Consider the following 72089-nt stretch of genomic DNA (forward strand, 5'->3'; position numbering starts at 1 on the left):
GGTCGACTCAGACACTTACTATGGGCTATAATTAATATACCAATGATATGATGAATTATGGATTTTATGAGGCAACCGTAAACACAATAACATGAGGCAGGTAAATAATTCTCTTGTTAATAGGGGATTTCCAAATTTATTTTCATCTTTTAACAATTTAAATCCACGGCCAATGAGGCCATATCAATTATCAATAATTCCAAACAATCAATTAAGTCATGCACATATGATGCTGAGGTCGTACAGCCCGATCCAACAAATATTTAAATTATCCACTGCTAGAGGGTCGAATGGCGCGAACCATAGATGCATCTATTTAATCTGTCGAGGCGTTCAAACCATTCCACAAAGATAAACACATGCAAACAGTCAATCGAGAATTCATCAAGGGGGAATTTCCCAAGGAAATGGCAATTGCTCTTTTAACCGTCAAGAAATGATGTTTAGCTTTTTAGAAAATTTATTTACCAAGTTCGATATGATTTAAGCATTTTAAATTGACAACAAGGTTGCAAATATTACAAGTAGAGCATGCTTTTGGGTCCTAGACTACCCGGACTTAAGCATAATAGTAGCTACGCACGGACTCTCGTCACCTCGTGCGTACGTAGCCCCTACAAATAGAAGCACATATTAAATTATTTCACCTATGGGGTAAATTCCCTCTTACAAGGTTAAAAAGAAGACTTACCTTGCTCCGAAGTTCCATAACCGGCTCCCAAGCCCTTCCAACGACTCAAATCAATGCCCACGCCCCAAAACTAGTCAATAATTATGCAAACCCATTAATATATACTCAAATACTCATTATAATCCTATTTACAACAATTCCCAACTCCGCTTGAAAAGTCGATAAAATCACCCTCAGGTCCACGTGCCCGGATTCCGAAAATTTTCGAAGATAATCATTACCCATAACCTTATGAACTCAAATATATGATTTATTCCCAATTCCATGCCCAAATTCGTGGTCAAAATCCAAAATACCAAATTCTAGGTCTTCTACCAGAAACCCCACAATTTATACTAATTTTCTTGTTCCAATCCATGTATAACTCATGTATTTAACTCAAAATTATGAAGAAAGCACTAACCCCATTATGATTGATAAAGATGGCACTCCAATGTGCTCCAAAATTGGCTCCCATGGGCGAAATGAAATGAGATAGAGCCAAACCCTCGTTTTAAAGAAGACACCGACCAACCCCGACTTCTGCACCTGCGGTCACTTGACCGCTTATGTGGTTCCGCAGGTGCGGCCCAACTACCACTTCTGCGGTCTTCCACCAGACCCCTCAACTCCGCATCTGCGGCCACCATCCGCTTCTGCGCCTCTATGCGCGCAGGTGCGGTCCCGCTTCTGCGGATCTCGACCGCATCTGTGGTCCACGCCTCCCCCAGCAAGATCCGCTTCTGCGAGTTCTTTTCCCGCACCTGCGATCCTTTTCACGCAGGTGCGATTACACCAGATGCCCAGCTGCTTCAGCCCTTCCTCAAATTCTATTTTCGATCCGTTAACCACCCGGAATCCACCCGAGGCCCCCGCAACCCCGTCCAATCACACCAACCAGTTCCAAAACATAATGCGGACCTGCTCGAGGCCTCAAATCACATCGAATAATGCTAATACCACGGATCACACTCCAATTCAAGCTTTATGAACTTTAGAACTTCAAACTTTCTCATTCGATGCCGAAACCTATCAAATCACGCCCGATTGCCCTCATATTTTGCACACAAGTCACATTTGACATTACAGACCTACTCCAACTTCCGGAATCGAATTCCGAGCCCGATATCAAAAAGTCCACTTCCGGTCAAACTTCTCAAAAACCTTCAAATTTCTAACTTTCGCCAAACGACTCCAAAATGACCTACGGACCTCCAAATCCACTTCCGGACGCACTCCCAATACCGGAATCACCATACGGAACTATTCTTAGACTCGAAATTCCAAACGGACATTGATAACATTGAAATGCACTTCAATCCAAATTTATGGAATTCTTCCAAAATGCTACTTCTACAATAGGTGCTGAAACGCTCCTAGGGCATCCCAAACCCGATTCGAACATATGCCCAAGTCCGAAATAATCATACGAACCTACTGAAATCTTCAAATCCTGATTCCGAGGCCATTTACTCTAAAATACAATCTTAGTCAATTCTTCCAACTTAAAGCTTTCGAAAGGAGAATTTGCTTTCCAAATTAACTCTGAACTTCCGAAATTTCAATTCCGACCACGCGTACAAGTCATAATACCTGAAGTGAAGCTGCTCATGGCCCCAAACCTCCAAATGACGTGCCAGGGCTCAAAATGACCGATCGGGTCGTTACATTCTCTCCCACTTAAACATACGTTCGTCCTCGAACATGCTAAGAACTGCACTAGAGTTGTCTAAAATCATTGTTTAACACCTCGTGCACCTACCTGTGCTAACACAACCCAGATGAGCACATTAGCTCGAGCAAACCCGAAAACCCTCCCTTTTATCTAGTCAAATAAGCCTTAGAGCCAAATTCCAACATCTGAATCCTCTACCAGGTCTGTTTCTAACATACGAACACCGTATCCATCACTACACGGTGTACCAATACATGATTGTATACTCTCACTGAATTCACACCATGCACCGCATTATTCACATGCCCATAATGACATCCCCTGACAACAATAGCCAAAATCCCTCAAATCTGATGCCCACAACACACCTCATGTCATATATAAGTCTTGCTCCAACTCTTGCAATACTGCCACAATGGAAGAGATGTGTAGAAATTTATAACCAACTGCCGAGTCAACAAACCATTGAATCTCCCCTCTTTACTAGAATCATCACCTCATTATGAACCAAATAATGGTATTTGCTCTTTAATATACTGCATATAATTCGATCGCACTGATCCCAGATCCAATAATCTCGTCTCTACCAGTATAAGCTGCCCAAGCAATAAGCTACCCCAGACACGATCAAAGGTCTCATGTGATGCAACAATGTGCCAACAACCTACCAACTCGAATGTGATACATAAAGAAAACGAACTCTGGAAAGGACTACTCAACCCACGCAACTAACTAGACAACCGAAAAGGTGTTACAAACCTTCCTCAGAAAATGGAAAACAAAACACACAAAATAGCTATAGGGGACTGTACTCAACATCACACTGTTGCGGCGCGCAACCCGATCCAAACAACATGCATGTGGCGGCGTGCCATCCGATCCACACATAAAATCTATATAAGGAGATACTTACTGAGATAGAATGCTCATACCTACGAAATACCCGAATATCGGCCACAAACATGCCAAGTGCATAATACCATCCCTGGGGAGACAGATAGAGCCATATGCTACAAAACTCAAGCACAACTAAGGTGCGATATATGATCTAACTCTCAAGAGCCATCCTGCTTACATAACACCATCGCTATGCGGAACCTCAACACATATGAAATCATCAAGCTGTTTCACAACTCACATGGAACAATATAGTATTACATGAAATAGTCAGCAGCGAAATAACATCCAACCCCCGAATACTCCTCCACAAGGAGCGCTATGCTGAAATGAATACATCCGGCCCGATATAGGGTCCACATTCATATCTAGATCTATCCACAGAGCTCAAGCCGATTCTGACCGTACTGCACTAGGCTAATAACCTTTCAAGGATCCATAATAATCCCTTTTTCCCATAGCACATAAGAATAGTTGCCAAATCCAGAACAAACATTCTCAGTTCACAACTAAATAAACTGAGTGCCCTTCAGGCATAAATTCTCACATCAACGATAGTACCACAACCTCCATACTTGGTTTCCATCTTTAATCATTTAAGTGACTACCTGTCACACTTATACAATCTTCCAGTGGCATATGCTCCCATGACCTTCCGCACCAAGTAACAAGTCTGTACATTCATACCATCGACCACACCAACGTTGTAAGGCAATTCAAGAATCCACATTCAATATGCAAAGCCTCTTCACACCAGACACCAATCTCAGGTGACGCCAAAAATAATGCCAGCTGACTCTAACCATCTGATTCCTTTCTCGCTCATCCGAGCTCGTGAATTCCTACCAACACCAAATGGAAACCTTGATCCTCGACTTCCAAATCCCATGTTATTCACTACACTTAATCATGCCAATGCGCAAGAGCACAAATATTTCATCATAACTCCTGAACTACTAATAGGGTACACACTTCATCATATAGAAACCTTTTACTTAACTCATTTCAGGAGAACCATAGCGACACGCGATTGAATTCCCATAACTGAAGAAAATACAAACCTCAGGTAGTGGTCTAAACCACCATAACTCTTCCAGAAATCCCTTTACACCACAAAGCTATACGTATAACCAAGTTGTGGTGGCGCTCAAGCCCAAGTGTACAACCACAAACCACATGTATAACTTCACGCTGGAGAAACTGGTCAATGCCATAACCGTGTTGATTCAACCATTACCAACCGAGCCACTTCTTCTAATTTACTCGGGACTTTCCCTAGAAATAATAATCTCTCAATTCAAAACATCATGAACCCAAATCCGCACTCATCCCGAGTGACCTTATTTCACGAGACCACGTTTGTCTCAAAACCCACGAACCATCACATACTTTCCTTATGCGCATATTCGCATCTTCAACGGGTACAATCATTCTGATAATTTTCCTATGATTCCGAAGTTATTTTCTCCCATTCTTCCACTACTATACCGCATACCGAAGATAACATAGAACACTTCAAGCCCCTTTTATAATCCGCTACAATGACTCAATACTTAACCATACTACGGACTCGAAATCCTTAGGCACCACACTTTAACTTTTGAATCCACTAGGACCGTTGTTGAGAGTGACCCACTCTGACTTGGTCCCGAATATAATCAAATTCCAAGGCTTCACTAGCACATGAACGCCCTCTCAATAAGCACCCAGCTGAATCACTTTCCTTGTAAATCGCCTTTACACGAAGCATAAATTTTGAATCTTCCCAAAGCCTAAACATGAGTCAATAAGGCCAACTATAGCACACATTCCTCAATCCTTTGCTCAAATTACCGCTGATGTTCTCTTTCCTTAGTCGTAATAACCCACCAATATGCCGATAACCAGAAATATCACAAGTAGACAACCATGCAATCCCATCGCAGGCGATGTGGGCTCTCCCACTTAGCTTGAAGCTACCATTGTATAATTCTGGAATCCACCAAGACTCTTTATCCCCCATTGACATGATCTTGCACAATTAACCCGCTAATTTGCTTCAAAATCTTCCTGTTAACCATTTCATGAACACTTCGAATCATTAGCCACGTTTCGATATTTAACCTCTCACCGGATAACCAGTAGAATTCTTCGTAGAAGCTTCGTCAGCCACGCGACCACTGACATGCTCGCAGGAGATAACCCACCTATGGAAATTACATGCTAACATCTTCCAACGTCGTTGCACTGGGTACACTTATTACATAATCAGTAACCCATCCTGAGCTCGTGCTCATTCACCAGCTGTACAAGTCCGTTCACTCCTCATGGACATCAACTAAAAGGTGCTACAGTACATTCCCATCCAAAGTCATGTTGTAACCTTATTCATATCAAGCAACTCCTTTCTGTTGTATCCAATCTCCCGCCGTATAATAGCCAATATTTCAAATTAAGTCCGTAGACCCAATCACCGTCCACCATAATTCCCAAATCACTCTAAACTTTCCTCAGGGCTTGTAGCTATCCTATCATAGAACCCATATACTACTCCGCCACTCTCCCACTTTGGTCAAACTCACTCCTTTAAGTAACTACCCGACTCTTGTTTCTCACACTTGGCCTTCTATAAGTTTATCCACCGCAAGGCACCTCCTACATGTCATTCCTCATCCTTCGCTACCCAGTTATTGCCTTAAGTCAAAATCTACCTCTGTAGCACTTGAACCGATAGATCGCTACCAACTTTAAACCTTTCCATAAATCATCTTTCTCGAGCCATCAATAACAGGAATGCCGATTCGATCCTGAACCTCTGCACACTGCGACCTCTGACAGCCGCTTTCTCGGCATAATTTATTATACTCTGCCCCAAGGCGAATTGAAGGAAACCATAATACCGATGAACTTAACACATTATAACCAATCAAGGATGATGACGCCACACCACAGGCGAAGATTCCACCATGCTCAAAAATATCGAGTCCCGCTACTCCATCAACCCAAGTATGAACATTCTTAGTTCGATTGACTTTCCTCCGTCGGAAGTAAAATACTGAATCTCTGAATCATGCACTGAGTAAACCTCCTTTCAAGTCATTCACTGCCTTGACACAGAGGCAAGCATCCCGCCATCACATCAATACTGTGCGATAACGACTCACGAGCATCATAGCAACCTGTGCATAACCTCAAAGCTTTCAGAAGTACAACTACTAAGCTGAATGATAGAATATCCTTCCACAAGGCGATGACGATAGCCCAATCAACTACGCAGGGAGAAACGTACCGCACCACATCTGTAGTACCATTATAATTCCTTAATTCCCGATTTATAACCAGCACTTCACGTCACATAAGATTGAATGGGAAAGCAATGAAGGCATAAGCCTCAAAGGAATCAAATCGCACGATGAGGAATCAAGAAGGGAAGTGCTCCTAACAGCCCTGTAGCCTCTCAAAGATAAGTACAGACGTCTCCGTACCGATCCGCAAGACTCTACTAGACTCGCTCATGACTCGTGAGCAGTGTTTTAAAAGGTGTGGCATAAGGCAGGGCATTTTACATATGCCTCTGCGGAGCGTAAGCCTCGAGGCGCGGGGCATAAGCCCCATAGGTATTTAATTTTTAATATTTTATAAAATAATATAATGATAGTTAATATTTATAAACAGGTAAAATTGCATAAAAATTGAAGAAAACTATATATATGTGTGCTCCATCCCCACAAAAAACTAATCAAAATAATCTATTATACGTTACTTACAAGCACAAGTAATTTGAGTCTAAAAGAATAAAGTTTTCTATATGGAGGAACAAAAAGGATGATTAACCTGCAATTTGAACTTTGAATTTGCTGCTATGAAGAAAAATGTAGTTCTCTTTGTATTTGTAAAAAAAATTAAATATTCGTTGCTTTTGGGAGATATTAGCAGACTAGCGGACAAGATAAAAAATTGAAAAAACCATAAATTAGGGCTTAAATCAATAAAAAGGTCTTTACTTTTAAATTTAATACTTTTGAGTTCTTTTTTAAACCTTTTGAGTAATTACCAAACTGACTTTTGAGAATTTGGGTATTATATGAAGGACTAATTCAACAAATTTTGTTTTAATTTGAAAAAGTCTCTGGGGCTTACTCCTTACTAAAAAAACACGCCCGAACGCCCGGGTGTACGCCTCGAACGCCCGGGCATACGCCCCAAATTGCGGGGCGTACGCCTCTTGAGACTTTCGCCCCACACCATCGCCCCGGGGCATTTTTGGTACGCCTCGCCCCGGGGCTCACCCCAGAAACGCCTTTTAAAATAGAGCTCGTGAGACCTAAGTGAACCTAGTGCTCTGATACCATGTTGTCATGACCCAAAATCCTTAAAAGGTAGTGATGGCGCCGGACATCAATGTCAGGCAAGCCAACAGCAATAATTAGTAAATTCTCATTTTAATATTTCTGAAATCGTAAATGTCCTTCAATTAAATAATAAATGATGAACTTCACAGAGTAAATAATAATGTTTTTTGCAAATTTGAATACTGAATAATCCCATAATCATCCCAGAACCCGATGTCACAAGAGCATGAGCATTTACTAGGGAACAAAATCAAATACAATAATTGTCCGGAATACAAATTTGGACAGAAAAGAAAATACAAATACTTTGAAGGAGACTCTATTGGCTGCGGAGCGTCATATAAAATGCAGATCACCTAAATTCCCGCGTAAATTAACGCGTACCCAGTAAGTATCCCGCCTAACCTCGAAGAAGTAGTGATGAGGGGTCGACTCAGACACTTACTATGGGCTATAATTAATATACCAATGATATGATGAATTATGGATTTTATGAGGCAACGGTAAACACAATAACATGAGGCATGTATATAATTCTCTTGTTAATAGGGGATTTCCAAATTTATTTTCATCTTTTAACAATTTAAATCCCCGGCCAATGAGGCCATATCAATTATCAATAATTCCAAAAAAATCAATTAAGTCTTGCGCAAATCATGCCGAGGTTGTACGACCCGATCCAATAAATATTTAAACTGTGCACTGCCAGAGGGTCGAATGGCGTGAACCAGAGATGCATCTATTTAATCTGCCGAGGCGTTCGGCCCGTTCCACAAAGATAAACACATTCAAACAGTCAATCGAGAATTCATCAAGGGGAAATTTCCCAAGGAAATGGCAATTTCTCTTTTAACAGTCAGGAAATGATGTTTAGCTTTGTAGAAAATTTATTTACCAAGTTTGATATGATTTAAGCATTTTAAATTGACAACAAGGTTGCAAATATTACAAGTAGAGCATCCTTTTGGGTCATAGACTACCCGGACTTAAGCATAATAGTAGCTACGCATGGACTCTCGTCACCTCGTGCATACGTAGCCACCAAAAATAGAAGCACATATTGAATTATTTCACCTATGGGATAAATTTCCTCTTACAAGGTTAAAAAGGAGACTTACCTCGCTCCGAAGTTCCATAACCGGCTTCCAAGCCCTTCCGATGACTCAAACCCATGCCCATGCTCCAAAACTAGTCAATAATTAGCAAACCCATTAATATATACTTAAATACTCATTATAATCTTGTTTACAATAATTTTCAACTCCGCTTGAAAAGTCGATAAAATCACCCTTAGGCCCACGTGTTCGAATTTCGAAATTTTTTGAAGATAATCATTGCCCATAACTTTATGAACTCAAATATATGATTTATTCCCAATTCCATGCCCAAATTCATGGTCAAAATCCAAAATACCAAATTCTAGGCCTTCTAGCAGAAACCCAACAATTTATACTAATTTTCATGTTCCAATCCATGTATAATTCATGTATTTAACTCAAAATTGTGAAGAAAGCACTTACTCCATTATGATTGATGAAGATGGCACTCCAATGTGCTCCAAAATCGGCTCCCATGGGCGAAATGAAATGAGATAGAGCCAAACCCTCATTTTAAAGAAGACACTGCCCAGCCCCGACTTCTGCACTTGCGGTCACTTGACCGCTTCTGCGGTTCCGCATGTGTGGCCCAACTACCGCTTCTGCGGTCTTCCACAGACCCCTCAATTCCGCATCTCCGGCCACCATCCGCTTCTACACCTCCATGCGCGTAGGTGCGGTCCCGCTTCTGCGGATCTCGATCGCATCTGCGGTCCACGCCTCCGCCAGCAAGATCCGCTTCTGTGAGTTCTATTCTCGCACCTGCGGCCCTCTTCACGCAGGTGCGATTACACTAGATGCCCATCTGCTTCCGCCCTTCTTCAAATTCCATTTTCGATCTGTTAACCACCCGAAATCCACTCGAGGCTCCCGGAACCCCGTCCAATCACACCAACCAGTTCCAAACATAATGCGGACCTACTCGAGGCCTCAAATCACATCAAATAACGCTAATACCACAAATCGCACTCCAATTCAAGCTTTATGAACTTTAGAACTTCAAACTTCCTCATTCGATGCCGAAACCTACCAAATCATGACCGATGGCCCTCCAATTTTGCACACAAGTCACATTTGATATTACGGACCTACTCCAACTTCCGGAATTAGATTCTGACCCCGATATCAAAAAGTCCACTTCCGGTCAAACTTTTTAAAAACCTTCAAATTTCTAACTTTCTCCAAACGGCTCCAAAATGACCTACGGACCTCTAAATTCACTTTCGGACGTTCTCCCAATACCGGAATCACCATACAGAGCTATTCTCAAATTCAGAATTTCAAACGGACATCGATAATATTGAAATGCACTTCAACCCAAATTTATGAAATTTTTCCAAAATGCTACTTCCACAATAGGTGCTAAAACACTCTCAGGGCATCCAAAACCCGATCCGAACATACGTCCAAGTCCGAAATCATCATACGAACCTACTGGAACCTTCAAATCCCGATCCCGAGGCCGTTTTCTCTAAAATCTAATCTTAGTAAATTCTTCCAACTTAAAGCTTTCGAAATGGGAATTTTCTTTTCAAATCAACTCTGAACTTCCAAAATTTCAATTCCGACCATGCGTACAAGTCATAATACCTGAAGTGAATCTGCTCATGGCCCCAAACCGCCGAATGATGTGCCAGGGCTCAAAACGACTGGTTGGATCGTTACACTAATTATCTCTTTCCATAAGCCCATCTGTATATTCCACATTTGCGAATATGAAGATTATGTGTGCATCTATGGCTTTGCTTCATTCCCTTGTCATTTAGCCTCTTTCCTTCTTTTTCATAATTTCTTCCTACAAGATTTGTTAGAAAATATGCGAGGATAGGATATCATTATTCATATTTTATTTTAAAAACTTATTTTTTACGTATTAAATTACATGAATAATTTATAACCATCAAATACCCCCATATTTGAGCTTTTGCTCGTCCTCGAGAAAACAAATACTTTAAAAATATATCTTCTAAAATCCATAACTATTGTAGGATAGAACATTTATTAAATATCCTCCAATATAGTCAACGCAATTAACCTTTTTAAATTTACCAAATCTTTTACCTTATTTCTGAAGTCTGCTTTGATCAACAAGAACTTGCAATCTTCTTCCCTTGAATCTTTCAGAATTGATACATTTATGATCACTTATTCAGTTAGTATCATACTCTTGCCCATAGGCTTGCTCCTCATATTTTTATCCTCTAATATAGATTCAACACCGATTTCTAGAATCTTTCAAGGACTTTTCTTGGCTTGTAATGTTAGGCTTCAGGCTGGTAGGATAAGGATATATTTAGAGTGACTATTTTGTTTCCCAGCTTGAAGCAAACAATTCTTAGTGCTCGATATTCCTCCCTTTGGTAATAATTTTTTGGTTTTTTTTGTTTTGTAATTTCAAACACCTTATATTCACATAATTTTTTTTAAACCTTTTTTTTTCTTCTTCCATCCTTTTTTTTATATATATACCAATCTCTACTTATTTTTAGCTGGAAGATCTCATGACTATATATATAGTTACTCTTTTCTTTTTTTATAATCAAGGTGTTAAAAAAATAGGATTAAGGCTCAAAGAAGGGTTCTAAAAAGAATATATATATATATATATATATATATATATATATATATATATATATATATATATATATATATATATATATATATATATATATATATATATATATATATGTCTGTGTGTGTGTGTGTGTGTGTGTGTGTGTGTGTGTGTGTGCGCGCGCGCGCGTGTGTGTGTGTATTTGGTTAGAAATAAGAAGGCTAAAAAATGGCGAATCAAAGAAGGGCTAATTTCATTTTTCAAAACTCAGTGTCACCCATTATTTCGCCTTGAGAAACATTTAGAGCAAGTTTTAGCCACATTTATTGATTCTACCTGTTTTGCGATCATAATTATTCTCAATTCCAATGATTTCCTGAGATAAAGGCGCTTGCTCCTGCCTTCACAAAATCAAAATAATAGATATAGAATTTATATGGTGAAGATGAAGTGAATTAATTATTGAACATATAATAAAGAATTTATTTTATTAATTTAAAACCTACAAATAGGATAGAGTAGAGAAAAATAATTATATATAAAAATATAAAGAAAATAGAACTTTATAAAAATATATGTATCCATTAATTAGATACATATATAACATATATTAGAAATGCATCAGAATTTGTTCCCTCCACACGTGAACCGTTTCATCCTCCTGGATAAAATGCGTGATGAAAGATATACATATATAAGTATTAATTTAAGGAAAAGAAAAAATTAATACTAATGTATATAAAAAAAAATCTTCTTGTCTTTCAAATATACATGGAAAGCTTTAAAGAAACTGTGACCACACATATTCTATGTGTAATAGACTGGCTAATTTAAGACCTTATCAGTCATTTGGTCCTGGTTTAAATATAAACCAAAAATTACCTGGGCCAACATTCGACTTGAATCATTAAATGGTTAACCAACCAGTTACTTAGGCATACCGATCACCATGGAGTTGCTCATGTGTAGGTGACTCTATTTTTGTAGAGGCCTTCATGAGATGCTCTGATTGTACAATAACCTAGATATTGACCATATTAATTCGTTAAGCATTTAATTACCAAATCTATGTTGGACTTATAAGGCTCAATTGCTTCACCCTCAATGGCTATGGGTATGTTACTATAGTTCTGAGTTTAACGTCGTCAGCTTGACTTATTACCTGTGGAATTCATCAGTCTATCAAAGTGAATGATGAATGTTGCTCAAAATGTCCTCCAAAGTACAATTTTAGTCTTTGACCATTTACCTTAAACTTGTCACCTCCATTGTTCTATTGGATTTCAATTGCTCCATATGGAGTAACATTTGTTACATTATAAGGACCTGTCCACCTTGATTTTAATTTTTCCGGGAATAGCCTGAGTCTACTATTGTAAAGAAGCACTTGATATCTAATTTTAAAACTTTTTTGTCGGATCAAATTGTCATGCCATTTTTTTTGTTTTTTCCTTAAAACATTTTGCATTTTCATAGGCTTCCAATGTAATGACCCTACCGGTCGTTTTGAGCTCTAGCACGTTATACAACGGTTTGAGACCCTGAACAGCTTCACTTCAGGTATTATAACTTGTACGCATGGTCGGAATTTAATTTCGGGAAGTTCAAAGTTGATTTGGAAGAAAATTCTAATTTCAGAAGCTTTAAGTTAGACGAATTGACTAAGGTTTGATTTTTGAGTAAACGATCTCGGAATCGGGATTGGAAGGTTCCAACAGGTTCGTATGATGATTTTGGACTTAGGCATATGTCCGGATCGGGTTTTAGATGACCCGAAAGCGTTTCGGCGCCTATTGTGGAAGGTTGGCGTTTTGAAAGAATTTCATAAATTTGGGTTAAAGTGCATTTCATTGTTATCAATGTCCGTTTGGGATTCCGAGAATGGGAATAGCTCCATATGGCGATTCTGGTATTGGGAGAGCGTCCGGAAGTGGATTCGGAGGTCCGTAAGTCATTCTGGTATTGAAAATTTGTAGAAAATTGAGATTTTGGTAGAAAACCTAGAAATCAATATTTTTGGATTTTGACCACGAAATTGGACATGGAATTTAGAATAAATTATATATTTGAGTTCGTGGCATCATGGGTAAAGTTTATCTTCGAATATTTTCAGAATCCGGACACGTGGGCCTAAGGGTGATTTTTATCGACTTTTCAAGCGGAGTTAGGAATTGTTGTAAACTGAATTATAATGAGTATTAGAGTATATATTTATGGTTTTACACATTTATTGACTAGTTTTGGAGCATTGGGCATCGGTTTGAGTTGTTGGAAGGGCTTGGGAGCCGGTTATGGAATTTCGGAGCGAGGTAAGTCTCTTTTCTAACCTTGTAAGAGGGAACTTACCCCATAGGTGAACTTAATTAATATGTGTTGTTATTTGTGGGGGGCTATGTATGCATGAAGTGACGAGAGTCCGTACGTAGCCACTATTCTTGTTTATGTTCGGGTAGTTTTAGGTTTATACAATGCTTGTAGACACCGTTATTTGATTATATTTGTTAACTGTATCAAATGGAACTGAGTAGAGGATTCTTAAGGATTTAAAAGCTTCGAGTTGAATTGTCTTTATTTTGAAAAGAATGAAGAAAGGGTTATGATTTATTTATAAATTTACATTGGACAGCATCTCGCGAGCGGGGCAATAGATGCATCTATGGTTCACGCCGTTCGACCCTCGGCAGTGCACAATTTACATTTATGTTGGATCGGGCCGAACGTCCTCGGTGGTATTCGTGTGTGATAATAGAACTGGAAGTTACTTTTATAATTGGTATAAATTCATTATTTGAAAGATTATTTATTTTAAATGAAGGAAGTGATTTGGGTCCTTAAATAGGGTAATGAATTGTTCAATTATTTCTTATTCTGAGTTTTATTAGTTCTGAGTTTTATTGATATATATATCATGCTTAATTAGAATTTCATATTATCATATTGTTGGCCCTTAGTAAGTGTCGAAGTCGACCCCTTGTCACTACTTCTTCGAGGTTTACGTACTCATACTACACTTGCTGTACATTTTTGTGCAGGTGCATATATGTCTAGTGGCCTTGTGGGCGCAGAGGCGCGATTATTGCGGGGACTTAGGTGAGCTGCATTCCACGTTACGAGTCCGCAGCCAGCAGAGTCTTCCTCAGAGTATTTATATTTTCCTGTTCAATTTTTATTCCGGACAGATGTTGTATATTATTTTATATTCTTAGTTGATGCTCATGCACATGTACACCGGGTTTTGGGCGATTATGGGTTGCACTGTATTGGAATTTTTAAAGATATTATTATTTATTTTGTAAACTTCATCTTTTACTATTTAATTGAAGGAAATATGAAATCAGAAATATTAAAAATGAGAACCAAATTAAGTATTTATTTTTGGCTTGCCTGACTGCGGTGTCTGGTGCCATCACGACCTTTAATGGATTTTGCGTCGTGACACCTGAAAAAATCTATTTTTACCAGTAGAGGCTAATTCAAAGTTTAATGCTTTTAGTGCCCAAAAAGCTTTGTGTTTTAATTCAAGTGGCAAATGACAAGCTTTCCCAAAGACTAATCTAATGACAAGCTTTCCCAAAGACTGTTTTAAAGCCTAGTCTTTTCTTGAGATTCCAACCATTTTTTCAAGAATTCTTTTTAACTCATGGTTGGAAACTTCGAAACTTGCCCTTGAGTTTGAGCATGATATGGTGTTCCTGTTTTATGAGTCACACCATATTTTGTTAGCAAAGTAGAAAATTGTCTATTCATAAAATGAGTCCCCTGGTCACTTATGATGACTCGCAGTGTGCCAAATCTGGAAAAATATTTTTTTTGAGAAAATTGCACACAGTTCGAGCATCATTTTTCCATGTGGGGATGACTTCAACCTATCTTGACACATAATCCACATCCACAAGTATAAATTCAAAAGAATGAGAAGAAGAAAAAGGGCCCATGAAATCTATTCCCCAAACATCAAATATTTCACATACCTGTATTGATTGCAATGGCATCTCATCTCTCTTAGTGATGTTACCTGTTCTCTGACACCTGTCACATTGTGCAACATATGATCAGACATCTTTAAAGAGAGTCAGCCAGAAAAATCCAGCTTCCAAAACTTTAAAGGCTGTTCGATTTGTTGTATAATGACCTCCAATTGCTCCATCATGATAGTGATATAAAATTTTGTTCATCTCTTCTTCAGGCACACATCTTCTAATGATATTATCTGCATAATTTTTAAACAAGTAAGGTTCATTCCAAAAATAATACTTTGCATCAGATATAAGCTTTTTTCTTTGCTGGTAAGAGAGATCTTGGGGTGTCCACTTTCCAACCAAGTAGTTTACAATATCTGCAAACCAGGGTGGTTGAATCACAATTGAGTTAACTGAGAAAATGTGTTCATCAGGAAATTCTTCCTTTATCTCACTAAACTCGGGGGGGGGGGGGGTCTAATCTAGACAAATGGTCAGCTACTTGATTTTCTGTTCCATTTTTGTCTTTTATCTCAAGGTCAAGATCTTGTAGAAGTAAAATCCATCTTAACAATCTAGGTCGAGCATCTTTCTTTGCTAAGAGGTATTTTAAAGCTGCATGATCAGTAAAAATAGTGACCTTGGTTCCTATCAAATAAGATCGAAACTTATCAAAAGCAAATACTATTGCTAGTAACTCTTTTTCTGTTGTGGCATAATTTAGTTGAACCTCATTCATTGTTCTACTAGCATAGTAAATGGGACGAAAGATCTTATCCTTTCTCTGGCCTAAAACAGCTCCAATTGTTGTATCACTAGCATCACACATGACCTCTAAAGGTTGATTCCAGTCTGGGGACACAACTACAAGGGCGGTTGATAAGTTTTCCTTAAGGGTCTCAAATGCTTTCAAACAATCACCTGAAAAATCAAACTTAATATCTTTCATCAAGAGGTTAGTCAACAGGTTTGAAATCTTTGAAAAGTCTTTTATGAACCGTCTGTAAAAACCTACATGACCTAGAAAGCTTCTAATGCCTTAAACAGTTGTGGGAGGGGGTACTCCTGCTAAAAGATCAATTCTAGCCTTATCAACTTCTATCCCTTTAGCAGTGATTTTATGTCCTAAACAATTCTCTCAGTAACCATAAAATGATATTTTTCCCAATTAAAAATCAAGTTTGTCTCTTCACATCTCTTAAGAACTAAGGTCAAGTGGTGAAGACAATCCTCAAATGTTTTGCCAAAGAGTGTAAAATCATCCATAAAAATTTCAAGAAATATTTCATTCACATCAGAAAAAATTGCTGACATGCAATGTTGAAATGTAGCAGGGGTGTTTCATAGACCAAATGGCATTCTCCTATAGGCATATGTTCCATGAGGACATGTGAAAGTTGCCTTGTCCTGATCTTCAGGTGCAATTGGTATTTGGTTATACCCTGAATAGCCATCAAGAAAACAGTAAAAAACCATATCCTGCAATTCTTTCTAACACTTGATCAATAAATGGTAAAGCAAAATGATCTTTTCTAGTGGCATCATTGAGACGTCTGTAATCAATACAGACTCTCCACCCTGTGACAATCCTGGTAGGTATGAGTTCATTACTTTCACTTTTTATAACCGTCATACCTCTTTTCTTTGGTACTACTTGAACAGGGCTTACCCAAGGGCTATCTGAAATGGGATAAATAATACCTGCCTCCAAAAGCTTTACGATCTCATTTCTTACTACTTCCTTCATTGTTGGATTCAATCTCCTTTGGGGCTGGACTATTGGCCTGTAGCTATCCTCCATGAGGATTCTGTGCGTACAAACAGCTGGATTAATCCCTTTGATATCTTCTATAGTCTACCCCAAGGCTCCTTTATGTGTTTTCAACACTTTAATCAGTTTTTCTTCTTGTCCTGCAGTAAGAGAAGATGAAATAATTACTGAAAATAATTCTTCCTCAAGATAAACATATTTTAAATGAGATGGGAGAACTATGAGTTTAATTTTTGGTTGAACTTGTTCTGGTTACATCTCCTCATCTTTAGAATCTTTTTCTAGTATTTCAGTTTCTCTTATGATGATAGGATCATCATCTTGTGTAGTGCCAGATTTGGCCAAACATCTTTTCATTGAGTCTGGAATTAATTGATCATCTTTGAATTCATCTGTAAGATAATTAAGCATGTCAATCGAAAAACATGAAGATGATATCTCATCTCCCGAAAATCTTAATTTCTTTTACATATAAAAAATAACTTTTTCTTCATCAACTCTCAAAATTAGTTGTCCATGATAAATATCTATAATTGCTCTACTTGTGGAAAGAAATAGTCTACCCAAAATAATTGGTTCATCAGGACATTCCTTCATTTCAAGTACTATAAAATCTACAGGAAAAATAAACTTATCTATTCTTACGAGCACATTTTCAATTATCCCCTTAGGTTTCTTAGTACTTTGATCTGCAAACTGAAGAGAAACACCTATGTCTTTCATTTTACCAAGATTTAATTTTCTAAAGATAGAAAATGGCATCAAGTTAATTGAAGCTCCAGAATTACAAAGTGCTTTTTCAAAATATACTCCGCCCAAAGTACATGGAATTGTAAAACTACCCGGATCACCAAGTTTTTGTGGTAGCTTATATTGAAGTATAGCACTGCATTTTTCATTTTCCAATTTTCTTTTACTTGACAAAATTTCTTTTAGGAATTTGGCATGAGAAGGCATTTGCAACAAAGCATCAGTGAAAGGAATATTAATGTGAATCTGTTTTAAAATTTCCAAAAACTTTGAAAATTGACTATCAAGCTTTTCCCTTTTCATTTTTTGTGGAAAAGGAATTGTTAAGGGGAAAGGACTCAATTTTTCAATATTTTTGCCTTCTTTATTCTTGACTTCTTTCTCTTCGGATGGTTCAGAGGGTATTTCAACATTCTTACCGTTGTTTACTTGTTGTTCTGACGGGTCTGCATAGGGTTCATCATGCTTCTTACCCGAGCATAAGGTGATGGCCTTAAGGTGCTCCTTTGGATGTTTCTCTGTATTGCTTGGCAAGGGACCTTGAATCTTTTCTGGCACAAGAGTTTCCAGTTGGCTTAATTGAATTTCCAGATTTTTGAGGGCTGAACCTTGACTTTTCATCTATTCATCAGTGACCTTAATGTACTTATACAAAAGGTCATCGAGACTTGAATGAGCTTATTGAGGCCTTTGCTGGTATGGCGTTGCTTGTTGATAAGTTTTTTAGTTTGGTTGCCCACGGTTCTGATTCTGGTATCCCGACGAACCTTGTACTTGTTGCTTCTGAAAGCTTTGAGAGTTCTCTGAACCATTTGGATTGCTCCATTGAAATCCCGGATGCTTTTGTGTCATTGGACTCCCAAAAGAGTACGGTTTATAACTAACAAAATGGACATGTTCATCATTATGATTGGTTGCTTGACATTCATGGTTCAGATGATTTTCTCCACACATGTCACAAGCTCAGACTGGCTTGGTTGTTGTGTATTCACCTGAAAAGATTCAAACTTTTGTGCTAAAGAAACAATTTGTTGTGTTACTGTATTTAAAGCATCAACCTGATTTACCATAGCAGCCTTCTTGATGATTACACGCTCAGATGGCCATTGGATGGCATTCCCAGAAATCTCGTTCAACAATTGCAATGTTTCCTCCGTGGTTTTTCCCATTACAGAACCTCCTCTAGTTGCATCAATCACATTTCTAGCAGAGGGTTTTAACCCGTAATAAAAAATATACAGTTGTATGTGTTCAGGAATGTTATGGTGTGGACATTTTCTTAACATTGCTTTTAATCTATCCCAAGCTTGATAAACTGACTTAGTGTCAATCTACAAGAAATTAGATATTTCCTGTCTTAACTTTGTGGTTTTAGCAGGGGAAAGATATTTGTTTAAAAATTTCTGAGTTATCTGGTCCCATGTGGTAATGAAACATTGTGGCAAACTTCGCAACCAAGTCTTGACATCTCCTTTTAAAGAAAAAAGGAAATAGCCATAACTTGATAGCTTCAAGAGGTACTCTATTATACTTAGATGTTTCAACAAGTTCCAAAAAGTCAATTAAATGACTGTGTGGATCTTCGCTTGTATCTCCAGTGAAGATGCAAGACTGTTGAATCGTTTGAATCAGGCTAGTCCTGATTTCAAAGTTGTTTGCTACCAATGGGGGTTTTCTGACACTAGATTCACAGTTGAAGTGGTCAGGTCTAGTATAATCCCTTAGGATTCTGTTTGCTGGCCTTGGTGCTACTTCATCAAACTGATCCTCCACATGGAATGGTGGTTGAATGTCTTTGTCACAACCCAAAATCCAACTAGCCATGATGGCACCTAACCTCACCCGTTAGGTAAGCCAAATAACAATAATCTAATTCAATTAATATTTAACTGACTTTAATACACCCTCCAAGGACTGGTAGTACAAATCATGAGCTTCTTAGATTAGAATTTACAAAGCTGGTGTGAAATAAAAATCTGTCATCTGTCTGAAATATACATGAACAAATTAAAAATTCTAAAGCTACCATGAACAAGAGGCAGCATGACTGGAACGCAGGTAAATCTTCAGATTCAGCCCTCGCCATATGCAGCTACATCAGTGTCAGAAATTTGCACGCAAGGTGCAGAAGTATAGTATGAGTATAACCGACCCCATGTACTCAATAAGTAACAAGACTAACCTTTGGGCTGAAAGTAGTGACGAGCTCAACAGGTACAGTCCAATATAAAAATAACAGTACAGAAATGTAGACATGCTTTCAAGTTCAACAGTTAAATTCAGTACAAGTAAAATAGATCGATTTTGAATGATATAAGCAATATGACATATCTATATCTACATGCCAATGTACGTGTTGTATGTGATGCACCTCAGTGGAACCCTCGTGTACTCAAAATCTCAAAATACTCAATCACTCTGTACTGTATATGGCCAATCTAGCCCAGGGAAGATCCATCCCATATATATATATATATATATATATATATATATATATATATATATATATATATATATATCCATCAACTGACAGTCAGTCACTCAGTACTGTATAAGGCCAATCCAGCCCAGGGGAAGATCCATCCCCAAATATAAATGATTCGGACAAGATCCATGTCCAGGGAAGATCCATCCCTCAATATAAATAATTCGGGCAAGATCCATGCCCAGGGAAGATCCACCCCTCAATATAAATAATTCGGGCAAGATCCATGCCCAGGGAAGATAAATGATTAGGGGAAGATCCATCCCTCAATATAAATGATTCGGACAAGATCCATGTCCAGGGAAGATCCATCCCTCAATATAAAATCAACCGCGCTCACTGTGGGAGGGGGTGGGTGGGTTTAGACTCCGGAGGGGCTCCTTCAGCCCAAGCGCTATAATAGCTGGATCCAGGCATAAATAAATAAAATATCATGCGGTGTGCAGCCCGATCCCATAAATATCACTCAAAATCTCCAGTCTCTCAGGCTCTCAATGACATGAAAATCAACCTGACATGATGATATGATGTATCAATGAATGACAACAGAGACTGAGATATGATATGCAAATGATAGATATGACTGAGTACAAAATTACAATTCAAACAAGTAATTCAATAGCAATAAGATCTCTGTGAATCCCAAAATATTGGCACGTAGCCTAAACATGATCTTTAACATGAGTCTTAGCTCAATTTCCTCTAACACGTAGAGGATATGTGGATAATGACATGATTATTTGATTATACAACTCCACGGAATCAATTAAGTCACAATTTCTATGGTGCATGCCTACACGCTCATCACCTAGCATGTGTGTCACCTCCATACAATTCACATAATATGTAATTCAGGGATTTATACCCTCATAACCATGTTTAGAAGTGTTACTTACCTCAAATCGTGTAATTCTTTATTCCAATATGCCTTTGCCTTGCGAATCGTCCTCTGAAGGTCTAGAATCTAGTCACAATTAATTCGATACAGTCAACACAATTTATAAGAATTAATTCCATATGATAATACTAATTTTCCAAAAAAATTCGAAATTACACTCAAACATCGCCAGTGGGGCCCATGTCTCAAAACCCGACAAAAGTTATAAAATATGAATTCACATTTAACCACGAGTCCAACCATACCAAATTTACCAAATTCCGACATCAACTCGACCCTCAAATCTTAAATTTAACCTTAAGTATTTTCACAATTTTTCCAACTTAAAACACCAATTAAATGCTAAAAATAGCAATAGATTCAGGTAATTTGACCAAAATTGAGTTAACAACACTTATCCCGTTGTTTCCCTTGAAAATCTCCCGAAAATCGCCTCTTCCCGAGCTCCAAATCGTTAAAAATGGAAGTCCTATTTTCAGAACTTAAATATGCTGCCCAGGGGTTTGTTCTTTGTTTTCGCGACCATCCTCTCGTGTTCGCGATGAACAAATTCCTCAACGGCTATTTCCAAACTCTTCCCAGACAGCCTCTAGTATAATGGTCATAACTTTTCATACAAAACTCCAAATCACAAATGGTTTTAATTTCTGAAAACTAGACATCAAGGGCTACAACTTTAATGTTTGCTCATCTCCCAATTCCTTAAAGTTGCGAAAAAACCGAATAAGGATTTGCCTTATAACAGAGCTTTTTGAGCAATACATTTCGTATGCTATATGGGGTATTTTTGGGACATATAATATATCAAATTTAAGGTCTTGGAATGTAGTTTCCAACTCTCTTAACCGTTTCTTCATACGACGTCCGGATAAAAAGATATAAGCATCTGAAGAAGGGCCAATGCGAGGGTTCCAAGTAGCACCTTTCTGACTTTAAAAAAAGGGGATATTTACATCCCTTATCTCGTCTCTTTCTCCATGTTTCCATAGAGCACAACCAAATAACACCCCTAACCTTACCCTTAAGCTCTCTACAAGGGCTTCAAACAAGATTATCATCTCGGGCACGAAATCAAGAAGTGGTAACATTAAAACGATCCCTACGACGTAAGTATCGCTATATCGCCTCTCTTTTTCTTTGTAGTTTGAGTTTTGGAATGTATTTAATAGTTATGAGTATGCCTACTTTCTGTATTTAATCTTTTAAATATCAAGAAAGGTTGATAAATTAATTTCCTAATAGTTAGAACTCACGGGACGGTGATCGAAAGCCGTAAGTTCGAGTTATTTGACTTGTAGTGGACTGTTTTGTGGGCTATTTTGTGTTGCTTTTTGGCTGTCTATTTTGCTACTGTTTGATGGATTTTTGGAGGAGAAATGGTGTGGATAAACACCACATAATGGCAAAATGGTAGATTAGTCGTTCTTTGTAACATTTTCGGGGTGTTTGGCGCTACTATAGTTCTCATTTTGGGTATGAAGTGATTGGGGTGTTTTGGATGTTGTAAGCAATATATAACATGGATCTCGACTTGAATCCACTGTAGGAGGTAATTATATTGTGTTCTTTCATGTGCTTAAAGTTATCTTGATGTTGATTAAGTTAAATGGATGGACTAAACATGAACTAGTGAATAAAGTTGCTAAATGAGGATAGTTGGAGTTGTGGATTATTTTCTTTGTTATAAATATATGGTATAAGGCTGGAATTATTGATGAATGACTTCATTATCATGTTAATGATACTAGTAAGTTAAATTAAGCAGTCTATATGGGGTTATTTGGTGTATACAGGTTTCAATCGGAGCTTGCCGCTCGTCGTGAAGTAGTTGTGACTTGTTATTGTTATATGGTGTCTTGTTATTGATAATTATGTATTGATGGATTAATCTGGTCATTGTTATTTGTATATGGTATTAGAGGAGGATCTTGTTACAGGAGAGATGCTGCCCAAATTTACATAAACAAGCTACTAGTTTAAGTTGCCGACTTAGCCTTTACTCAACACTGATTTTGAATCTCCTTATGCTATGGTAGATTGAGTTGAGTTGTTTGAAGAATTGCTTGGAAGGTATTAAGGACTCAATGGAGTTAAGGTATGTTAAGTCTATCCCTTCTTTCCTTTTGGCATGATCCATATGATACAACGAAACGAGCAAGCACGCCACACAAATGATTCTATTCCTAGAAGTACTATAGTTACCCATGTTCTTGATTCCCTCTATGTCCTACAATCATATCGTCTGTTCATGGGTCTCATGACACTCCGATAGAACTTATTGAATTATTTCATTATGTACTACATTCATTTATACATGTATATTGACCCATGACCAGATAACGTTATAAACGCGTATAGTATTTGTATATGGGGTATGGGGGACATGTTATGGCGTTATATACGCACCACCACCTGATCAGCTGATATGCATTGATGATTTCTCCCACAGTGTCTGAGATGATATGATGAGATTCCCTCCGAGGCTTGATGATGTTATGTACACATATACCTATGCATGGTATGTCATTTATATGCACAGGCATGACATTATAAAATTTTCATGATTCACAGAGCTATTCAGAATTACAGGTTGAGTTCTTTACTCCATGTTTCTTTCATGTCTTTTATATACTACTATCATGCCTTACATACTCTATACTTTATTTATACTAATGTCCCTTTTGCTGGGGACGATGCGTTTCATGCCCGCATGTCCCGATAGACAGGTTGAGAGTCCTCCTAGTAGGCTATCAGCTCAGCGGAAGGTGTTGGTGCACTCCACTTGCTCCGGAGTTGCCTATCTGGTCGGTATGATTTGGACATGTATTGATTGGTATGGCGGGGGTCATATCTCAAATTTTATGACATTTATGTACTCGTAGAGGATTGTAGATAGATGTCATGTATATGGATACTTGTATGGCCTTGTCGGCCATTTTATTATGTATACAAATGATCATGTCGGCCTTATAGGCCTGTATGTCACATGTATAAGTTTCTATATTATGTCAGGCCGTCCTACATTTAGTATTCCCTTATGTTTTATTCTGGTCATCTCATGACGACCCTTCTAGACCATTTACCTATGATGGTATGATAAGAAAGATATGTTACGTTGGTGCTCGGTTAGGTAAGTCCCCGGGTGCCCGTCGCGGCCCATCGGTTTGGGTAATGAAAAAAGTGGTATCAGAGCAGTTCTGTCCTAGGGAGTCTACAAGCTGTGTCTGGTAGAGTCTTGTTTATGGGTGTGTTGTGCACCATACTTATAAGCAGGAGGCTACAGGGAATTTAGGACTAACACTCTTTCTTCTTACTCTAGATCGTGTGGTAGAGCTCAGTTGTAAGAATTCAAATTCCTAAATTTTATTTTATTCATAATATAACGATACCTATATCCAGAAAGAAAGTTGGTAAGAGATTGAATATGGTTGTGGAAGAGTTGAGTCAGAGGAACTCGATTTTGTATCATGCTTATGATGAGTAAATGTGAGGTCTTCAGCAGACCATGTGTGTACTAAGATGTGTAAGCTTCTTTATAAGGAGCCCTAAATCATGAATTTATATCCACCTATATGGTAAAATGAAATAAGAGAATCAGAAGGTAGATACAAGTTTTGACAAGTAAAAGAAGCAAGATGAAGAAGGGCACGAGGTACCTAGTTAATTTCAACAGTAATAGAGTTATATACAATTGGCCACACTCATCTTAATTATGCTTTATGGGAGCCAGCAGATATAGTTTAAGAGAAGGATAGGGTATCAGGATCCAGTTGGGGTTAGATTAGCCCAAAAAGGGTGGATGGATTGTTATCATTAGCTAACATTTCTGAATATAGTGCAAATGTGATAATAGATCTCCTTGTGAGATACCCAGATGGTGAACTCTAGAATAGTACAGTCAGATACGAATACTAGAATTTTCAAAAATTTCAGAAGATAGGCAGTGGAATCCTAGAAGGGATAAATATTTACCTTAGTATGACTCCAGCCCCGAGTAAAAAAAAAGAGGATGTTAGGCATTCCAAAGAGCCAGTGAGATGAAGCAAGGGGAGCTAAAAGTGAAAGAACGTTTTGTTGAAATTTTCAGAATAAAGTGATAGACAAAAATATTATCCGTAGAATAAGAAGAGAGTAAATGAAGCATCATGAGTAAGATGTGATATATGGGTGATAACGGTAAATCAAAACACGACACGATGATGGAGTCTATAGTCAAGTGAAGGAAAAGACAAGAGGAGACATTCCTTGAAACAATAGAAGAGTATAAGCCATAAAAGTCATATCCTTCCTTCGAAAAATAAGTTGGTGACTCCAACATGATTACCAGAAGGAAACGTTAGACCCCGGAGTAATAGAAATTAGTATGAGCTGGTGAACAAGATAAAATGAATATGAATTAGGGACCGAATAATTTGACAATAGCCGGCATCATGAGAATCTTAGAGATCACGTTCTGGCGATAATAGAATGGACAACGGAAGAATAACCTTTAAAGGTCATTCAGGAAGACGCTTCCCTAAAGCAAGCACTGTGAGCAAAGTTAAGCTTAAGGGATTAAGTGTGCCAGTTACACTAGGTGTCACCCTCGTACGTAAGAACTTTAGTTATCCTTGGTACATAAGGGTTACCACAAGGTGTGTAAGATGTCAGTAAAGATGTGAAAAGACGCCAAAGATGAAGAGCTAACTATGGAATAGTAAAGAAAGAATGCGGTACAAAGGTGAAAGGAATGAGATTACATTTATTCAGATCCTATTGATATGATATGACTCCATAACATTATGCAAGCATAACATCTGGGAGAGGCAGTAAGGGTTCCACACCAGATGATACTGATAAATAAGTGGGAATGAACACTCGATACATAAAGAGCCAGTACGAGAGGGAAGTTAAGACAAAGGACATAACCCAACAGGGGTTAAGCAGAATATAGATATGAGAATAGACCAAAGAGTAGTCTGTAGTGGATTCAGGAAGAGTTTAGTTCTGGCTAGACAAGAGGATACAAATAAATCAATAGATCGTGCAAGATAAATATAGTGAACCCCAATATAGGGAATCCAGTCTCGCATATACGAAATCGCAATTGTTGAAAAATTTTCAGATAAGAGTTGGGGTAGTTAAAGGTATTGTATAAGTGTTCCATAAATAAAAGAGAGTGCCACTGGGGAGACATTCAAAATTTCAGTTCAGAAGCAACCCTACGAGCACAAGGGCGCGGAGGTATGTAACTAAGGATAATTATAAGCGAGTAAGAACATCAAAGATTCCTTCGGGTGTGCGCTGTAATAAGCTCATAGCTTTACAGGAGTCAGAGGGTCTCCACTATGTACTACCCCAAAAGACTAGCTGGAGAAATAAGGAAGAAAGCTTCAACCTAAGCATAGTGACATAAAGAAGAAATGGTCGTATAACAATAGTCTCACTACAATATTGTATACACTCCATAAGAAAGTGGCACCATCGTGGCTAATTAACGGGAAGTAAAAATCAAAGGTGATATTTGAGATCATATGAGTTATAGGAAATTCCAATATTTGTGGGCAACAAGATTGTAACGACCCGACCGATCGTTTTGAGATCTAGCGTGTCATTCAGCGGTTTGAGACCCTCACTAGCTTCACTTCATGTATTATGACTTGTACGTATGGTCGGAATTGAATTTCGTGAAGTTCAGAGTTAGTTTGGGAAGCAAATTTTAATTTCGGAAGCTTTAAGTTGGAAGAATTGAATAAGGTTTGATTTTTGAGTAAAAGACCTTGGAATCGGAATTGGAAGGTTCCAACAGGTTTGTATGATGATTTTGGACTTGGGCATATGTCTGGATCAGGTTTTAGATGACCCAGGAGCGTTTCAGCGCCTATTATGGAAGTTGGCATGCTTGGAAGAATTTCCTAAATTTGGGTTGAAGTGCATTTCAATGTTATTGATGTCCGTTTGGAAATCCAAGTCTGGGAATAGCTCCGTAAGATGATTCTGGTATTGGGAGCGCGCCCGGATGTGGATTTGGAGGTTCGTAGGTCATTTTGGGGTCATTTGGCGAAAGTTAGAAATTTGAAGGTTTTTGAGAAGTTTGACTGGGAGTGGACTTTTTGATATCGAGGTCGGATTCCAATTTCGGAAGTTGGAGTAGGTCTATAATGTCGAATGTGACTTGTGTACAACATTTGAGGTCAATCGGACGTGATTTGATAGGTTTCGACATCGAATATAGAAGTTTGAAGTTATAGAGTTCATTAAGTTTGAATTAGAGGGTGATTCGTGTTTTTAGCGTTGTTTGATGTGACCTAAAGGCTCGACTGAGTTTTCATGATATTTTAGGACTTGTTTGAATGTTTAGTTGGGGTCCCGGGGGCCTCGGGTGAGTTTTGGATGCTTAACGGATCGATTTTTGGACTAAGGAAAATGCTAATGCAGCTGGTATATGGTGTAACCGCACCTGCGAGGTTTTGGCCGCAGGTGTAAAGCCGCAGAAGTGGCCAAGAGGGTCGCAGAAGAGGTTCTGGCTAGGGAAGGCTGGGACCGCAGATGCGGTCAAGTTTCGTAGAAGCGGGACCGCACTTGCGCACGAAGAGCCGCAAAAGCGGAGGCGCAGAAGCACTGCCGGGCTGTAGATGCGGGAAATGTTGGGCTGAGCTTGAACCGCACCTGTGATGGAATTTCCGCAGGTGTGGAGCCGCAGAAGCGGCTATTGGACCTTAGGTGCGAAGATCATGGCTGGGCAGTGTTTTCTTTAAAACGAGAGTTGGGTTCAATTTCACTTCATTTTGTCCATGGGAGCCGATTTTGGAGCAGGTTTGGAGTGCCATCTTCATCCTCTATTATGGGGTAAGTGACTTCTTCTCATTTTGGGTTAAATACATGGTTTGTATATGGATTTAAACATAGAAATTAATAGAACTTTGAAATTTTGAAGAAAAACCTAAAAATTGGTATTCTTGGATTTTGATCACGAATTTGGGCATGAAATTGAGAATAAATTTTATATTTGAGTTCGTAGTGCTATGGGTAGTGTTTGTCTTCGAAATTTTTTGGAATTCGGGCATGTTGGCCCGAGGGTTGCTTTATCGATTTTTCGAGCGGAATTGGAAATTATTATAAATTGATTAATTATGAGTATTAGAGTATATTTTGATTGGGTTGCATCTTATTTGACTAGTTTTGGATCGACGGTCACCGGTTTGAGGTGTTAGGGCGGTGTTGGAACCGGTTTTGGAACATCGGAGTGAGGTAAGTATCCTCTCTAACTCTGCGAGGGGGAAACTACCCCTAGGTCGTATATTTGATGTGTACAACTTGTTGCGGGGACTATGTACGCTTGAGGTGACGAGAGACCGTACGTAGTTACATTCATGTTATTGTCCGGGTAGACTTAGGTTCACACCATATTGTACTTGTACTATAGGGATTATCCTTACTTGTTTAATTCCTTATTTTACATTTCTACTTGAGACTAGACTTGCTATTGTAGAGACTTCACGATTTCACGATTAGTCACCGAATAACTTTACTCCTCCTACGGCATGTTTCCGTGATATATGTATATATTTCATTGAAAGATTTTTGTACATGTTTCCGTGGTATATATACATATACTTCTTTGAAAGGTTTTTGTTAAAGAAATTACAACTCACGCGTTTATTTGTGAGTGGGGTCAAGGACCCGTCAAAGCTTCTTACTCTTATGGGATCGGGCAGTTCGCCTCGGCAGGAATTAGTATTTCACTTCTTATGGGATCGGGCCATTCGCCTCGGCAGGATATTGTATTTCACTCTTATGGGATCAGGCCGATCGCCTCGGCAGGATTTATATACCGCACTCTCATGGGAGCGGGCTATTTACCTCGGTAGTTTAATAGATGTATCTAAGGTTTGGGCTGTTCGACCCTCGACAGTGTACAATTTAAATTTTTATGTTGGATCGGGCTGTATGCCTCGGCATTTCCTATATCATATCCCCATGGATTCGTGCGTAATATTTGGAAAAAAGCTCTCGATTTGAGTTATGACGATCTATCTGATGAGATCCACTATATGTATATATGTATATATATATATATATATATATATGCTCCGGTTAAGGAGGGAATTTCTAATAGAGAGCTTGAGTTCCTCGTAAAGATGGGGAATTTGTACCATGCGATTTATTACTTGTTTACCTCATTTATTTACTCTACCTCATATTTACTTATCTATTTACTGTACCTGATGTTATTGGACCGCTAGTGAGTGTCTATGTAGACCCTCATCACTACTCCTCCGGGGTTAGGCTAGACACTTACTGGTTACACGTTGATTACGTACTCATGCTACACTTGCTGCACATTTTTGTGCAGGTACATAGGTGACTAGTGGCCTTGTGAAAGTAGAGACGTGTATGCATGTGGGGACTTATGTGAGCTGCATTCCACATTACGACCCGCAGCCGGTAGAGTCTCCTTTAGAGTATTTATATTTCTCCTGTCCAAATTTATATTCCGGACAAATGCTGTATTTTATTTTACATTCCTAGTTGATGCTCATGCACTTGTGACACAGGGTTTTTGGGTTGATTATGAATTGTTCTGTATTGAAATTGTTAAAAATATTATCATTTACTCTGTAAATTCCATCTTCTACTATTTAATGGAAGGAAAAATATGATTTCAAAATATTAAAGCGAGAACCAAATTGAGTATTTATTGTTGGCATGCCTGACAGCGGTGTCTGGCGCCATGACCTTTAATAGATTTTGGGTCATGATAACATGGTATCAGAGCGCTAGGTTCACTTAGGTCTCACGAGTCATGAGCGAATTTAGTAGAGTCTTGCGGATCATTACAGAGACATCTGTACATATCTTCGAGAGGCTACAAGGCTGTTAGGAGCTCTTCCCTTCTTGATTCCTTATCATGCGAATTTATTCTTTTGAGGCTTGTACCTTTATTTCTTTCCTATTCAATCTTATGCGACATGAAGTGCTTGTTATAAATTGGGAATCGAGGAATTATAATGGTACTATAGATGTGGTGCAAGATGTTTCTCCCTGCATATTTCATTGGGCTAGAGTCGTCGCCTTGTGGAAGGTCGTTCTGTCGTTTCAGCTCAGTATCAGTATTATCTAAGGTTTTGAGATTTGGCATTGATTGTTATGACAATTCGTGTGTTGCTATCGCACAATATTTGTGTAATGGTAGGACGATTGCTAATGCGTCGAGGAATCGAATAACTTGAAAGGAGGTTTTACTTAGTTCATGAATGAGAGATTCAATATTTTATTTCTGGCAGAGAAAAGGCAATCGGACTGAGAATGTTCATGTTTGGGTTGATGGAGTGACGAGACTTGATATTTTTGAGCGTGGTGGAATTTTCATCTGTGATATGGTGTCATCGTCCGTGTTGAACACGTTAAGGTTTGCCGATGTTATGGTCTTCTTCAATTTGCCTTCGGGGAAGTGTGTTGTAAAATGGTGCCTGAGATGCGGTTGTTAGAGATAACAGAGTGTAGCGATTTCGGAATCGAAATAGTATTTCTAGTATTGATGGATCGAGAAAGATAATCTTCTAAGAGGTTTAGATTTGGTGGCGACTCATGTGATCAAATGTTATAGAAATGGATTCGGGTTTGGAGCAACAATTGGGCAGCGAAGGACAAGGAAGGACATGTGGGAGGTGTTTTGCGGTGGTTGAATTGTTAGGAGGTCGAATGTGAAAAGTAGAAGTCGAGGAGTTGCCTAAGGGAGAGGGTTTGACCAAAGTGGGAGAGTGGCAGAGTAGCATATGGGTTCTGTGGTAGGATAGCCACACGCCTTGAGGGAAGCTTAGAGCAATTTGGGAACCGTGATGGGCAGTGACTAGGACCATGGATTTTATTTGGATGTAACATGACTTCGTGTTTGGAATGTGTTGTTAGACTTTTAGCTGATGTCAATGGGGAAGGAGGAACCTTGGCGGGTCCCAGGGTTATGTTATTGTAGCTTCAAGCTAAGTGGGAGAGCCCCACCGTCTATGATTGGATTGCGTAGTTGTCAACTTGTGCGGTTTCTGGTTATCGGTGTATTGATGGGTTATTACGACTAAGGAAAGAAAACATCAGTGGTAACTTGAGCAAAGGATTTGAGGAATGTGTGATATCTTTGGCCTTATCGGTTCATGTTCAGGTCTTGGGTAGACTTAGAGTCTATGCTTCTTGTGGACATGATGTATAAGGAAAGGAATTCAACCGATTGCTTCTTCGAGAGGGTGTATATGTGCTAGCAGAACCTTGGGTTTGATTATATTCGGGGTCAAGTCAGAGTGGGTGACTCTCAACAATGGTTCTAGTGGGTTCAGAAATTCAAAGTGCGGTGCCTAAGGATTTCGAGTCCGTGGTATGGTTAAGTATCGAATTTTGGCAGCAGATTATAGAAAAAGGGACTTGGAATGTTCTATGTTTTCTACAGTCTGCGGTGCAGTATCGAAGGAATGGGAGAAAATAAATTCGGATTCATAGAAGAATTTTCAGAATAGGTGTACTAGTTGAAGATGTGAATATGTGCATAAGGAGGGTATAAGATGGTTCGTGGGTTTTGGAGACAAAGTGGTCTCGTGAAATAAGGTCATTCAGGATGAGTGCGGATTTGGGTTCATGATGTTTTGAATGGAGCTATCATTATTTCTAGGGCAAGTCCCGAGTAAATTAGAAGAAGCGGCTCGGTTGGTAATGGTTGAATCAACACGATTATGGCAGTGGCCAGTTTCTCCAGCGTGAAGTTATACATGTAGATTATGGTTATACACTTGGGCTTAAGCACCACCACAACTTGGTTGATTTGGGAGGTATTCGATTCGTATGGCTTTGTTATGTAAAGGGATTTTCGGAAGAGTTATGGCAGTTTAGGTCACGACATGAGGTTGTATTTTCTGTGATTTGGGAATTTAGTTGCGTGTTGCAATGGTTCTCGTGAAATGAGTTAAGTAAAAGGTTTCTATATGATGAAGTGTTTATCCTATTAGTGGACCAGGGGTTATTATGGAATTCTAGTACTCTCACCTATTGGCATATTAGGTGCAGTGAGTGGCATGGGAAATTGGAAGTTGAGGATCAATGTTGCGGTTCGATGTTGACAAGAATGTCACGAGCTCGGATGATCAGGGAAGAATTTGGATGTTTAGAGTAAGTTGGTATTGTCTTTAACGTCACCTGAGATTGGTGTCCTGTGTAAGAGGCTTTGTGTACTGATTTGCGTCTTCTTGATTTGCTTTACAGCATTAGTATGGCCGGTAGTATGGATGTGCAGACTTGTTACCTGGTGCGGAAGGTCATAGGAGCATATCCCAAGGGAATATTGCATAAGTGTGACATGTAGTCACCTGATTGATTAAAGGTTAGGACCAAGTATGGAGATTTGGTACTATCGCTAATGTGAGAATTTATGCCTGAAGGACGCTCGGTTCATTTGGTTGTGGAATGTGGAAGTTTGTTCCGAATTTGACGGTTGTTCTTATGTGTCGTGAATAGGTCATTGTGGGCTCTATATCAGGCCGGATATGTTCATCTCAGTATAGCGTTGTTTTCGGAAGGATCTTCGGGCCTTGGATGTTATTTCTGTCGTCAACTATTCCGTGTAATCTATATTATACCATGTGGGTTATGAGGTGATTTGGTTATTCGCACTCGTATTGAGATCCAGTATGGTTTGTGGTATTATGTGAGCAGGATGGCTCTTGAGATACTGATCATATATCGCACCTTAGTTGTGCTTGAGTTTTGTAGCGCGTGACGCTACCCGTCTCCCTAGGATTTGTATTATGCACTTGGCGTGCTTATGGTTGATATTCGGGCATTTCGTGAGTATAAGCATTACGGCTCGATGTGTGTTTTCTTTAGATTATTATGTGTGGATCGGGTGGCACGCCGCTACGGGTATATAGTTGGATCGGGTGATACGCCGCCACAGATATGTTGTTTGGATCGGGTGGCACGCCGCCACGGATATGTTGTTTGGATCGGGTTGCACGCCGCCATAGGTATCATGGTTGGATCGGGTTGCACGCCGCCACAGGTATCATGTGTGGATCGGGTTGCACGCCGCAACAATGTGTTATTGAGTACAGTTTCCCATATCTATTATTGCGTGTTTTGCTTCTCATTTCCTGAGGAAGGTTCATAACATCCTTTCGGTTGTTTAATTAGTTAAGTGGGTTGAGTAGTTCTTTCCGGAGTTCGTTTTTCCTTATGTATCACATTTGAGTTTATATCTTGTTGGCACATTGTGGCATTATACGAGATTTTTGGTAGTGTCTGAGGTGGCTTATTGCCTGAGCAGCTTGTACTGGGTGAGACGAGATTATTGGACCTGGGATCAGTGCGATCAGACTTATATGAAACATATTAAAGAGTAAATATTGTTATTCAGTCTAGAATGAGGTAATGGTTCTTGTCGGGAGGAGAGACTCCATAAATTGTGATTCGGCAGGTGGTTATGACTTCTACACATCTTCTCTATCGTGGCAGTATTGCGAGAGTTAAAGCAGGGCTTAATTGGTCATGAGGTACACCACGGGCTTCAGGTCAGTGGAAATTTTAGCTGTTGTGCCTTGGAAAGATTGCCTTAGGCAAATGAGTTACGCGGTGCATGGTAAGAATTCAGTAATGGTATATAATCATGTGTTGATACATCATGTAATGATGAATACGGTGTTCGTATGTTGGAAACAGACCTGGTAGAGAATTTCAGATGTTGGAATTTGGCTCTAAGGCTTATTTGACTAGATAAAAGGGAGGATTTTCAGGTTTGCTCGAGCAAATGTGCTCAACTGGGTTGTGGTAGCACGGGTAGGTGCACGAGGTGTTAAACAATGATTTCGGACAACTCCAAAGCAGTTCTTAGCACGTTCGAGGACAAACATATGTTTAAGTGGGAGAGAATGTAACGACTCGATCAGTCATTTTGAACTCTAGCGCGTCATACAGCGGTTTGAGAACCTAAGTAGCTTCACTTCAGGTATTATGACTTGTACGCATGGTCGAAATTTAATTTCGGTAAGTTCGGAGTTAATTTAGAAGAAAATTCTAATTTCGGAAGCTTTAAGTTGGAAGAATTGACTAAGGTTTGATTTTTGAGTAAACGACCTCGGAATCGGGAATGGAAGGTTCCAATAGGTTCGTATGATGAGTTTGGACTTGGGCATATGTCCGGATCGGGTTTTGGATGACCCGGGAGCATTTCGGCGCCTATTATGGAAGTTGGCATTTTTGGAAATTTTTTCTAAATTTGGGTTGAAGTGCATTTCAATGTTATTGATGTCCGTTTGGGATTCCGAGTCTGGCAATAGCTCCGTAAGGCAATTCTGGTATTGGGAGCGCGTCCGGATATGGATTTGGAGGTTCGTAGGTCATTTTGGGGTCATTTGGCGAAAGTTAGAAATTTGAAGGTTTTTGAGAAGTTTGACTGGGAGAGGACTTTTATGATATCGGGATCGGATTCCAATTCCGGAAGTTGGAGTAGGTCCGTAATGTCGAATGTGACTTGTGTGCAAAATTTGAGGTCAATCAGACGTGATTTGATAGGTTTCGGCATCGAATATAGAAATTAGAAGTTCTAAAGTTCATTAAGTTTGAATTGGAGGATGATTCGCGTTTTTAGCGTTGTTTGATGTGACCTAAAGGCTCGACTAAGTTCGCATGATATTTTAGGACTTGTTGGAATATTTGGTTGCGGTCCCGGGGGCCTCGGGTGAGTTTTGGATGCTTAACAGATCGATTTTTGGACTAAGGAAAATGCTAAGGCAGCTGGTATCTGGTGTAACCGCACTAGCGATGATTTGGCCGCAGGTGCGGAGCCGCAAAAGCGGCCAAGAAGATCACAGAAGCAGTTCTGGCTGGGAAAGGCTGGGACCGCAGATGCGGTCAAGTTTCGCAGAAGCGGGACCACACCTGTGCACGAACAGCCGCAGAAGCGATGACGGGCCGCAGATGCGGGAAATGTTGGGCTGAGCTTGAACCGCACCTGCGATGGAATTTCCGCAGGTTCGGAGCCACAGAAGTGGCTATTGGACCATAGGTGCGAAGATCGTGGCTGGGTAGTATTTTTTTTAAAACGAGAGTTGGGTTCAATTTCACTTCATTTTGTCCATGGGAGCCGATTTTGGAGCAGGTTTGCAGCGCCATCTTCATCCTCTATTATGGGGTAAGTGACTTCTGCTAATTTTGGGTTAAATACATGGGTTGTATATGGATTTAAACATGAAAATTAGTAAAAATTTGAGATTTTTAAGAAAAACCTAGAAATTGGTATTCTTGGATTTTGATTACGAATTTGGGCATGAAATTGAGAATAAATTATATATTTTATTCGTAGTGCTATGGGTAGTATTTGTCTTTGAACATTTTCGGAATTCGGGCGCGTGAGCCCGAGGGTTGCTTTATCGATTTTTCGAGCGGAGTTGGAAATTGTTATAAATTGATTAATTATGAGTATTGGAGTATATTTGATTGGGTTGCATCTTATTTGACTAGTTTTGGATCGGCGGTCACCGGTTTGAGGTGTTACAGCGGTGTTGGAGCCGGTTTTGGAACGTCGGAGTGAGGTAAGTCTCCTGTCTAACTCGTTGAGGGGGAAACTACCCCTAAGTGGTTTATTTTATGTGTACAACATATTGCAGGGACTATGTACGCATGAGGTGACAAGAGTCCGTATGTAGTTAGATTCATGTAATTGTCCGGGTAGACTTAGGTTCACACCATGATGTACTTGTACTATAGGGATTATCCTTGCTTGTTTAATTCCTTATTTTACATTTCTACTTGAGACTAGACTTGCTATTGTAGAGACTTAACGATTTCACGATTAGTCACCGAATAAATTTACTCCTCCTATGACATATTTCCGTGATATATATATATATATATATATATATATAAGACATGTTTCCGTGATATATATATATACTTCATTGAAAGGTTTTTGTTAAAGAAATTACAACTCACATGTTTATTCGTGAGTGGGGTCAAGGACCCGTCAAAGCTTCTTATTCTAATGGGATCGGGTCGTTCGCCTCGGTAGGATTATGTATTTCACTCTTATAGGATCGGGCCGTTCGCCTCGGCAGGATATTGTATTTCACTCTTATGGGATCGGGCCGATCGCCTCGGCAGGATTTATGTACCATACTCTCATGGGAGCGGTCCATTCGCCTCGGTAGTTTAATAAATGTATCTATAGTTCGGGCCATTCGACCCTCGGCAGTGCACAGTTTAAATTTTTATGTTGGATCGGGCCGTACGCCTCGACATTTCCTATATCATATCCTCATGGATTCGTGCGTAATATTTGGCATAAAGCCAGTATATTTGTGAGTTTTCCCAATTTGAGTTATGACGATCTATCTGATGGGTTATGATAATCTATCTGATGAGATCCACTATATATGTATATATATGTTCTGGTTAAGGGGGAAATTTCTAATGAAGATCTTGAGTTCCTCGTAAAGAGAGGGGATTTGTACCACGTGATTTATTACTTGTTTACCTCATTTATTTACTCTGCCTCATATTTACTTATCTCTTTACTGTACCTGATGTTATTGGACCACTAGTGAGTGTCTATGTCGACCCCTCATCACTACTCCTCCGGGGTTAGGCTAGATACTTACAGGATACACGTTGATTACGTACTCATGCTACACTTGCTGCACATTTTTGTGCAGGTACATATGTGACTAGTGGCCTTATGAGAGCAGAAGCATGTATGCATGCAAGGACTTACGTGAGCTGCATTCCACATTACGACTCGTAGCCGACAGAGTCTCCTTCGGAGTATTTATATTTCTCCTGTCCAAATTTGTATTCCGGACAAATGTTGTATTTTATTTTACATTCCTAATTGATGCTCATGCACTTGTGACACCGGGTTTTGGGGTGATTATGAGTTGTTCTGTATTGAAATTTTTAAAAATTTTATCATTTACTTTGTAAATTCCATCTTCTACTATTTAATGGAAGAAAAAATATGATTTCAAAATATTAAAACGAGAACCAAATTGAGTATTTATTGTTGGCTTGCCTGACAGCAGTTTCCGGCGCCATCACGACCTTTAATAGATTTTGGCTCGTGATAAAGATAAGCTATGTATTCATGCAACAAGTGGCAGAACGACCAGGAAAAGTAATTTCTTACATTTAAAGACAACTGAGAAGGCACGAAAGGAAATATATGGTGCTAGCAATTTAAAGGAAGATTGCGAATAGTATAAATAGATATGTGTAGGTCGCAATCTAAAGTATGATAGAGCGACAAGGTTTTAGGTAGACAAGAGTAAGGTTATGAAATGGTGAGTAAGAAGGTGACGAGAACAGGTAAGGTCTCGAGATTAAGCCTATCAAAACAAGAGAGCTGATGGCTTCCATAAGTTATAGAAAGCTCGGTATAGTCTAAAGGAACTCAGATGAGTCTAAAAATATGAGCAATTAGAAGAGATGAAATGCTTCCCTGGTAGTAGAATAAGGGTGTAATGGTGATAGATAAGAGGATGACGTTTAGGCTTTTGAATGAGTAATGATTTTAAGAAAAGGGATTTCATGAATTGCATGGGATTAGAATACCCATATAAGATGAATCACGTTGGGATGCTATGAAATACGGTTATTGAAGTATAGTATCACCCTAGGTGGATCAGGAAAATTACTTCAGTTGTTCCCCGATGAGACGTGAGACCTAGTGACAATGTATTACATAAGAGGTCTCAAGTTATCAGTGGTAGATATAGATCAACATTAAGGTGAATCAACAATAGATGGATAAAAATTCCAAAGTATAAGAGGAGGTTATAATGCCATTCTTTAGATGAACAGTAATAAGGAAGCATTAAAGGACTTAGATTTATACATATGAGATAAGCAGTGAAAGAGTAACCTGGAGTTGGGTAGCATACATCGGTAATAATAAACCGAAATAAGTGTTATAGTATGGTATGACCTACCTCGATGCACTAAAGCCATAAGGACAGATAACCAAGGCTAGGAAACAAAATATAGCAATAGTGGTACATTTAACAAAGTACCAAGCGAAGAACTTCAGTATACCTATACATGCCCAGAGGGACAACTTGTCGTAGTCCTGTATATGTTCACAAAGTGAGGCCTAGAGATTGGCTAAAAGCTGAAGGAAAATGAGGGAAGAGTCGCATAGGCGCACATACAAGGACAAAGTCGTACAGACTACATGATAGAAGGTAGAAATAGTTTTTAGATTGGAAGAATTCTGACCACGAGTCATGGCATGAGAAAGAGGCCTAAAGGGGGGAATGCCCTGGCCTTTGGATTTATTCATAGAACAGTTGCCCAGATGGAAAATAACAATATTAAAGTATTTATAAGAGCCATAGGTTATGAGAATGATAAGCACATCAATCAACATTAGAGTACGAATGTTCCAAAGGGGGGAATGATGTTACACCCCATGTTTTTGTACGTGAAAGTACGTCGTAAGTCAATTGATGTAAGCTTAAAAATGAGATCCTCTTTGAAAGTATATAAAGTGATTTAATGATGTTACGTTCCATTTTTGCAAGCCTTTAAGAGTTATCATTTGGGGACAAATGTTTCTAAGGGGACATGTTTTTACACCCCGTAATTCAGACGTCACTGTCATTATAAGATTATCTATTATAAGATCAAAAAGGACAAAATCCTTCTACAAGGATAAGAAAGGTTTACCGAAGTCTTAAGTAAGTTGAGATGAATATGAGACTTATTAATCATAATTTAAATGAGTTTAAAGTCATGATATGACTATATATGATGTTTGGATATGAAATATAAAGTTTGGGAAAAATCATATTAAAGTTGCCAAAACTCTGAATAAGAATTTGCCTTGTAACAGAGCTTTTTGAGCAATAAATTTTGTGTGCTAATGGGGTATTTTTGGGACATATTATACACAAAATTTAAGGTCTTGGAATGTAGTTTCCAATACTTTTAATCGTTTGTTCGTACGACTTCCGGATAAAACGTTATAAGCATCTGAAGAAGGGACAATGCGAGGGTGCCAAGTAGTACCTTTTTGACTTTTAAAAAAACGGGATATTTACATCCCTTATCTCGTCTCTTTCTCCATTTTTCCATAGATCACGACCAAATAAACCCCTAACCTTACCCTTAATCTCTCTACAAGGGCTTCAAACAAGATTATCATCCCGGGCACGAAATCAATAAGCGATAACATTAAAACGATCCCTACAACGTAAGTATCGCTATATCGCCTCTCTTTTTCTTTGTAGTTTGAGTTTTGGAATATATTTAATAGTTAATAATATGCCTACTTTCTGTATTTAAGCTTTTAAATATCAAGAAAGGTTGATAAATTCGTTTCCTAATAGTTAGAACCCACGGGACGGTGATCGGAAGCCGTGAGTTCGAGTTATTTGACTTGTAGTGGACTATTTTGTAGGTTGTTTCGTGTTGCTTTTGGGATGTCTATTTTGCTACTGTTTAATGAAGTTTTGGAGGAGAAATTGTGTGGAGAAACATAACATAATGGCAAAATGGTGGATTAGTCGTTCTTTGTAACATTTTCGGGGTGTTTGACGCTACTATAGTTATCGTTTTGGGTATAAAGTGATTGGGGTGTGTTGGGATGTCGGGTAGGAGGTAATTATATTGTGTTCCTTAATTTTATTAAGGTTATATTGATGTTTATTAAGTTAAATAGATGGACTAGACTTGAACTAGTGAATAAAGTTGCTAATTGAGGATAGTTGGAGTTGTGGATAGTTTTCTTTGTTATAAATATATGGTATAAGACTGGAATCATTGATGAATGAATTCATTATCTTGTTAATTATACTATTAAGTTAAATTAAGGAGTCTATAAGGGGTGATTTGGGGTATACAGGTTTCAATCGGAGCTTGCCGCTCCTCATAAAGTAGTTATGATTTGTTGTTGATATATGGTGTCTTGTTATTGATAATTATGTATTGTTGGATTACTCTAGTCATTATTGTTGGTATATGGTATTGGAGGAGGCTCTTGTTACAGGGGAGATGCTTCCCAAATTTACATAAACGAGCTACTAGTTTATGTTGCGGACTTAGCCTTTACTCAACACTGATTTTGAATCTCCTTATGCTATGGTAGATTGAGTTGCGTTGTTTGAAGAATTTCTTGGAAGGTATTAAGGACTCAATGGAGTTAAGGTATGTTAAGGCTATCCCTTCTTTCCTTTTGGCATGATCCATATGATACAACGAAATAAGCAAGCACGCCACTTTCACAAATGATTCTATTCCTATAAGTACTAGGGTTACCTATGTTCTTGATTCCCTATATGTCCTACTATCACATCATCTGTTCATAGGTCTCATGACATTCTGATAGATCTTATTGACTTATTTTATTATGCACTGCATTCATTTATACCTGTATATTGACCCATGACTAGATGGCGTTATATACGCGTATAGTATATATATATGGGGTATGGGGGAAATGTTATGGCGTTATATACGCACCACCACCTGATCAGCTAGTATACGTTGATGATTTCACCCACAATGGCTAAGATGATATGATGGGATGCCCTCAGAGACTTGATGATGTTATGTACACATATATCTATGAATGGTATGGCATTTATACGCACATGCATGACATTATAAATTTTTCATAATTCACAGAGTTATTCAAAATTACTGGTTGAGTTCTTTACTCTATGTTTCTTTCATGTCTTTTATATACTACTATCATGCCTTACATACTCGGTACTTTATTTGTAGTAACGTCCCTTTTGCCTGGGGACGCTGTGTTTCATGCCCGCTGGTCCCGATAGATAGGTTGAGAGTCCTCCTAGTAGACTATCAGCTCAGCGAAAGGTGTTGGTGCACTCCACTTGCTTCGGAGCTGCCTATCTGGTCAGTATGATTTGGACATGTATTGATTGGTATGGCGGGGCCATATCTCAAATTTTATGACATTTATGTACTCTTAGAGGCTTGTAGACAGATGTCTGGTATATATATACTTGTATGGCCTTGTCGGCCTATGTTTTGAGTATACAAATGATAATGTCGGCCTTATAGGCCCGTATGTCACATGTATAAGTTTTTATATCATGTCGGGTCGTCCTACATTTAGTATTCCCTTATGTTTTATTCTGGTTATCTCATGAAGGCCCTTCTATACTATTTACCCATGATGGTATGATAAGAAAGATACGTTACGTTGGTGCTCGGTTAGGTAAGGCACCAGGTGCCCGGCGCCGCCCATCGGTTTGGGTCGTGAAAATAAATGACATAGCAGACCTATGAAAATTTTCAGAACTGGATTCTGACCCTAATATTAAAAAGTCAACTCCCCGGTCAAACTTCCAAACTTAAATTTTCTACTTTCGCCATTTCAAGTATAATTTAACTACAGACTTCCAAATAATTTTCCGGACATACTCCTAAGTCCAAAATTACCATACAGAGCTATTGGAAGCATCAAAACTCTATTCCGGAGTTGTTTGCACAAAAGTCAAAACTCCGGTCAACTTACGAACTAATCCCGAAATACCTGCAACATCAAAACCGACGATTCACACACGTCATAATACATCATATTAAGCTATTCAAGACTTCAAATAGTTGAAAGGAGCATAAATGTTCAAAATGACAAGTCGAGTCGTTACAGTCTTCTACTCCCTCATTGTCCATTCCTTCACGAGCTATGCTTTGAGAAGATCATGTTTGTCCTTTCTTGCACAATCGAAGAGATTTTTCAATTTCTGGATCGTAACTAGCCAACTTTTTTGTAGAAGAGCTAGTCATAAACTACCCAAAATTTTTAAATAAAAGAAATGCAAACCCATTTTTTTTGTTTATAGAAAATTAAAGTAGTTCCTAAAATAATAATAGTACTAGATAAAATAATATGAACTATTGTAGTAGTATTACTAAATAACAACTAAAAATATTTTATAAAGTTGAAAAATAAAAGTAGGTGATGTAACAAAAACCTTTATACAATAATATTCTTACTTAAAATTGTAAGGCCCCATAAAATTTCGCCAAGGAATTCAAGTTTTGTGGTGCCGATGTCGGGTAATGTGTACGGACTATTTGGGTTGAAGAATACATCGAGGTGTTGGTGAAAATGTTTTGTTGAAGGGCCAGTTATGCGGTCAGATTCGCAACCGTAGATACATTATTCGAGCTGCATACCCATCATAGATTTGAGCAAAAAAATGGTTGAATTTTGAAGGTCGTTTTGCGGTCCAATCTGCAATCGCACATCCATTTAGCGGTCCGCATTTTCCATCACAAATATATCTTGAAACATTTTCTTGGATGATTATGCGGTCCATTTTGCGGCCGCACAAGTGGTCTGCGGACTGCAGACCTGTCGCAGACCTGTCCAGACCATTCCAGGTTTTGGGTATCACTTTAGCGGTCCATTTTGCGGACCGCATATCTGTTATGCGGTCCATTCTGCGACTGTAGACCTGAGTTCGGAGGGTCCATTTTCCTATTTTTATAACCCGACCCATTTTGATAAATAACCTTTGGGGCTTATTTTGGGACGATGGTCTGATGATTTTACAGAGAGGTAAGAGCATTTTAGAGAGAGAAGGAGGAAACCTAGCATTCTAATCACCCATTCTTGCACCAACCTCCAAGAATCAAGGAAGCCAGTCACTAGATTATCATCTATCCGGGTAAATCCTACTCCTAAGCTTTCATGCAAGAAATTATGAATTTAAGTATATTGTGGGGGTTGGAAATATGCCGTGCATCTGACAATAGGTTGTAATATATGGGGTTAATGAACTAGTTTAGGTAGTTTCCTGTTGAAAATAGTTTAGGGAGGAAGGGATTACCATTGTAGAGCTTTGTAGTCCATTTTGCATACTAGGTGTTTGACAAAATTCCTAAGAGAGTTACACCATGAGAATCCCTTTTAATTATTATTCAATTTTCGCTATCTTCCTATAGATTATTATTGCTAGAAGTGTTGGGACATTGTAGTAACTTAAGGAAATCTCAAAAAAGGTATAATGGCTAAACTACTCTCTTAGAATTGAATTCCATGATGTTCTCGTAAGTTTCAAGTATGGTTGGCTCAAGTTCCTTATTCCCATGTTCCGAGTTGTTCCCAATAAATTTGATTGTCCCGAGTAAGCAAAGTGTGGAGAATTACATATTCAAAATGTGTTCTGGATGTTCCTATCACATTATGTTATCCTTCGGGAATGTGTTCAAGAATGATATGTGTATTAAAATGTTATGTCTTTGAGCCATGTTTCAAATGAAAGTCCATTATGCTTAACTTGGAAAGAATACTCCATGCATCTAAAACTCCAATTGCTTATATGTTTACCTAAAGTCTTGATTTGAAATACCTTGTTATTGATAATCTATAAGGATGCTTGAAAGTGAAAGAAGTGGGTTGGAGATATAAAGTGTGGCCAACGTGCCAAGAATGAAAGTTATACTTGTGGTCAATGGTGCCGAGAAAATAAAATGATGTGAGAAAGGTTTTGAAATAAGCCTTGATTCAACTGTTCCAAATTGACTTCGAAAGTAAATGTGCCTAAAAGCTTATGTACTAAAGTCATGCCCAAATATGGATGTTTTAACTAATGCTATGCTTTGTAAGTATTTCCAAAGTATTTTGAGCTCTTATATATTCATGAGTTGAAATTGTGTATTCCTCTTTTGGGAAAAAGTATTTCAAGAATGAATGATGTGTTAAAAATTTTCTATTGTGACTTAATTATGTTATACCCCTTTTTGGGAAGAAAGCCGTGTATGAAATCAATGTAATCAAACACTTATTTCTCATATGATGAAATCTTATGAACCTATTCTTGCTAAGGCCAATGGTGCCAAACGGTTGATTGGAAGAGAGCCCCTTGTACAAACTATTATCGTTTTGGGAATCTAGAGTTTATGGTATTGTGATTACACATTCACCCGCATACATTGGGGTGAGGTGGCAGGGACGCTTTTATGTAGAGTTGTTGTATTGTGATTACACCTCCCGCATACATTAGGGTGAGGCGGCATGGCCGCTTTGTGTAGAGTTTATGGTATTGTGATTACACCTCCATCCGCATACATTGGGGTGAGGCGACAGGGCCACTTTGTGTAGAGTTGTGGTATTTTGATTACACCTCCACCCGCGTACATTGGGGTGAGGCAGCAGGGCCGCTTTGTGTAGAGTTTATGGTATTGTGATTGCACCTACCCCCGCATATATTGGAGTGAGGCGGTAGGGCCTCTTTGTGTAAAGGTGGTTACAGAGGATCCCCGACTTAAAATTTATAAATGTTATTGAAAGCTCTTAATAAATTTGCTATGGTTTTAATGGCTAACTAAGCCTTTTATTTGTTACCATGATTCATCATATCCATGTTGTATTTCCAAGTCTTTGAATAGGTCGTTTTGGTTTTCATACTAGTATTATTCCACATGTACTAACGCCCCTTTTTCCGGGGGCGCTGCATCTTCAATGGATGCTGGTGGTTCATCAGCGGGCAGCTTCGGTCCTCGGTAGCAGTCACTCTCTATTCAACAGGTTTTGGTAAGCCCTACTCTGTTCCGGGCCTTGTGTCATTTGACGTTGTATTTTGAGCTTTGAGGTATAGCCGGGGTCTTATCGTCGGCACTTCCATTCTTCTCTTCTGTTGTACTTAGAGGCTCCGTAGACAGGTTGTGGGTGGTGTTTGATATTGGGAATTAAACTAGTAAGTATTGGTATTTGGACAAATATATTTTTCATCATATCTATAAACATGTAATATTTTGAAAATCATAAAATAATATCCTTTAGTAATGAAAAAAGAATGTGGAATATTTGAATCTTCTCATGTCTATCACTTGTACTGGTTCTTATATTGTTAATTGGCAAGGTTGGGTAGAAGGCATCTAGTAGGCTTGCTTAACCGGGATATCTCGGCTGAGCGCCGGTCGTATTCCCCGAGGTCGGGGCGTGACAAAAATAATAAATATTATGCTAATACGAACAATACTATTTTTAGAATTACTAAAAATAATGATGATGCTAAACATAGTAAAGAGTAGTACTGCTAGTAAGCAAAACTAATATGCTGAAGAAGATTGTATTAACAATACTAACAACTATGTAAAAATTATATTTTTTGAAAAATAAATAAAAATAATAATTTAACAATAATTAAAATAATAAGTACTCAAATTAGTAACAAAATATTTAATCGGAAGGAGATGTATGCCAATCCCTGGTAACGGCGCCAAAAATTTGACGAGGCCAATGTGTATTGGAATTTCCTGCTCATACTCTGTCAAATTCTAGTATAGTTTAAGATATCGTCCCACATAGATTGGATAATCTATGCTACAGACTTGTAATATTTTAACTACTATTTGAGAAAATCAAATTGATGAAAAGTGAGTGAGGTTTAAAATTTGTTAATTATTTAAACAAAACAAATATATAAAATCAAATTGATGAAAAGTGAGTGAGGTTTAAAATTTGTTAATTATTTAAACAAAACAAATAACTTTTGAAAGATTTATAATTTTAAAAAAGAGTTGGAAATCATTGAATTCACTTGATAATATTACTATAATAAAATCTCAATTTCTCTATTTATTTCTCTAAAGAATAATTGCTTATTTCTAATATAATTATACTTTGCTCACTAAGAAATAACCAATTAATAACACTCAGTGAGAATTATGTTAATTAATCAACTTAAGACTAGTGATATTTAAACCGAAATATTTTTGTTGATTGAATTGTGCTAAAAGAAAGTAAAAACGTCGTGAGAATTTTTTCACTAAGGATCAATAATCTTGCCTACAACAATTCCTCCGTGAGAATTAAAACTGAGGCAAGCAAGATTACTGACTTGAAATAATAGTTTACTGAAAAATTACTTTCACTCTACTATTGTATTCATCAGTTATTATAAATTAATTTTGCTTCGCGAGAATTACAAAATTAATATATGAATAACTTAATGATTAAATATATAGACATAATAATTGAGTAATTAAAAACTATCATTTCAGCAAAGTATGAAATGTAAATAAAACGTTTCAAGCCAAGAATATATAAAAACTGAGATAGTACTATAAAATATATCAAGGTTCATCAACTATCCCAACGAAAAGAGATTACTCCATTATGGAGTAAGAAAAGCTAAAAAAAAAAGATATTTAGAAGACTAGAAATATTTAAAAGACTGAGGATAGGAAATAACTAGAGTTCTAATGCTATACTCTTCCATGGTGGAAGAGTTCTAGTTATCTTCAACTTCTAACTCCTCCCTTATCTTGGATAAAGTTCTCTTCGAGTAAGGATTCCTTCTCCTTATCATTTATGCACCCTTTTCGATCAGGAGATATCAGATATAACAACTTAAACTTATCTTTTTCACGTGCATCCCTTATGCTCGAATCTGCCCGTGTCTGTGTATGCTATGTATGGACCTGGTTCATGCTTGAGTTCCTTTGTCAATTATCAAAATAAACTTTACTTGGGCAAACACTTGTAAAGACCAGAAAGAAAGGAAGAGGAAAAGATTACCAGCAGAGCACCATTTTCTTGGTAAATAAAGAATTTTATTACCAATTGGTCATTATGTACATAAGGAGAAAAAAAATAGCATACTGTTGAACATATTGCTCCAACAGCTGACGCTAAGCAAAACATCTACTATCTGCTACTACAAACTTCTACTACCCTAGTGTTAAGGATAAAAGTTTAACATTTCCAATTTTCGAGCAAGCCTTGGCTTCATTGATGTAATGACCCGGACGGTCGTTTCGAGAGTTATAGCCCTGTTTCTCCCATTGCTGCTTCTTTTGTGCTTTACAGCTATATTATGTCTTACCGGGTTGGTTGGTTCGGGTCCGTAGTGGTTTTGGAGTGAATTAAGATACTTAGTCTCTTAATTAGAAGGTTAAGTTGGAAAAGTCGATCGGATGTCAACTTGTGGGAAAACGACCTCGGATTTAAATTTTTATGGTTCTGTTAGCTCCGTTAGGTAATTTTGGACCTAGGAGCGCGTCCGAAATGTGATTTGGAGGTCCGTAGTAGAATTAGGCTTGAATTGGCGAAAGTTGGAATTTTGGCGATTTTGGCCGGCAGTGAAAATTTTGATATCGGGTTCGGATTGGATTTCTGAAAGTTGGAATAGATTCGTGGTGTCATTTTTGACTTGTGTGTAAAATTTGAGGTCAATCGGACGTGGTTTGGTAGGTTTTGGCGTCGTTTGTGGAATTTAAAAGTTTAGAAGTTCTTTAGGCTTGAATCCGGCTGTAATTGGTGTTTTGATGTTGTCTTGAGTGATTCGAAGGTTCGACTAAGTTCACATGGGGTTATATGACTTGTTGGTATGATTGGTTGAGGTCCTGGAGGCCTCGGGGTGATTTCGGGTGGTTAACGGCTTGATGGGAGTTGAACAATTGTAGCTGAAGCTGCTGCTACTGGTGTAACCGCACCTGCGGAGTGGGAACCGGTGGGAACCGCAGGTGCGAGCCCGTAAAAGCGAAGGAGGAGCCGCAGATGCGGCCAAGGAGGATCTGGGCAGAGGACGCAAGTGCGATGGCATTCCCGCACCTGCGATGGTCGCAAAAGCAGATTTAGGACCGCAAGTGCGATGCAGTTCCCGCACCCGTGAAGAGCACAGATGCGGTCACTTGATCGTAGGAGCGGAGGCAGAGTTTAGGGATTTTTCCGCAGAAGCGGGTCTTTGCCCGTTGATGCGGCTCCGCAGATGCGGAAATGGAGTCACGGGTACGAGAAGTCTGGGCAGAACCTATAAATAGAACACTTCAAGATTTTTCACCATTTTCGTCATTTTTGAGCTCGGATTTTGGGGTTTTGAGAGAGATTTTGGAGTAATCACTGAGGTAAGTTCCTTGTACCTATTTATATTCCCCACTGATTTTACACCTAGTTGGTGAGTGTTTGAGGTGAGATTTGGGAGATAGGGCTTGGAAATTGGAGAGTGAAATTTGGGGTTTCGGAGGGGCAATTAAGGTCGAATTTTGATAAATTTGGTATGGTTAGACTCGTGAGTGAATGGGCTTTCGGGTTTTGTGACTTTCGTCGGGTTTCGAGACGTGGGCCCAGGGGGCCGTGTTGAGCTGATTTCGGATTTTGGACTATATTTTAGTAGCTTTCTTGTGGAATTGATCCTTTTAGCCAATATTGATTATCTCGTACTGTTTGTGTCTAGATTCGGGGCATTTGAAGGCCGATTCGAGAGGTAAAGGCATTTCGAAGTAGGATTTTTGCGCGGTTGAGGTATGTAACAGTCTTAAATCTAGTTTTGAGGGTATGAAACCCCCGAGAATTTGTATGATGTGAATATTTGGAGGTGACGTGCTAAATGACAGGGTGGAGCCCAGTCAGCTAGGGGTCGCCCGAGAGGGGGAGGCAGATCAGGGGATGGCCAGTCCCGTTTCTATGCCCTCTCTACCAGACCAGATGTCATTGCTTCAGATGCTGTGATTACAAGTATTGTCTCAGTTTTCCACAGAGATACCTCTGTATTATTTGACCCTGTTTCCACTTATTCATATGTTTCCTCGTATTTTGCTCATTTTTTGGATATTCCCCGTGAGTCTTTAGTTTCATTTATTTATGTATCTACTCCTGTGGGTGATACTATTATTGTGGACCACGTATATCGGTCATGTGTGGTGACTATTGGGGGTCTGGAGACCAAAGTAGATCTTTTGCTGCTCAGTATGGTTCATTTTGATGTGATATTGGGTATGGATTGGTTGTCTCCATGTCATGTTGTTCTAGATTGTCACGCTAAGACTATGACGTTAGCAATGTCGGGGTTGCCGAGAGTTGAGTGGAGCGGTTCTATAGACTGTGTTCCCAGTAGAGTGATTTCATACTTGAAGGTTCAGCGGATGGTTGAGAAGGGTTATCTATCCAATTTGGCTTTTATGAGGGATGTTAGTGCAGAGACTCCTGCCATTGATTCTGTTTAGATGGTGCGTGATTTTCTGGATGTGTTTCCTGCAGACCTGCCGGGCATGCCGCCTAACAGGGATATTAACTTCGGTATTGATTTGGTGCTGGGCACTCATCCTATTTCTATTCCACCGTATCGTATGGCACCGGCGGAGTTGAAGCAACAGCTTCAGGAACTCCTTGATAACGGGTTTATACGGCCTAGCGTGTCACCTTGGGGTGCATCGGTTCTATTTATAAAGAAGAAAGATGGTTCTATGAGGATGTGCATTGACTACAGGCAGTTGAACAAGGTCACAGTCAAGAACAAGTATCCTTTGCCACATATTCATGATCTATTTGACCAGCTTCAGGGGGTGAGGGTGTTCTCCAATATTGATTTGAGGTCAAGGTATCACCAGCTAAAGATTCGGGATTTGGATGTTCTTAAGATAGCTTTCAGGACCCGATATGGCCATTATGAGTTCCTTGTGATGTCTTTTGGGCTGACTAATACCCCAACAGTGTTCATGCATTTGATGAACAGTGTGTTTCAGCCTTATTTGGACTCGTTCGTTATTGTTTTCATTGATGATATCCTGTGTACTCTCGTAGCCAGGAGGAGCATGCCCAGCATGTGAGGATTATGTTACAGATATTGGGGGAGGAGAAGCTTTATTCAAAGTTCTCCAAGTGTGAATTTTGGCTCGGTTTAGTGGCGTTCTTGGGGCACGAGGTGTCCAGCGAGGGTATTCAGGTGGATCCGAAGAAGATAGAGGCGGTGCATAGTTGGCCCAGACCGTCCTCAGCCACGGAGATTAGGAGCTTTCTTGGTTTGGCGGGCTATTACCGTCATTTTGTGGAGGGTTTGTCATCTATTGCATCGCCCTTGCCCAAATTGACCCAAAAGGTTGCTCCATTCAGGTGGTCGGATGAGTGCGAGGAGAGCTTTCAGAAGCTCAAGACTGCTTTGACCGGGAACGAATTAAGTCTTCAAAACTCGGATTGGACCTGGCCTCAGGCCTGGCGTCGCTAGCCTAACGCCTGGATTTTGGCTGGCCTCGCCAGGCTAAAGCCTGGTTCAGCCTGGCCTTTGGCTAGCCTCGCCAGGCTAAAGCTTGGTTCAGCGTGGCCTTTGGCTGGCCTCGCCAGGTCTCTCCTTTTCACTGTTCTTGAGCACACTTTCAACGTTTAAGTATCCCTTTTTCTCTACTTTCATCTCTAATTCACCTACACATAAAATAAATTCTATTATGCGCAAATAAAGTGTAATTTATCATTAAATCATGTAAAATGCAAGGCACATAATGTACAAAACTATGGAATTATAGCCACACGTCAATGCCCCTTCTTCTTCTTTGAATTTATACACATTTATATCAATGTCTAAATGTTGGCTTGAATATGCTCAATTGATGACTTCGTTTCACGTTTTTTGTTGGATCTAGGTTAATGTGAGTGGTAAAAAACGAATCTTTTTAATGCTTTTGGTTTGAGATTTTTTATTTACTGGAGCTGATTTTGTATGTCTGTTTTCTGTTGTACATTGTGTTTTCAAGATTTGTTGCATGCCAAAATTGTGGGTTTCAGCTGTTTTCTTTAATTAAGCATTACATTCGAGGTTTATGTGCAGTATTTTAAATATTGATAGTTGAATATCTTTGGACTCCTTTTATCTTTTTTTCTTAACTAATATGCATCTTGAATTCAATGGGTACGTGGTATTTTCAAGCTTTAAACTTTTCTGGAAAGGTGATTCAATATTATTATTCTCTTTTATTTTATTTTTCCCTTTTTCCTGACAAGAACAATGAAGTTGCCTTTCTTAGATAAGATATCTTATTCGTACTTGTTATTTGTGAAAATTCAGAATGATTCATGGTTAAGTCAAAAGTGGACAGTCCTTTTATGAGGTGATTGAAATTTCATTTTATTGATATGTTAGCGGCAATTATATATGTTTGCAACCTTCCTAATTTCCATTCCCTTAATGAGTTTTAAAGCAAGGAGCAGCTAGACTTCTCATGTACTCAGTTTAAAAGTATGACCTTGAGCATCATCGCTACCAAGGAGTGGATGGACTTGACATGCTGAAGAACACGCTGTCAAAAATGTTGTTACAAAATCTATATGGCCGGTTATCCTCCAGCTCTAGATCTTCTTTTATGCTCTCAGACCTCTTTTTCTCAAACTTAAACCACCTGGTATGTGGGAGTTCATCAATATGATTATCCAGCTATGCCTTGACGGATCCATGGTTTACTTCTGGGGCTGGAAATCTTTTGCATATTTGATCCTGTCTACTAATTTTGTTGGGTCAGGGATGGCTGGTCAAGGTCCGAGCATTATGTCTTCAAGTCTGACCTGCAGGAGACCCTTAATCTTATGACGTGGAGTGTAGGATACCACAACGAGCACCGTGATTTCCCCAGGATTCCTGGAAGCAAGCTCTACAAGGTGAAGGAGAGACATGGCGCCAGAATATTATGACAACTTGATGGCCTACAATTCTTGGAGCCAGGTCATCTACATGTATGTAATGGATCGTGCTGTAAGGCCTTTTAGCAGGATGAAGAGGAAGTTGTCTACAAAGACAAATGAATGAGAAATTAGCTGATCGAATAGATGGTGCTCTGCAAACAGCAAACAAGATCCAACTATCATATCGGAAGGTAAAAACGACTAATCGAAGGCTTGTTATGAAGAAAGTGGAAGAATTTCACACAGAAGAAACAGGGTTCCTGCTAAGGAGATCCTAAGCTCTACCGTGACTCCGCCAGCTGCTAATCAACAGAGCACAACACCAAATTCAAAAGGTAATAGCTCACTGATTCCTGGGAGTGCAACTGGAGAAAATCAAGCTATGGGAACAGACTTACAAAACTCCGAAAAGCTGAACGTGGAACCAAAAACGACAACGAAGATAACTGAGTTGAATGGGAAGGAACAACAGGGGGACTTAGCGGGTGATAAACCAAATTCGGAACTACAGAAGAACGAAGATACAACAAGGAACTGGGCCAATTTATTCTCTAGCAATAGATTGGCTGCGAGGGGAATGAATCTTAAGTATGTTGCTCCAATGATCCAGGATGGGGAAAACATTGCACAATTGAGGAAAGAAGATGTAGACAAGGAGACAGAAAAGTGAATAAATGTTGTGATACTATATGTGGTGGGGGATACACCTACTATTGGCGCTCTTGAACGATTCATCAAAGCGCAATGGAATTTCGTGGCAAAACCCAAGATCTTCTACAACAACGATGGATACTTTGTAGTCAAATTCAACACAATTGATGACGGGAATGAGGTAATCTATTCTGGGCCGCATATATTTAATAATAGACCAATGATCATCAAAGCTTGGGCAGCAAATTTTGATTTTAATGAAGAAGTTTTGAGAACAATTCCTTTGTGGGTTAAATTTCCAAAACTACCTCTTAATTGCTGGTGTATGGAGTCATTAAGTAGAATCAGTAGTGTGTTGGGTAACCTCTTGTATGCAGATGAATGTACCTCAAAGCTTGAGAGAATATCGTTTGCTAGGGTACTGATTGAGATGGATGTGACGAAACCTTTGCCTAATACTATCATAGCAAAGGATCCTAATGGGAGAATATTTGAACAGACAATTTGGTACGATTGGCAGCCGGAATATTGCAATACATGTCTGCAGCTTGGGCATATATGTACTACAGGAAAGACCCAAAAGAGGCCAGAACAACAGGTGAGGGATAAGCCTAAGAAGCAAATCTTGGAATGGCATGTTAAGGGTGCTATGCAGGCAATTCCATTGAAGATAGATGAGCCAAAGCAGGCTGGGAATCCAGCAATAAAAATGACAACTAAGAATAATACAGTTGTAACTCAGAAGAAGAAACCATAAGAGAATCCGGTAACAACTCTAGCAGTAAAGAGTATAAAAGAAGATAATAATTGAAAGATGGCATTGGGAAGGAGTGCTACAAAGAATATGAAGAGTCCAAGCACAGGGCAAGACGCGCTTAAATTCAATAACGGTTTTAGTCCATTAAATGAACACGGGAGTCTGAATATGCACAATGAACCCGGCAATACTAGTGCAAGAGGACAAAGTAGTGATGATGTTGGTGTGTCTTGTAATGAAACCCCTCTAATTTCAAAATGAAGTTGATAACTTCGAATGTTAGGGGTATGAATATGTTGTATAAACATAAGGAGCTTAAGGCGTTTATACAAAGTAGTAGAGTTAGTATAATAGCTATAGTGGAGCATAAAGTATTGGAGAAAAATGCAGAAAAAATAATAAAGAAGATTGTACCAAGCTGGAGTTGGCATGCTAATTACAACACAAATAACAGAGGAAGGATATGGGTACTGTGAGATCACAATATTATTGATTATACTCTTATTAGCATGGGCAGTTAATACATTCATAGACCGGTGAAATTTCAGAATACAGAGTTTTACTTTACTGTCATCTATGGGTTGCACAGTGGGGATAGAAGAAGTCTGTGGACAGAATTGAAGGAAGTGGGAAACATGCAACAAGGACCATGGCTTTTGATGGGTGACTACAATGCAATTCTTTATGCAGATGATCGATTGAATCGTAATGAAGTGCAAGAACAAGAGACTAGAGATTTTAAGGAGTTCCTAGAAGACATGGGATTGACATAAATGAGGACAGTGGGTAGACAATATACTTGGACTATCAATCATATCTACAGTAGGATTAATAGAGCTATTGTAAATGTGGAATGGATGAGCACCATGCCTAATCTAGAAGTTGTAGTGCTTGATCCTCTTTTTTCTGATCATTCTCCCCTTTGTATCACCTTTGAAGATCAAGGTGAGAGAAGAACTAGACCTTTCCAATTTTTAAATCACTTAACTCTTCATAGTGATTTACTGAATAGAGTTGAGAGAAGATGGAGGAAACCAGTGAATGGGGGCTACTTAAAAGGTGTGTGGCAGGAGTTAAAGAATGTGAAACATGAGATGAAGAACCTCAATAGAGAGGAGTATGCTGCTGCAGATAGAAGAATTAATACCATCAGAAGTAGCTTAGAAGAAGTACAAGAGATAATGAGAAATCCTAGTCATGAGCCTAATTTGCTTGATAGAGAGAAAACTCTAAAGACATGTCTAGAAAAATGAGTGATGATAGGCAAAATGATTGCCAAACAGAAACCAAGAGTGAAATGGCTGAAGCTTGGGGATTCTAACAATGCTTATTTTTTTACTTGCATGAAGAACAGAAGCTCAATTAATCAAATTAGGAGCCTGGTGAATACAAATGGAGGACTGATACAATCTGAAGAAGGTAGATACTAAGCTTTTACAAGCAACTACTTGGGGCCAGCTGTGCAGGAATTAGTTTTTTCACTAGGACCTAGACTCAGCAGAGCACAACAAATCCAGTTGATCACTCTTGTCACATAAGAGGAAATATATAGGGCAATGATGGACATTGATGAGACGAAGGCACCAGGGATAGATGGATTCAATGCTTGCTTTTTCAAAAAAGCTTGGCCTATCATTGGAGGAGAGGTAAGTGAAGCAATCTTGAATTTCTTTAATTCTGGGAGAATGTATAGGCCAATTAACTGTACACTAGTTATTCTAATTCCGAAAGTCAAGAACCCTTCTTCAGTTAAGCAATTTCTGCTAATCTCATACTGCTCTGTGCTATATAAGATAATATCCAAGATACTCCCAAAGAGAATGAAAACAGTGATGGATAGTTTGGTAGATGGGAGACAATCAGCTTTTGCCCCGAGAAGATTAATATCTGATAATATCATACTCAACCACGAGTTAGTAAAAGGATATGGCAGAAAAGGTATTTCTCCAAGATGTATGTTGAAAGTAGACATGCAAAAGGCATATGCTTTGGTAGAATGGGTATTCCTAGAGCAGGTTATGAATGAGCTAAACTTTCCTTCTCATTTCACTCAATGGATCATGGTCTACCTAAAAACTGTGTCATATTCTGTTCAAATTAATGGACAACCATCAGAGGCTTTTGGTGCAAAGAAAGGATTAAGACAGGGGGATCCATTATCTCCATTCCTGTTTGTATTGGCGATGGAATACTTTAGTAGAATTTTGAAGAGACTGTGACATGAACCTACTTTCAATTACCACCCAAAATGTGAGAAAAATGATAATCATTCAACTGGATTTGCAGATGATATGCTTCTTTTCTCCGGAGGTGATGTAAAGTCTGTTCATATATTATTTGAATGCTTCCAGGAGTTTTCCTTAGCTTCAGGACTTATTGCCAATAGAGAAAAAAGTTCTATATATTTTGGAGGCGTTGGTCAGGCAGTGCAACATCAGATTATAGAAGTAACTGGTTTTTCAAAAGGCGAGTTGCCAATTATATATTTGGGGGCGCCTCTAAGCACTAAACGACTCTCAGTGATCCAGTGCCAACCACTACTAGAAAAAATGATAGGAAGGATCCACTGTTGGACATCAAAATTATTATCCTATACAGGGAGATTTCAATTGATAAAAAATATGTTGTTCTCCATTCAAGTATTTTGGTCACAGATATTTATGCTACGTACAAATATTGTCAAAGTTATTGAAGCAACTTGTAGAAAATTCTTGAAGTCAGGTAGGGTGGAGGCATCAAAAAAGACATTACTAGCATGGGATAGAGTTTTCTACCCAGAAGTTGCTGGAGGGCTAAATGTTTTAGATGTTGCATGTTGGAATAAAGTTGCAATATGCAAGCTTTTATGGAGATTATGCACTAAAAAAGATAGTTTGTGGGTAAAATAGATTTGCAGTTACTATATAAAGGAAAGACATGTGTGGGATATAATACCAAGATAAGCATCATGGGTGGTTAAAGAAATACTAAAGGCCAGAAGCTATGTTGAACAAATAGGAATGGGTGTAACTGAATTTGAGTCCTTGACAATCTTCTCTATTAAACAACTGTACACTAAACTGAGGGGAGAATTTCCTAAGGTTTCTTGGAGGAAGCTAGTATGCAATAATCTAGGAGCTCCAAAATGGTTATTCATATTGAGGTTGGTGGCACATGGGAGAATAATTACTAGAGACAGATTACTTCATTGGGGAATGGATGAGGCACAATCTTGCCCTTTCTGCAATAGTGGGATCGAGAGTATTTCATACTTATTTTTTCAATGTGACTATGCTGCTTATATCGGGAATAAAAGCTTGTTATGACAAGGAGTAAACAGGAAGGCCATAGATTGGTCGGAGGAATTAAAGTGGGCAGAAGATCATGCAAAGGGGAGAAGCTCTGAAGCGAAAGTTTATAAGATAACACTTGCAGCAAGTATATACTATGTTTGGAGGGAAAGAAATCAAAGGGTGTTTCAAGATAAATATTCAGCACCATATCTTATTATAAAGCAAATCATTCAAGAAGTTTGTTGCAGGGGATCAATTGTCACGACCCAAAACCTAACCCGTCGTGATGGCACCTGTCATGATACTAGGCAAGCCGACCTTTCCAAAACACTTTCAAAATTTAACAGAAATAAATTAAGACATTTAAAATAACTGGAGTTTTTCATAAAGATGGGGGTAAAACCCAAATAAAACATAAGTGTGGAAAAATAGCCCGACATCGGGGTGTCACTGAGTCATGAGCATCTGACAACCAATCTAGAAACAAAGTCTACTATAGTCTGTGCCAAATGCCAATACAAGAGAGAAAAGATAATACGAAAAGAGAAACAAGGACTGCGAACGCCGACAGCTACCTCGTAAGTCTCCGATAATCAGCTCGCGCACAAACTCAGCGACCGCTAGAACCGTACACACCTAGATCTACACATGAAGTGCAGGGTGTAGCATGAGTACAACCAACTCAGCAAGTAACCGAATTAAATAAAGAACTGAGAAGTAGTGATGAGCTATAAAAATACCGTTCATTTCAAAAGTTTTCAGTAAAGAGTGAACATGCTTTCAAATCCGGTGGTGTAAGTCAAATCAGTTCGAGCTCAAGTAAAACAGATATGAATCTTCCAAAAATTTCACAACAATAACAGATAACAATTAAGTGCAACAATAAATAAAAGCAAGTACAGCCACTCAAGGCAGCAGTCACTCAACTCATCTCAATAGCTCATACTCTCGTCTCTCAGCCTCAATATACACTCTTAATAGGTACCTGCGCTCACTGGGGGGTGTACAAACTCCGGAGGGGCTCCTTCAGCCCAAGCACTATATTGCTGCGGCGCACAACCCGATCTAATATTGTTGCGGCGTGCAAACCTATTCAATATTATTGCGGCGTGCAACCCGATCTAATAATATATATATATATATATATATATATATATATATATATATATATATATATATATATATATATATATATATATATATATATATATATATATATATATATAGGCTTGTTGCGGCATTCAACCCGATCCATATACCTCACAGCTCGGCACTCAGGCCCTATCTCAGTCACTAACCTCTCCAGCCCCTCGGGCTCATAGAATATCATAATAATTAGCCCAAACAGAGAATACAACAAGTATCAATAAGAAATGAGAGTGAACAGAGATATAACACACAAGTAAGACTGTGACTGAGTACAAGACAACAATTAGCAGTCAATTCAACAAGCATTCGACCGCTGCTAGTCCCAACGGTGATATCATATGGCCTAAGCATGGTTTCTAACATGAAAGGCAGTCAATTGCTCAAAGACAAGGAAAACAAGTAATAACAATGGCTATTCGACTTTACAGTCTCACGGGATGGACCAAGTCATAATCCCTCACAGCGCACGCTCATACGCCCGTCACCTAGTATGTGCGTCACCTCCAAATATTCACATCATACAAATTCTCGGGGTTTTATACCCTCAAAACCAGATTTAAGACTGCTACTTACTTCAACCGCGCAGAAATCCTACTCCGAAATGCCTTTTCCTCTCGAATCGGCCTCCAAATGCCCCGAATCTAGCCACAAACAGTACGAGATAATCAATATTGGCTAAAAGGATCAATTACACAAGAAAACTACTAAAATATAGTCCAAAATCCGAAATCATCTCAACCCGGTCCTCGGGCCCACCTCTCGAAACCTGACGAAAGTCACAAAAATCGGATGCCCATTCACTCACGAGTCTAACCATACCAAATTTATCAAAATCCGACCTCAATTGCCCCTCCAAAACCCCAAAATTTACTCTCCAATTCCCAAGCCCTAATCTCCCAAATCTCACCTCAAACACTCACCAACTAGGTGTAAAATCAGTGGGAAAATACCATTATTGAAGATAAATAGGCACAAGGAACTTACCTCAGTGATTACTCCGAAATCTCTCTCAAAATCCCCAAAATCCGAGCTCAAAAATAATGAAAATGGTGAAAAATCTCGAAGTGTTCTATTTATAGGTTCTACCCAGACTTCTCACATCTGCGGCTCCATTTCCGCATCTGCGGAAAAATCCCTAAACTCTGCCTCCGCTTCTGCGATCAAGTGACCGCATCTGCGCTCTTCGCGGGTGCGGGAACTGCATCGCACCTGCAGTCCAAACTCGCATATGCGGTCCTAAATCCGCTTCTGCGACCATCGCAGGTGCGGGAATTCCATCGCACATGCGTCCTCTGCCTAGATCCTCCTTAGCCACATCTGTGGCTCCTCCTTCGTTTCTGCGGGCTCGCACCTGAGGTTCCCACTCCGCAGGTGCGGTTACACTAGTAGCAGCAACTTCAGCTGCAATTGTTCAACTCCCATCAAGCTGTTAACCACCCGAAATCACCTCGAGGCCTACGAGATCTCAACCAATCATATAAACAAGTCATATAATCCCATGCGATTTTAGTCGAACCTTCGAATCACTCAAGACAACATCAAAACACCAATTACACCCAGATTCAAGCCTAAAGAACTTCTAAACTTTCAAATTCCACAAACGACATCGAAACCTACCAAACCACGTCTGATTGACCTCAAATTTTACACACAAGTCAAAAATGACACCACGAACCTATTCCAACTTCTGGAAATCCAATCCGACCCCGATATCAAAATTTTCACTGCCCGCCAAAATCGCCAAATTCCAACTTTCGCCAATTCAAGCCTAATTCTACTACGGACCTCCAAATCACATTCCGGACGCGCTCCTAAGTCCAAAACCACCTAACAGAGTTAACGGAACCATAAGAATTCAAATCCAAGGTCGTTTTCCCATAAGCCGACATCCGGTCGACTTTTTCAACTTAAGCTTCCAATTAAGAGATTAAGTGTCTCAATTCACTCCAAAACCACTCCGGACCCAAACCAACCAACCCGGTAAGACATAATACAGTTGTAAAGCACAAAAGAAGCAGAAATGGGAGAAACCGGGCTATAACTCTCGAAATGACCGGCCGGGTCATTACATCCCCCCTTAAACAAACGTTCGTCCTCGAACAGGTCTAGAAACATGCATGGAGTCGCAAATAGGTGTGGATATCTGTCCCGCATCTCCCGCTCCGTTTCCCAAGTGGACTCCTCCACAGGCTGACCTCTCCATTGCACCTTCACTGAAGCTATATCCTTTGACCTCAACTTCCAAACCTGCCACTCCGAAATGGCCACCGGCTCCACATCATAAGTCATATCACTATCCAACTGAACCGTGCTGAAATTCAAAACATGGGACAGATCGCTGATATATTTCCGGAGCATAGAAACATGAAATACTGGATGCACACTCGACAAGCTAGGTGGCAAGGCAAGCCTGTAAGCCACCTCCCCGACCCTCTAAAGTACCTCAAAAGGCCCAATGAACCAAGGGATCAACTTGAGCCTCTTCCTAAACCTCATAACACCCTTCATGGGTGATACCTTTAGCAGAACCTTGTCCCCGACCATGAAAGACACATCACGGACCTTCCTGTCTGCATAGCTCTTCTGCCTAGACTGCGCCGTGTGAAGCCGCTCCTAAATCAATTGCACATTGTCTAAAGCATCCTGGACCAAGTCTGTACCCAAGAGCCTAGCCTCACCCAGCTCAAACCATCCCACCAGAGATCTACACCGCCTCCCATACAAAACCTCGTACGGAGGCATCCGAATGCTCGACTGATAACTGTTGTTATATGCATACTCAGCGAGCGGTAGAAACTGGTCCCATGAACCCCCAAAATCAATGACACAAGCGCGTAACATGTCCTCCAATATCTGGATCGTGCGCTTGGACTGTCCGTCCGTCTAAGGGTGAAAGGCTGTGCTCAACTCAACCTGAGTACCCAACTCTCGCTGCACGACCCTCCAAAACTGCGATGTAAACTGTGTTCCTCTATCTGAAATGATGGAAACTGGGATACCATGAGGATGAACAATCTCTCGGATGTAAATCTCAGCCAACCGCTCTAAAGAATAAGTAGTACCAACTGGAATAAAGTGCACGAACTTGGTCAGCCGATCCACAATGACCCAAATAGCATCGAACTTCCTCGAAGTCCGTGGGAGCCCAACTACGAAATCTATGGTGATCCGCTCCCACTTCCACTCTGGGATCTCTCACCTCTGAAGCAAGCCACCCGATCTCTGATGCTCATACTTAACCTGCTGACAGTTGAGACACCGAGCCACAAACCCAACTATATTCTTCTTCATCCTCCTCCACCAATAGTACTGTCTCAAATCCTGGTACATCTTCGCGTCACCCGGATGAATGGAATACCGCGAGTTGTGAGCCTCCTCAAGAATCAACTCCCGAAGCCCATCCACATTGGGCACACATATCCGGACCTGTATCCTCAACATGCCATCATCACCAATAGTCACATCTCTAGCATCACCTCGCCGAACCCTGTCCTGGAGGACGAGTAGATGTGGGTCATCATACTGACGCTCCCTGATACGATCATAAAGAGAAGACCTAGAGACCACACAAGCCAATACCCGACTCGGCTCCGAAATATCCAATCTGACAAGCTGGCTAGCTAAGGCCTGAACATCCAATGCCAAGGGTCTCTTTGCTGATAGAAGATACGCTAAACTCCCCAAACTCTCCGCCCGATGACTTAAGGTATCGACCACCACATTGGCCTTTCCGGGATGGTACAGAATGGTGATATCATAGTCCTTGAGAAGCTCCAACCACCTGCATTGACGCAAGTTAAGATCCTTCTACTTGAACAGATGCTGCAAACTCCGGTGATCAGTGTAGATCTCATAATGAACCCCGTACAGATAGTGCCGCCAAATCTTTAAGGCGTGAACAATAGCTGCTAACTCAAGATCATGGACATGATAGTTCTTCTCATGGGTCTTCAATAGGCACGAACCATAAGCAATCACTCTCCCCTCCTACATCAGAACACATCAATACCTATCTGCGAGGAATCACAATACACTGTGTAAGAACCAGAAGCTGATGGTAGACTTGGCCTACACGTTTAGGGTTTCTTCTACACATATAAATAGACCTAAAAACACCACTTGGAGGGACTTTGGCAGCCAGAGACAAGAAGAGCTTTTTGGAATCACCCCTTGGGAGTTAGAATCATCAATTTCTACATCTTTTCATCTTTACTCTGTATTTTAATTATGCAAAATATTTGGGATATTGTTACTATGAGTATGAGTAGCTAAATTCCTATTCTAGGGTTTTGATGGAACCTATTGGAGGATGATTTTCTTGTTACATTAATATAGATTTGCCGTAGTATTTTCTCTATTTGTTCAACTATATTATTCTTGTGGTTGATTGAAGGGCCCTTAATTAGCTGTGCCTATTTAGTATGTATTACTCGGGAGAGAGTGTATATTTAGGTAGTTGTTGATAAACATCACTCCTAAACGTATATGAGGGATCAATACGGAGGTTTAAAGGTGAGATTAGGGATAACAAAACCTTGGTGCGATCTGAGTGAGCTGTACTTAATGCCAGCTAGCGTAATTCGGGAGAATATGTCTAGTAAATTGTGGTAATTACTCGGGATAGAGTTACAACAGTTAGAGTGTTCATGGTCGATAGAGAAGACTTAGGCAAATTTGTAGAAAACGTAGCGCAAAAGATTCCGACAATAGGGAAAATATTACTTCAATATTTCTGAAGATTGATTGTGTGAATTTTTGCGAGTCTAGTAGCTGTGTTTGATAGGTTAATTCCCTGTGGGATTCGACTCTGGACTTATACACCGGAATATATTTGCAATGACAACTTAGTCCTTTTTATAAGGCATAGTTGGGCGTGATCAAATTTTGGCGTCGTTATTGGGGAATTAACGGTGTTATTAATTACAGCTAATAGAAGTGCTAGAATTCTTAGTGTAGTTAATTTTCTCCATTCTAAACCAAATACATTGAAATTTTAACGTTTGTAGTCTCGGGTATTACAGGTGCATGCCTAAGAACTCCTCAAGAACTGGTGAATTGCTCGAAGCATTATCAGATCCTGAGAAAGTTTTCAAGGCACTAAATCGTGCAAACAAGAAAAGCAAACAACAACGAAACTCGACAGAACAAATCGAACAAAACATGGCTGACGGAATAGAAAATCTAATCAACAACAGAAACAATGAAAATGAACCAAACATTCAGGGTGTGGTGCCTCTCGTACCAGAAACAATATTATATGATTGGGCATAGCCCACCACCGACAATCTGGCAACCGCAATTGCAGTCCCTCAGATACAAGCAGAATCATTCTAAATCACAAATAACATGCTACATTTGTTGCAGAATAAGGGACTGTTCTCAGGGTCACACATTGAAGATACTCAGCAGCACCTGAAGAATTTCCTGTCAATATGTTTAACGCAAAGGCAACCTAACGTAACACCGGACGCAATAAAGCTTTTATTGTTCCTATTCTCGCTAACAGGAGAAGCTCAGACTTGGCTTAATTCACTCCCCGTAAATTCCATCACTACTTGGGAGGAATTAGTCAAGCAATTTTTGAACAAATTCTACCCACCAAATAAAACTGCCCAACAGATTGATGATATATTGAGCTACAGGCAGAGACCTATAGAATCACTACAAGAAACGTGGGAGAGGTTCAAGGGCATGCTGGTTAAGTGTCCACATCATGGTATTCCAGATCAGATGTTGGGGCAGAGATTCTACATGGGACTGGCTGACAGCTTAAAGGCCAATGTTGATGCTTCAGCAGGTGGAACATTTCTGAGTAAAACATTCACAGAATGCAATATCCTACTTGATAAGATGGCACAAAACTCAGGATGGATGACAAGAGCTTCCACGATCACTCTGGTAGTTCACTCAGTGGCGTTGGACCCAAACAACTCAATAGCTGAGAATGTGGCCACTCTAATGACACAAATGAGTATCCTCACCAAAAAGATTGATGAATCAGGCCAGAAGCAGCAGGTTCACATAGTTGACACAACTAATGGGGGCTTATGTACACCATGCATTAACCAACCATATGTTTGCTCGTGGAGTGCGGAAGGTGACAACCAGCAATATCATGAAGATATGAATTATGTAGCCAACTATGGGGGACAGAGGCAAGGTGGTCAGAATTGGGGTCAACATAATCAACAATAACAACAACAATCATGGAGCTATGCAACCACCGGGTCAAGTTGCGCCTTACCAAAGGCAACAGGGCTACATCCAGCAAAATCAGCAACTGACTTATCAACAACCTCAACAACAACAGATTATGAGACCAGATGATGGGTTTACTAAACTTGAAAGAATGCTGGACAGCAACAACAGAATGCTGCAACAATTGATTGGGTCCACGACAAAAATGCAACAGAGGATAGACTCGCATGAATCAGCGATAAAGGGTATTGAGATTCAATTAGGACAGATTTCTATGGCCCTAAACAATCGTCCCCAAGGGATGTTACCTGCAGATACATAAGTCAATCCAAAAGAACAGGGCCCAAAATAGCTTATGGCAGTGAGTCTACGAAATAGTAGAGACCTAGATCTGGAGCAAGAGATAGCTCGCAAAAGCCGACCTACTGAAACACTTATGCCTGTACCCATCGAGATAGATGACTCAACAGGGTTAACAGAGGTGATGGTACAACATGCATCAGCTGAAACAAGCAAAGAAAAAGAAGTCGCGAAGGAAACTGAGTCAGAGCAAGAAAAGGCTACAGAAACAGTGCCAGAGCAGGTTCAAAATCAAATCACAGGAAAGAACTGGCCTCCAGCACCCTTTCCCCAAAGATTGGCCAAATATCAAAAAGATGAGCAATATAAGAAATTCTTGGAGATGTTGAAGCAAATTCAGGTAAACATTCCATTGATTGACGCCTTAAAGGAAATGCCTGGTTATGCAAAAATGATGAAGGACTTGATGTCTCGTAAGTTCGACTTTCAAGACCTGGCCACGGTTACACTAACTCAGACATGTAGTGATGTTGTGACAAGACCCATAGCTGAGAAGTTATCATATCCAGGGAGTTTCACAATCCCATGCACAATAGGGAACTATGCGTTTGCTAAGGCACTTTGTGATTTGGGGGCAAGCATAAACTTGATGCCCTTGACTATCTACAAAAGGTTAGGCATTGGAAGAGCTAGACCCACGTCTATGTTATTACAGATGGCTGGCCGGACAGTGAAGAGGCCCTTTGGTATCCTTGATGATGTATTAGTACAGGTGGGGAAGTTTGTTTTCCCAGTAGATTTTGTCATTTTAGACTGTCGGGTTGACGAGGAGATTCCCATAATTTTGGGAAGGCCATTCTTGTCCACTGGTAGAGCCCTAATTGATTGTGAAACTGGAGAGCTAAAGATGAGACTGAACGATGAAGAGATAACGTTTAATGTGCAGAAATCTATGCGGCGACCCAGTGAGTTTGCTAACTATTCTCTGATAGAAGCTGTGGATGTGATCTTGGAGGAGGAAGATGAGACTCTGAATGCAAAAGACCCTCTAGCAGCATGTCTCATGAACTTAGAAGAAATGAATGGTGAAAACTTGGCAGAGTGGGTTTTCGCCCTTGAAGGGCGAGGGTACTGGAAAAGAGAGCTAGAATTCGAGCCCTTACACTTAGAAGAAAGAAAAACACCTCCAGCTAAGCCGTCAATTGAAGAGCCACCACAGTTGGAACTAAAATCGTTACTGTCTCACCTCAGGTACGTTTTCTTGGGACCTAAATCCACTTTACCTGTTATTATCTCATCTAGTTTGTTAGATGTGCAGGCAGAACAGCTTTTGCAGGTGTTAATGGAATGCAAGACTGCAATTGGCTGGACCATTGTAGATATTAGGGGGATCAGCCCGATATTTTATATGCATAAGATTCTACTGGAAGATGGGCATAAACCTTCCAGAGAACATCAAAGAAGGCTAAACCCCAACATGAAAGAAGTGGTGAAGAAAGAAGTGATCAAGTGGTTAGATGCGGGAATCATCTTCCTAATCTCTGACAGTAACTGGGTTAGCCCAGTTCAGTGTGTGCCAAAGAACGGTGGAATGACTGTAGTTCCCAATGAGAATAATGAGTTGATCTCAACTCGTACAGTTACGGGTTGGCGAATTTGTATGGATTATAGAAAACTGAACACAGCCACCCAGAAAGACCATTTTCCTTTACCATTCATTGACCAAATATTGGATAGACTGGCAGGGAGGTCTCACTTCTGCTTTTTGGATAGGTATTCGGGGTACAATCAGCTTTCCATAGCCCCTGAGGATAGAGAGAAGACATCATTCACTTGTCTGTATGGCATCTTTTCCTTTTGAAGAATACCGTTTGGTTTATGCAATGCACCGGCCACCTTTCAGAGGTGTATGTTAGCTATTTTCACTGACATGGTTGAAGATATTATGGAAGTCTTTATGGATGATTTCTCTGTGGTGGGGGATTCATTCGAAGATTGTCTGCACAATTTAAGAAGAGTGTTGAAAAGGTGTGTGGAGACAAATTTAGTATTGAACTGGGAGAAGTGCTATTTTATGGTACAAGAAGGTATAGTGCTGGGGCATCGAGTGTCCAGTAAGGGTATTGATTTGACCATGCTAAGGTTGAGGTGATTGAGAAGTTGCCACCGCCCACTTTAATTAAGGCAGTAAGAAGTTTCCTCGGGCACGCCGGGTTCTACAGGCGATTTATAAAGGATTTCTCAAAAATTGCTATCCCCTTATGTAAACTCCTTGAAAAGGATCATTCTTTTGTGTTTTCTGATGACTGCAGGTTAGCATTTGAGGAGCTGAAGAGGAGATTGGTGACTGCACCAATCATCGTTACACCCAACTGGAAGCAACCATTTGAGCTCATGCGTGATGCGAGTGACTATGCTATAGGAGCAGTCCTGGGGCAGCGGAAGGACAAATTGGTGCACCCAATTTACTATGCAAGCAGAACGCTAAGCGGTGCACAACTCAATTATACTGTGACTGGGAAAGAGATGTTGGTTGTGGTGTTTGCATTCGCCAAATTCAGGTCTTATTTGATTGGTTCAAAAGTGATTGTTTATACTGACCATGTAGCACTTAGGTACCTGATAGCAAAGAAGGAGTCAAAGCCACGCTTGATCCGTTGGGTTCTTTTGCTACAAGAATTTGATTTGGAGATCCGCGATAGAAAAGGGGCAGAGAACCAAGTGGCAGACCACCTTTCAAGGTTGGAGGGAGCTGAAAAGAAAGTCGAGGTAGAAGATATAACCGAGACATTCCCAGATGAACAATTGCTAGCAGTGACATTGGAGGAAGCGCCATGGTATGCAGACATTGCAAACTACCTGGCAAGCAGTATTGTCCCCTATGATCTTTCCTCTGTTCAAAAGAAAAAATTCTTTCGTGACTGTCATATGTATTATTGGCATGAGCCTTACCTGTTCAGTATTTGTGTTGATAAAATGATCCGGAGATGTATCCCCAAGATAGACCAATCTTCTATTTTGCAGGCTTGTCATGCATTACCATATGGTGGCCACTTCGGAGGAGTAAGGACCGCCGCGAAAGTGCTGGAATCGGGCTTCTACTGGCCGATAGTGTTCAAAGATGCACACTTATGGATGAAAGGTTGTGACGAATGCCAACAAACTAGGAATATTTCTCGCCGACATGAGATGCCTATGAACCCAATTCAAGAGGTAGAAGTGTTTGACGTATGGGGAATCGATTTCATGGGGCCTTTCATCAGCTCATATAGCAACAAATACATACTCGTAGCTGTGGACTACGTGTCAAAATGGGTGGAGGCTACAGCGCTCCTGACAAATGATGCTAAGGGGGTAATTAGTTTTTTGAGAAAGAACATATTCACCCGATTTGGCACTCCAAGGGCGATAATCAGTGACGGAGGCACTCACTTCTATAATCGAGCCTTCGCAAAGCTATTAGAAAAGTATGGTGTACGTCACAAAGTTGCCACCCCATATCATCCACAAATGAGTGGGCAAGTAGAAGTGTCGAACAGAGAGATAAAGAGTGTTTTGACAAAGACTGTGAATGCTACAAGAACGGATTGGGCAAGAAAGTTAGATGATGCACTCTGGGCCTATCGTACCACTTTCAAAACTCTGATTGGTATGACGCCATATAAATTGGTATTTGGGAAGGCATGTCACCTAGCAGTGGAATTGGAGCATAGAGCTTTATGGGCACTGCGACAGTTGAATCTCGATATAGAAGCTGCAGGCACAAGTAGAGTCACAGAACTGCACGAGCTTGATGAATTTTGTTACCACGCTTTTGAGAGCACAAGATTATACAAGGAGAGAATGAAAATAATGCACGATAAAAATATTCTTGAGCAGAGTTTTAAACCCGGAGATAAGGTGTTGCTATACAACTCAAGGTTGAGGTTATTCCTGGGTAAGTTAAAGTCACGATGGTCAAGACCATTTAGTGTGGTGGAGATTCACCCCACCGGAGCCATAGAGATTGCTGCATCAAATGACTCTCACACGTTTAGAGTCAATGGGCACAAGTTAAAACATTATTTGGGCATAAAAGATGCAAAAGTAGTGCTGGTGACTCATTTGCTCGAGCCACCAAGTTTAAGCGAGCCTTAAGTGAAATTATCTGTGTCGTGCCGCGACGTTAAATCAGACGCTCATTGGGAGGCAACCCAATTCATTTTTGTTTTGTTTTGTTTTTAGGTACTAAAAAGTTTGCATGCGAGTTTGGGCAAGTTGAACAGGGTTTCAGTATCACCTGACATACACCAGGCGCTGGGGCAGGCGACGCCGGGATAAAGCCGGCCAAAGTTGGCGTTTGGGCTGGCGATGCCTGGATAACGCCAGGCTCTGCTTGGCCTTAGGCTGGTGACGCCTAGCTAACGCCAGGTTCTGCTTGGCCTTAGGCTGGTGACGCCTGGCTAATGCCAGGTACTGGGCCAGGTGATGCCAGGTAAGTTATTTCGGCCCAGTTTAAGTTATTTTAGTCGAACCTCCTCACATTACACGCCTTAAACACTGAACACAATACAAACAACTTAAACCAAACACACATCAAGCTTTAGAAAAGAAATTCACAAGCACACACATCTTCTCATCAGCGTTGCTCTCAACCAAACACACTGTATGAATTACCCTCACCGACAAACAATCAACAGCATATTGCCATAGTGATCTCCCCCATCCCCATTTAAGTCAAGTTTAGTCTTGCTATTCTTCCACACTCATCAAAAATTCTCAGGCAGCTCCCTCCTCTCAAAAGCTTCAAAGGTATGATTTGATCTTTTTCTTTTGTAATTTCGAGAAGGGTACAAGTATACAATTACACACAAAAATTGGTGGTTGTTCTTCATTGTAGTATTGAGTTTGTGTGCCCCAACCCCATGAAATCCTATAGGAATGGTGCTGCGATTGTGAAAACATGTGGTCGTACGGAACCCCCAAGCCGATTTGGGAAGATGAGGCAATGCCTCATTTCCATAAGAACTAACATGGCATTAATGCATGTTAAGTGTTTGATATAATGCCTCAATGGCATTCCTTGTCCCCATTGGAGCCCGAGTCTCCGGGATCAATAGACTAGTGTTATGAAGTCATACACCACGTTAAAATCTTAAGTGTGGGGTGGCTCGCGGGTAGCCCATGTGTTGTTCTTTGATTATAACATTAAGAAAATACGAGGTGAAGTCTGAGTAACCTCGGAAAGTCGGGAAAAATTATGTGTGTAGTGTGTAATGCAGTTTTATCAGACTACTACTTATTTATACAGGAACAACAATGCCTCCCAGAAAAGACACAGGCAAAGCCAAGGCTACTTCCACTGCGCCGGCTAAAGTAAAGGCGACCTCAGCACCTCCCCCAAAGAAAAGAAAAGGGGGGAAGCTACCTCCAATCTAAGTAGAGTACAAGTTGTGGCAGCTATAGCAGCCATGCGTCAACAACCACAAGGCCAACGGGAGTTTGGCATCAACAGCATACCACCACATAATAAGGACTGGTACAGGCACTGTAGGCCTAAAGATGTACACCCGGAAGCAGCTATCAATGAACGCATCTTGAAAGCAAAGTATCGGGCAATTTGGAAGGGCATTCAGGATATGGGGTTGAGCTATGTATTCAAGAACACAGGGAACATTAATCTCAAATTAGTCTGAGAATTCTATGCAGGGTTTGATCCGCAGAGTACTGAACAGCTGGTGCCGATTCGTGGACGATTGATAGATTTTTCACCCACGGCCATATGTAACTTTTTAGGTGCTCCGGATGTTCCTGTGGAGCCATTGGACCACTTCATTCACCAGCCTACATACAGAGAGTTGAGACACATGCTTTGTGGTGCCGATTCTACGGCAGCACGGGTCCGAGATAAGATAACTAATCGGCACAAGAGGTTTCCCAAGAAGAAGTGAGGGCGGAGGCTCAAGTGTGGCTTAAACTAATAAATGCACAGCTCCTACCATGCAATCATGACACACTCATTAGCCGTGAGAGGACCTGTGTACTCTACTTCCTTATGACGGGTCAAAGGGTAAATGTGGGTTATCTGATCCTCTACCAGATGTCTGTAGTCAGAATGAGTAAAAAGATCGATCGAATGCCATTTGCTAATTTTCTAACTCAGTACTTAAGACACAAGGAGGTTGAGGAGGAGCCATAGTTTTACCACACCATCGATCAGCCCCTACGACAAACAGACATCACTAGCCTCCGGCTGAAAGAAGAGACTGCCATGACATCGTTGACAAGTACCGAGCGCAACGCTCGGGATGATAGTTTTATGGCCCATCTTTATGGGATGATGGATTTGCAGCTAAGGATAGGAAGTCGACATGCCACATCTGAGGAGAGGACTGAATTGGAGCACCGGTACCCACTCAATGCTCATGTTCAGTAGCTGGTTGGGCTAGGAGATGGATATAGACTCCCCGATGATGAGGATATCAATACACCGGAGTAGTCTGAGGCTGAGCCAGAGCAGTCAGATGGTGAGGGAGATGATGATGAGGAGGAGGAGGAGGATAAACATGATGAGGAGTGGAGATCGTCAGAGGATGAAGGCGTTGCTTGATCAGGGAGTTTCTTTACACCCTACTCATTTTTTTCGTGTTTTGTCATTTTGTGCATATACTGAGGACAATGCATGAGCTAAGTGTGGGGTGGGGACTTGTACATAGTTAATTTTAGTTATTTAGTGTTAATTGTTTTAGTATGTGTTTTAGTAGTTTAGTAATTGATTTGGCTATGTGTTTTAGTTATTTAGTGTCGTTAAAAAAAACAGAAAAATTGGACTCATCCCGACGATGGATCTCCCAGACAGTTTTCTTGAGGGAAGTAAGTCTAAAGAAAATACCAAAAATATTTTTTTTTTGTAGGTAGTGTAGTAATTCCCCCTTGGTTTTTCTTTGGGCCGCGGTTCTTTTCCAGGGGCTTTTAGTTGAATCGGGTGTAGTTAGTTTTAATTTTTAGGAGTAAGAACCCCAAAGCTATGCATTTAATTGTAGCAATATCTCTTAGCTTTGTTATGCCTTGAGAATAGTTAGTACTATAGTTGTGACGCTTAGGCTCGATTTTTGACTCTCGCATAAGTACTTTAAATCATAGATTCCTAATTTTGCTTAACTAATTTGACTGGAGTGTCGCGATGAAACCAATCCTGAGTGAGTTATGTGCCATGTGTGTGTGAGTTTTTTTATGTATTCTGTGCATTGCATTTGATATCTAGAACTTGCCTGTGTGTCTGCAAAGCGAAATAGTAGTCTTGTTCAGTCTGAGAAGTGATATAGGCATTTCTTTGTTAAGCCAGATATATATATATATATATATATATATATATATATATATATATATATATATATATATATATATATATATAGTTTACCCACCTAAAAGTTATGTAACGTAGTTAACCCCTTTGAGCCTGTAATCATGTTTCTTTGGCAACCACACTACAAGCCTTATCCAATTGTTTGAAGTAACCATCTATTTGAAACTTTTCACCTCTAATGAGCACTTGAATTGTTATGAACTTTGTAAAAGTTAAAGTGTGGGGTGGTTGGTTTGGTTTTTGCGTGGAACTAATGAAATGAGGAGAAAGGTGAATTGTTATGTAAAAAAAAAAGAGTAAGAGCCGCTTGAATTGAAAAAGAAAGAAAGAAAAAAAAATAGTTGTATTGCTGGAAAAAAGAATATTCTTTGATAAATGGCGACTCTTAATGTAATTATGCTTAAAGAAATATGGGGTAATATAAATTGAAGTGAAGGTGGAATGTTTGGTTTGGCATAAGTATGGGATGTGTGTCAAAGTATATGTATTGAAGTGCTTAATTGATGTGTGGCTATAATTCCATAGTTTTGTACATTATGTGCCTTGCATTTTACATGCTTTAATGATAAATTACACTTTATTTGCGCATAATGGAATCTATTTTATGTGTAGGTGAATTGGAGATGAAAGTATAGCAAAAGGGATACTTAAACGTTGAAAGTGTGCTCGAGAACAGTAAAAAGGAGAGACCTGGCGAGGCCAGCCAAAGGCCAGGCTGAACCAGGCTTTAGCCTGGCGAGGCCAGCCAAAATCCAGGCGTTAGGCTAGCAACGCCAGGCCTGAGGCCAGGTCCAATCCGAGTTTTGAAGACTTAATTCGTTTCCGAGTTTGACTAGGACTTGGCCTACACGTTTAGGCTTTCTTCTACACATATAAATAGACCTAAAACACCAATTAGAGGGACTTTGGTAGCCAGATGCAAGAAGAGCTGGTGGAATCACCCCTTGGGAG

General features: G+C 39.7%; 1 non-coding gene and 1 pseudogene across 1 annotated transcript; both read left to right on the forward strand.

Annotated features, from left to right (window-relative positions):
- The first annotated feature begins 18961 nt into the window (after positions 1-18961).
- Positions 18962-19068, forward strand: LOC142178652 (small nucleolar RNA R71). Its single transcript, XR_012706922.1, has one exon. It is a non-coding gene; the product is annotated as a small nucleolar RNA R71 (small nucleolar RNA).
- Positions 19069-19270: 202 nt separating this feature from the next.
- Positions 19271-51590, forward strand: LOC107762890 (sphingolipid delta(4)-desaturase DES1-like; annotated as a pseudogene).
- The last annotated feature ends 20499 nt before the right edge of the window (positions 51591-72089 follow it).

This window comes from Nicotiana tabacum, chromosome 24, assembly GCF_000715075.1.
Source record: "Nicotiana tabacum cultivar K326 chromosome 24, ASM71507v2, whole genome shotgun sequence".
NCBI classification, from domain to species: Eukaryota; Viridiplantae; Streptophyta; class Magnoliopsida; order Solanales; family Solanaceae; genus Nicotiana; species Nicotiana tabacum.